This window comes from Aegilops tauschii, chromosome 3 (assembly GCF_002575655.3).
Source record: "Aegilops tauschii subsp. strangulata cultivar AL8/78 chromosome 3, Aet v6.0, whole genome shotgun sequence".
NCBI lineage: Eukaryota > Viridiplantae > Streptophyta > Magnoliopsida > Poales > Poaceae > Aegilops > Aegilops tauschii.
The window spans coordinates 535,093,706-535,165,794 of record NC_053037.3 but is presented as its reverse complement, the minus strand read 5'-3'; the positions used below and the strand labels follow the sequence as shown (position 1 = coordinate 535,165,794).

At 45.4% G+C, this 72,089-nt stretch overlaps 2 protein-coding genes and 1 pseudogene across 2 annotated transcripts; all 3 read left to right on the top strand.

Moving 5' to 3' along the window:
* The first annotated feature begins 37,639 nt into the window (after positions 1 to 37,639).
* LOC109779332 (F-box protein SKIP19-like) lies at positions 37,640 to 41,069 on the top strand (annotated as a pseudogene).
* A 3,696-nt stretch (positions 41,070 to 44,765) lies between these two features.
* On the top strand, positions 44,766 to 48,123 carry LOC109779327 (putative F-box/LRR-repeat protein 9). Its single transcript, XM_073495971.1, has 2 exons — positions 44,766 to 45,800; positions 47,177 to 48,123. The coding sequence occupies exons 1-2, from the start codon at positions 45,466 to 45,468 to the stop codon at positions 47,928 to 47,930; spliced, it is 1,089 nt and encodes a 362-aa protein (XP_073352072.1). The 5' UTR covers positions 44,766 to 45,465; the 3' UTR covers positions 47,931 to 48,123.
* LOC141043088 (uncharacterized) lies at positions 44,887 to 45,210 on the top strand. Its single transcript, XM_073512010.1, has one exon. It carries the CDS (start codon positions 44,887 to 44,889, stop codon positions 45,208 to 45,210), a length of 324 nt encoding a protein of 107 aa, XP_073368111.1.
* Positions 48,124 to 72,089: the final 23,966 nt, after the last annotated feature.

Sequence of the window (72,089 nt, the reverse complement as noted above, 5' to 3'; positions counted from 1 at the left end):
CATAACGGGCCGTATTTGATAACTCTATGAAAACAGCCCAACGGTTTTTGACATGAAAACGGCCCAACGTATTAACGGTCCGCAAACGGGCCGACTATAACGACGGGCTGAATTTGGCCCACAAGCAGAAAATGACAGTAACGGGCCGTATGTAACCGAATGCTGCAAATGAGCCCAAGAATCAATGGGCCCTGAGAAGGCCGAAAGATAACTTGGGCTGGAAACGGCCCAATGGAATAACGGTCCGTTAATGGGTATAAAGTGATACACTGTTCATTACGGGCCAGTTTCACCACGGGCCGTTAATGGGCAGAGAGTTACAAAGGTCCTCATATGGGCCGAAAGAAGTCATGGGCCACACATGGGCTGGAAGTTAAAACAGGCTGAATCATATTGGACGGCCCAGATGACGCTACTGGGCCTAATTCGGATAGGGCGTAACGGACCCTGGTTAGCGGGCTGTAAATGGGCTATATGCGAACAGGCCGTTAACAGGCTTTCCTTGGGCCGGCCCGCCACCTTTTGACCAAGTCAAACGGGCCGGCCTTTTCACAAGAATGGGCCTCTGTTGGGCCGTGCCACGTGTTGCCGTATCATAGGCGCCTTCGGTCCAATGAGCGGATGACATCTGTCCCAACGGTGAGCCGACACGTGTTTCCTCCAGCCAATGATGATTTTACACGTGGAAAATCCCCATTGGTCGGGGCTGTTAACGGGTTATTGTTGGGGATCGTTGCAGAATTTTAAAATTTTCTACGCATCACCAAGATCCATCTATGGAGTTTACTAGCAACGAGAAGGAAGGAGTGCATCTACATACCCTTGTAGATCGCGAGCGGAAGCGTTCAATTGAACGGGGTTGATGGAGTCATACTCGTCGTGATCCAAATCACCGATGACCGAGCGCCGAACGGACGGCACCTCCGCGTTCAACACACGTACGGAGCAGCGACGTCTCCTCCTTCTTGATCCAGCAAGGGGGAAGGAGAGGTTGATGGAGATCCAGCAGCACGACGGCGTGGTGGTGGAAGTAGCGGGGATCCCGGTAGGGCTTCGCCATGCGCAAGCGGGAGGGAGAGGTGTCACGGGAGGGAGAGGGAGGCGCCAGGGGCTAGTGTCCTGCTGCCCTCCCTCCCCCCACTATATATAGGGGTCGGGGGGGGGGGGCGCCGGCCCCCTGGAGATCCCATCTGAGGGGGGGGGCGGCCAAGGGGGGTGGCTTGCCCCCCAAGCCAAGTGGGGCGCCCCCACCCCTAGGGTTTCCAACCCTAGGCGCAGGGGGAGGCCCAAGGGGGGTGCCCCAGCCCACTAGGGGCTGGTTCCCCTCCCACTACAGCCCATGGGGCCCTCCGGGACAGGTGGCCCCACCCGGTGGACCCCCGGGACCCTTTCGGTGGTCTCGGTACAATACCGATAACCCCCGAAACTTTCCCGGTGGCCGAAACTGGACTTCCTATATATAATTCTTTACCTCCGGACCATTCCGGAACTCCTCGTGACGTCCGGGATCTCATCCGGGACTCCGAACAACTTTCGGGTTTCCGCATACTAATATCTCTACAACCCTAGCGTCACCGAACCTTAAGTGTGTAGACCCTACGGGTTCGGGAGACATGCAGACATGACCGAGATGCCTCTCCGGTCAATAACCAACAGCAGGATCTGGATACCCATGTTGGCTCCTACATGTTCCACGATGATCTCATCGGATGAACCACGATGTCGAGGATTCAATCAATCCCGTATACAATTCCCTTTGTCAATCGGTACGTTACTTGCCCGAGATTCGATCGTCGGTATCCCAATACCTTGTTCAATCTCGTTACCGGCAAGTCACTTTACTCGTACCGTAATGCATGATCCCGTGGCTAACTCCTTAGTCACATTGAGCTCATCATGATGATGCATTACCGAGTGGGCCCAGAGATACCTCTCCGTCATACGGAGTGACAAATCCCAGTCTTGATCCGTGCCAACCCAACAGACACTTTCGGAGATACCCGTAGTGCACCTTTATAGTCACCCAGTTACGTTGTGACGTTTGGTATACCCAAAGCACTCCTACGGTATCCGGGAGTTGCACGATCTCATGGTCTAAGGAAATGATACTTGACATTGGAAAAGCTCTAGCAAACGAACTACACGATCTTTTGTGCTATGCTTAGGATTGGGTCTTATCCATCACATCATTCTCCTAATGATGTGATCCCGTTATCAATGACATCCAATGTCCATAGTCAGGAAACCATGACTATCTGTTGATCAACGAGCTAGTCAACTAGAGGCTTACTAGGGACATGTTGTGGTCTATGTGTTCACACATGTATTACGATTTCCGAATAACACAATTATAGCATGAACAATAGACAATTATCATGAACAAGGAAATATAATAATAACCATTTTATTATTGCCTCTAGGGCATATTTCCAACAGTCTCCCACTTGCACTAGAGTCAATAATCTAGTTACATTGTGATGAATCGAACACCCATAGAGTTCTGGTGTTGATCATGTTTTGCTCTAGGGAGAGGTTTAGTCAACGGATCTGCTACATTCAGGTCCGTATGTACTTTACAAATATCTATGTCTCCATTCTGAACACTTTCAAGAATGGAGTTGAAGCAACGCTTGATATGCCTGGTCTTCCTGTGAAACCTGGGCTCCTTGGCAAGGGCAATAGCTCCAGTGTTGTCACAGAAGAGAGTCATCGGGCCCGACGCATTGGGAATCACCCCTAGGTCAGTAATGAACTCCTTCATCCATATTGCTTCTTGCGCTGCCTCTGAGGCCGCCATGTACTCCGCTTCACATGTAGATCCCGCCACGACGCTTTGCTTTCAACTGCACCAGCTTACTGCCCCTCCATTCAAAATATACACGTATCCGGTTTGTGACTTCGAGTCATCCAGATCTGTGTCGAAGCTAGCGTCGACGTAACCCTTTACGACGAGCTCTTCGTCACCTCCATATACGAGAAACATATCCTTAGTCCTTTTCAGGTACTTCAGGATATTCTTGACCGCTGTCCAATGTTCAATGTCGGGATTACTTTGGTACCTTCCTACCAAACTTACGGCAAGGTTTACATCAGGTCTGGTACACAGCATGGCATACATAATAGACCCTATGGCCGAGGCATAGGGGATGACACTCATCTTTTCTCTATCTTCTGCCGTGGTCGGGCATTGAACCGTGCTCAATTGCACACCTTGCAATACAGGCAAGAACCCCTTCTTGGACTGATCCATATTGAACTTCTTCAATATCTTGTCAAGGCACGTACTCTGTGAAAGACCAATGAGGCATCTTGATCTATCTCTATAGATCTTGATGCCTAATATATAAGCAGCTTCTCCAAGGTCCTTCATTGAAAAACACTTATTCAAGTAGGCCTTTATACTTTCCAAGAATTCTATATCATTTCCCATCAAAAGTATGTCATCCACATATAATACGAGAAATGCTACAGAGCTCCCACTCACTTTCTTGTAAACACAAGCTTCTCCATAAGTCTGTGTAAACCCAAACGCTTTGATCATCTCATCAAATCGAATGTTCCAACTCCGAGATGCTTGCACCAGCCCATAGATGGAGCGCTGGAGCTTGCATACCTTGTTAGCATTCTTAGGATCGACAAAACCTTCCGGCTGCATCATATACAATTCTTCCTTAAGAAAGCCGTTAAGGAATGCCGTTTTGACGTCCATCTGCCATATCTCATAATCATAGTATGCGGCAATTGCTAACATGATTCGGACAGACTTTAGCTTCGCTACGGGTGCGAAAGTCTCATCATAGTCAACCCCATGAACTTGTCGATAACCCTTAGCGACAAGTCGAGCTTTATAGATGGTAACATTACCATCCGCGTCCGTCTTCTTCTTAAAGATCCATTTGTTTTCTATCGCTCGCCGATCATCGGGCAAGTCTGTCAAAGTCCACACTTTGTTTTCATACATGGATCCTATCTCGGATTGCATGGCTTCAAGCCATTTGTTGGAATCCGGGCCCGCCATCGCTTCTTCATAGTTCGAAGGTTCACCGTTGTCTAACAACATGATTTCCAGGACAGGGTTGCCATACCACTCTGGTGCGGAACGTGTCCTTGTGGACCTACGAAGTTCAGCAGTAACTTGATCCGAAGCTTCATGATCATCATCATTAACTTACTCCCCAGTCGGTGTAGGCACCACAGGAACATCTTCCCGCGCTGCGCTACTTTCCGGTTCGGAAGGGGTGACTATCACCTCATAAAGTTCCACTTTCCTCCCACTCACTTCTTTCGAGAGAAACTCTTTCTCCAGAAAGGACCCGTTCTTGGCAACAAAGATCTTGCCTTCGGATCCGAGGTAGAAGGTATACCCAATGGTTTCCTTAGGGTATCCTATGAAGACGCATTTTTCCGACTTAGGTTCGAGCTTTTCAGGTTGAAGTTTCTTGACATAAGCATCGCATCCCCAAACTTTTAGAAACGACAGCTTAGGTTTCTTCCCAAACCATAATTCATACGGTGTCGTCTCAACGGATTTCGACGGAGCCCTATTTAAAGTGAATGCGGCAGTCTCTAAAGCATAGCCCCAAATGAGAGCGGTAGATCGGTAAGAGACATCATAGATCGCACCATATCCAATAGAGTGCAATTACGACGTTCGGACACACCATTTCGCTGAGGTGTTCCAGGCGGCGTGAGTTGTGAAACTATTCCACATTTCCTTAAGTGTGTGCCAAATTCGTGACTTAAATATTCCCCTCCACGATCTGATCGTAGGAACTTTATTTTCCTGTCACGTTGATTCTCAACCTCACTCTGAAATTCCTTGAACTTTTCAAAGGTTTCAGACTTGTGTTTCATTAGGTAGACATACCCATATCTACTTAAGTCATCAGTGAGAGTGAGAACATAACGATAGCCACCGCGAGCCTCAACACTCATTGGACCGCACACATCAGTATGTATGATTTCCAATAAGTTGGTTGCTCGATCCATCGTTCCGGAGAACGGAGTCTTGGTCATCTTACCCATGAGGCATGGTTCGCACGTGTCAAATGATTCGTAATCAAGAGACTCCAAAAGTCCATCTGCATGGAGCTTCTTCATGCGCTTGACACCAATGTGACCAAGGCGGCAGTGCCACAAGTATGTGGGACTATCGTTATCAACTTTACATCTTTTGGTATTCACACTATGAATATGTGTAACATCACGTTCGAGATTCATTAAGAATAAACCATTGACCAGCGGGGCATGACCATAAAACATATCTCTCATATAAATAGAACAACCATTATTCTCGGATTTAAATGAGTAGCCATCTCGCATTAAACGAGATCCAGATACAATGTTCATGCTCAAAGCTGGCACTAAATAACAATTATTGAGGTTTAAAACTAATCCCGTAGGTAAATGCAGAGGTAGCGTGCTGACGGCGATCACATCAACCTTGGAACCCTTCCCGACGCGCATCGTCACCTCGTCCTTCGCCAGTCTCCGCTTATTCCGCAGCTCCTGTTTTGAGTTACAAATATGAGCAACCGCACCGGTATCAAATACCCAGGAGCTACTACGAGTACTGGTAAGGTACACATCAATTACATGTATATCACATATACCTTTGGTGTTGCCGGCCTTCTTGTCCGCTAAGTATTTGGGGCAGTTCCGCTTCCAGTGACCACTTCCCTTGCAATAAAAGCACTCAGTCTCAGGCTTGGGTCCATTCTTTGACTTCTTCCCAGCAACTGGCTTACCGGGCGTGGCAACTCCCTTGTCGTCCTTCTTGAAGTTCTTCTTACCCTTGCCTTTCTTGAACTTAGTGGTTTTATTCACCATCAACACTTGATGTTCCTTTTTGATCTCCACCTCCGCTGATTTCAGCATTGAATATACCTCAGGAATGGTCTTTTCCATCCCCTGCATATTGAAGTTCATCACAAAGCTCTTGTAGCTTGGTGGAAGCGACTAAAGGATTCTGTCAATGACCGCGTCATCCGGAAGACTAACTCCCAGCTGAGACAAGCGGTTGTGTAACCCAGACATTTTGAGTATGTGCTCACTGACAGAACTATTTTCCTCCATTTTACAACTGAAGAACTTGTCGGAGACTTCATATCTCTCGACCCGGGCATGAGCTTGGAAAACCATTTTCAGCTCTTCGAACATCTCATATGCTCCATGTTTCTCAAAACGCTTTTGGAGCCCCGGTTCTAAGCTGTAAAGCATGCCGCACTGAACGAGGGAGTAATCATCAGCACGTGATTGCCAAGCGTTCATAACGTCTTGGTTCTCTGGGATGGGTGCTTCACCTAGCGGTGCTCTAGGACATAATCTTTCTTGGCAGCTATGAGGATGATCCTCAGGTTCCGGACCCAGTCCGTATAGTTGCTGCCATCATCTTTCAGCTTGGTTTTCTCTAGGAACGCGTTGAAGTTGAGGGCAACGTGGGCCATTTGATCTACAAGACATATTGTAAAGATTTTAGACTAAGTTCATGATAATTAAGTTCATCTAATCAAATTATTCAATGAACTCCCACTCAGATAGACATCCCTCTAGTCATCTAAGTGAAACATGATCCGAGTCAACTAGGCCGTGTCCGATCATCACGTGAGACGGTCTAGTCAAGATCGGTGAACATCTCCATGTTGATCGTATCTTCTATACGACTCATGCTCGACCTTTCGGTATTCCGTGTTCCGAGGCCATGTCTGTACATGCTAGGATCGTCAAGTCAACCTAAGTGTATTGCGTGTGTTCCGAGGCCATGTCTGTACATGCTAGGCTCGTCAACACCCGTTGTATGCGAACGTTAGAATCTATCACACCCGATCATCACGTGGTGCTTCGAAACAACGAACCTTCGCAATGGTGCACAGTTAGGGGGAATACTTTCTTGAAATTATTATAAGGGATCATCTTACTTACTACCGTCGTTCTAAGCAAATAAGATGTAAAACATGATAAACATCACATGCAATCAAATAGTGACATGATATGGCCAATATCATTTTTCTCCTTTGATCTCCATCTTCGGGGCGCCATGATCATCTTCGTCACCGGCATGACACCATGATCTCCATCATCATGATCTCCATCATCGTGTCTTCATGAAGTTGTCACGCCAACGATTACTTCTACTTCTATGGCTAACGTGTTTAGCAATAAAGTAAAGTAATTTACATGGCGTTATTCAATGACACGCATGTCATACAAAAAATAAAGACAACTCCTATGGCTCCTGCCGGTTGTCATACTCATCGACATGCAAGTCGTGATTCCTATTACAAGAACATGATCAATCTCATACATCACATATATCTCATTCATCACATCCTTTTGGCCATATCACATCACAAGGCACATGCTGCAAAAACAAGTTAGACGTCCTCTAATTGTTGTTGCAAGTTTTTACGTGGCTTCTATAGGTTTCTAGCAAGAACGTTTCTTACCTACGTAAAACCACAACGTGATATGCCAATTTCTATTTACCCTTCATAAGGACCCTTTTCATCGAATCCGTTCCGACTAAAGTGGGAGAGACAGACGCCCGCTAGGCACCTTATGCAACTAGTGCATGTCAGTCGGTGGAACCTGTCTCACGTAAGCGTACGTGTAAGGTCGGTCCGGGCCGCTTCATCCCACAATGCCGCCGAAACAAGATAAGACTAGTAGTGGCAAGAAAAATTGACAACATCTACGCCCACAACTGCTTTGTGTTCTACTCATGCATAGTAAGTACGCATAGGCCTGGCTCATGATGCCACTGTTGGGGATCGTTGCAGAATCTTAAAATTTTCTACGCATCACCAAGATCCATCTATGGAGTTTACTAGCAACAAGAAGGAAGGAGTGCATCTACATACCCTTGGAGATCGCGAGCGGAAGCATTCAAGTGAACGGGGTTGATGGAGTCGTACTCGTCGTGATCCAAATCACCGATGACCGAGCGCCGAACGGACGACACCTCCGCGTTCAACACACGTACGGAGCAGCGACGTCTCCTCCTTCTTGATCCATTAAGGGGGAAGGAGAGGTTGATGGAGATCCAGCAGCACGACGGCGTGGAGGTGGAAGTAGCGGGGATCCCGGCAGGGCTTCGCCAAGCGCAAGCGGGAGGGAGAGGTGTCACGGGAGGGAGAGGGAGGCGCCAGGGGCTAGTGTCCCGCTGCCCTCCCTCCCCCCACCATATATAGGGGTCCTGGGGGGGGCGCCGGCCCCTTGGAGATCCCATCTGAGGGGGGGCGGCGGCCAAGGGGGGTGGCTTGCCCCCCAAGCCAAGTGGGGCGCCCCCACCCCTAGGGTTTCCAACCCTAGGCGCAGGGGGAGGCCCAAGGGGGGTGCCCCAGCCCACTAGGGGCTGGTTCCCCTCCCACTTCAGCCCATGGGGCCCTCCGGGACAGGTGGCCCCACCCGGTGGACCCCCGGGACCCTTCCGGTTGTCCCGGTACAATACCGATAACCCCTGAAACTTTCCCGGTGGCCGAAACTGGACTTCCTATATATAATTCTTTACCTCCGGACCATTCCGGAACTCCTCGTGACGTCCGGGAACTCATCTGGGGCTCTGAACAACTTTCGGGTTTCCGCATACTAATATCTCTACAACCCTAGCGTCACCGAACCTTAAGTGTGTAGACCCTACGGGTTCGGGAGACATGCAGACATGACCGAGACGCCTCTCCGGTCAATAACCAACAGCGGGATCTGGATACCCATGTTGGCTCCTACATGTTCCACGATGATCTCATCGGATGAACCACGATGTCGAGGATTCAATCAATCCCGTATACAATTCCCTTTGTCAATCGGTACGTTACTTGCCCGAGATTCGATCGTCGGTATCCCAATACCTTGTTCAATCTCGTTACCGGCAAGTCACTTTACTCGTACCGTAATGCATGATCCCGTGGCTAACTCCTTAGTCACATTGAGCTCATCATGATGATGCATTACCGAGTGGGCCCAGAGATACCTCTCCGTCATACGGAGTGACAAATCCCAGTCTCGATCCGTGCCAACCCAACAGACACTTTCGGAGATACCCGTAGTGCACCTTTATAGTCACCCAGTTACATTGTGACGTTTGGTACACCCAAAGCACTCCTACGGTATCCGGGAGTTGCACGATCTCATGGTCTAAGGAAATGATACTTGACATTGGAAAAGCTCTAGCAAACGAACTACACGATCTTTTGTGCTATGCTTAGGATTGGGTCTTGTCCATCACATCATTCTCCTAATGATGTGATCCTGTTATCAATGACATCCAATGTCCATAGTCAGGAAACCATGACTATCTGTTGATCAACGAGCTAGTCAACTAGAGGCTTACTAGGGACATGTTGTGGTCTATGTGTTCACACATGTATTACGATTTCCGAATAACACAATTATAGCATGAACAATAGACAATTATCATGAACAAGGAAATATAATAATAACCATTTTATTATTGCCTCTAGGGCATATCTCCAACAGTTATTGGATCCAAAACCCGACCCGATAGCTTAACGGCGTTCCGTTACGATGGATGCCACGTGTCGGTCACCCTTGACGAAAGCACTTCTGTGACGCGTGATTTATCGTCATGGAAGTGGACACTTCCGTGATGATAATTTTGGTAATGTCATGGAACACTTCTACGACAGCATAGGTATGACTATCTTGATTCTGTCATAAATTTGTCATGGATGTACATGCATGACAAAAACGTGACCTACTGTGACAAACACGTATCATCACGGAAGTGTATTTTTTTGTAGTGGATATACACGGATCACAAAAGTCTGAAGTATATCTTCACTCAGAAAGAATTGAACATGAGGCAGAGAAGATGGTTAGAGTTGATTAAGGATTATGACCTCAGTGTTCAATACCACCCTGGGAAGGCTAATGTGGTAGCAGATGCCTTAAGCAGAAAGGCTTGTTCCTTGAACGCTATGATTAGGAAAAGGCTACCCGCCTTGTATGAATAACTAGAAAGCTTCGAGTTGGAACTGGTTGTACCAGGATTCTTGGCCAACCTCGAAGTCAGGCCTACTTTGATGGATGATATTAAGGAAACACAGAAAGGACACGTAAGCATCGAAGGCATCAAGAAGAAGATGAAGCAAGGCAAGGCCCCAGGTTTTTCAGAAGATGAGCAAGGAATTGTGTGGTTTGGGAATCGCATTTGCGTACCCAACAAGGTTGAGCTCAAGAATTTGATCTTGCAAGAAGCTCATGAAACCCCATATTCCATCCACCCCGGAGGAACCAAGATGTATCAAGACCTGAAGGAGAGATTCTGGTGGCATGGCATGAAGAGAGAGATAGCCACTTTCGTCGCTGAGTCTGACGCATGCCAGAGAGTCAAAGATGAACATCAGCGACCCGCTGGATTGTTACAACCTCTCAAGGTGCCTGAATGGAAGTGGGACAAAGTCGGGATGGACTTCATCACCAGATTACCCAAGTCAAGCAAGGGACATGACTCCATATGGGTCATTGTTGACCATTTGACCAAGGTGGCCCACTTCATTCCTGTCAAGACGACCTACAAGGGGGACCAGTTAGCCAGTCTCTACATCAACCGAATCGTAAGCCTTCATGGTGTTCCCAAGGAGATTGTGTCAGATAGAGGAACCCAATTTACCTCAAGGTTCTGGAAGAAGTTCCAAGAGGCCATGGGGACCAAGTTGTCCTTCAGCACTGCTTTCCATCCACAGACCGGAGGTCAGATGGAACGAGTGAATCAGATACTCGAAGACATGCTCCGAGCCTGTGTCTTAGCATATGGAGCTAAGTGGGAAGATTGCCTACCCTTCGCCGAGTTTTCCTACAACAACAGCTACCAGTCCAGTCTTCAGATGGCACCGTTTGAGGTGCTATATGGACGGAAGTGCCGCACTCCCCTCAATTGGTCCGAGACTGGAGAAGGACTAGTCTTTGGACCCGATATCCTCCGTGAAGCAGAAGAGCAAGTCCAACTTGTTAGAGAGCATTTGAAGACTGCCAAGTCAAGACAGAAGAGCTACGCTGCCTCACGTCGACGAGACATGACCTTCCAAGTTGGAGACCATGTCTATCTCCGGGTCACGCCTCTCAAGGGAACCCAGCGCTTCCATGTCAAAGGAAAGCTCGCACCAAGATACATCAGCCCCTTCAAGATCACCGAACAGCGAGGAGAAGTGGCTTACCAGTTGGAACTGCCACCTGAACTATCCGATCTGCACAACGTATTCCACGTGTCACAACTCCGGAAGTGTCTCCAAGTTCCAGACAAGCCTGATCTTTACAAGGACGTCGATCACCAAGCCATTGACCTTCAGCCTGATTTGACTTACCGTGAGAGGCCCATCTGCATTTTGGATGAGGCTAAGCGACGCACTCGAAGCCGCACCATCAGGTACTTCAAGGTCCAGTGGAGCAACCACACTGAAGCAAAAGCAACCTGGGAACGTGAAGACTACCTTAGATCCGAGTTTCCGTATCTCTTTAAAGCCTAGTTAGGAATCTCGGGGACGAGATTCTTGTAAGGGGGGTAGGTCTGTCACACCCTGCATTTTGTAACATGTCTTTTGCATTAATAAAGCATGAAAATTTGAACCAACAAAAACTTTTGCATTATTTGGCTTTTATTTTGGAGTTGGTTTTCTCTGTGTGGTTTTTCAAGTGCTCTTTAAAGTCAACTACTCCACCTTCTGTACTTCATCTCCTTGCCCCAAACTTCTGCCCAATGATCATGCCATGTGTATAGTGCAATATAGTATTTTCTTACAAAAATAAATTGGCCAAATAGTATTTTCAAAAATTAGTTTTCCAAAAACCCCTGAATTGAGGTTTGCACTACAAGTACTTAATTTGGGGTATGAAAAATATTTCAAAGAGTATATCTGAAACCTATTAGATATAGGATTCCCATAAACCACAGGAATATAATTTTAAAATTTATTTTCCTATTTTATTTAAAAGCTTTTTCTTAAGGCCAGAAATGGTCTTTAATAGGGAAAAATTATTTTATTGTTTCAAAAATATTTGACAAAAATCAGGGAAACTCAGTGGACATATATTTTCCATATATAAGAGTTTCAACACATGGTCATGTCCAAAATATTGGACAAAACCTCCCAAAACCATTTCTGCCCATTTCAAGGATTTGAAATATTTCTAGAGGAAATATTTTCATAAAAATCCAAGGAATATCCAGCAAGTCACAAATGCATTTTGTGATCACCTTGCAAAGCCGTATATCAATCAAGGTCATTTTGGTTCACCAAAATGCCCCAAAACCCTCTCTGACCAGAATCAAATATGAACAACTTTGTACTACTAACTTTCTCTCCTTAACCCCAACTTTTGTGAGCATGTTCACATGACCAAATGAGGCCACTACACTAAGTGGTGCATCAAGGAGAAGTGATTTGCTCAACTAGATCTACACAAGTTCATTTCTGCTAATTTCTAGGGTTTACAAAAGTTGCATTGGCAACTTTGCCCAAATAAGCTCCAAATTGGTGGAAGGCCCTAATTATATGTGTCATTTCACCCTGTGGAGTCTCATGGCAAATGGAAATCATCTACTTGCCCAAACCAATATCAAACACCTTCTGACACTTTTCCAAAATGCCATTTTAACCTCTTCCACTAATCTCCGTAGGCTCAACTTTCTGCCACGACCCCTCCTAGTCCCCCTCTAGCACCTGTGTGCTTTGCTGCCCGAGGAAGCAATGATGAAGGGGGGAGAACCCCATTTTTCTTCTCTGGACAGTGGATTCCTCCCTCTCTCTCAGCCTCCTTCTCTCCTCTCAGCCTTAAAGAGCATCCAAGGCTCTCCCCAGCTTTTTCCCATGCCCCCTTCAGCTGCCAGACACAAGTGGACGCGCGCGGATGCGGGAAAGCCGCGGATGCCTCGCGCTCTGGAGCGCCTGGCAGGGCACCCGACCATTGACGCCGCTTCTCCCGGCCACCTCGAGCCTCCCCCACACGCCAGTCGATGCCCCTCGACGTCCGCTCCACGCCAGCAGACCGCCCACTTGCTCCCGCGCCCTCCTCTCTCTCCTGCAGCTCGCGCCAGAACGCCGCCCCGCTCGGCCAATGCTTGCGCCGCTCCAGTGGCCCGCCCGCAGCTCGTCCCGCTCCTTCGCTCTCTCCCTGGCACCCTAGACCACTCCCACGAACACCCCCGAGCCCTCCATTCCCTCTCTAACGGCCACCCGAGCCGATCCCGCGGACACCCGTAGGCCGCGCCTATGGTGGACCTCGGCCAGCCTATATAAGGCGACCCTGAGCCTCTCTCTCACTCACTGTCGCTCCTCCACACTCCTAATCCACCTCCCGCACCACCCATTTGTCTCCAGAGCCGCTCGAGCTCGAGATCGAGCTCGAGCTCCGCCGCCTCGGCTCATCGGCGTTCGTGCGGTACAGGCCTCCTCCGCCCCCGTTCTCTCTCGATCTGGAACCGCGCGGCACCACTGACCCTTCCCCTCTCTTCCCCCACTCTTTTTGCAGCCGGGAACGGCCGGAACCACTGACGCCCGAAGCACCTCCACCGCGTGACCTCGTCGCCGGCGAACCAGGCTGCTCCGGTGACCAAGTCCACCTCCACCCGAACGGCAACACGACGCTGAGCCCAGCCGTGCCCTCGCCCGACCTCGCCGTGCCCTGCATCGTCGCCGGTGAGCTCGCCGGCCGTCTGGACTCGGGGTTAGGGATGACAGACGGGCCCCGCCTGTCGGCCTCTCCCCTCCATCGTCTCTCTTTCTCTTGCTGACGCATGGGCCCCGCCCGTCAGGTTTAAACCTGGCGCGCGCGCGTGAACCTGTGCACTGGGCCGCCTCTCGGACTGGGCCTGCTGCGCTGCGGCTGTTCGGGCCTAGTTGCACAATGCTCCTTTTCCTTTTTCTTTTCTGTTAGACTTGCAAAAATTCCACAGGATTAAATATTCATCCAAATGCAATAATTCCAGTTCCTAAAATCTTGTAAAAATCCCACCTATTTAATGGTGTAGTTTTCATACATGCCCAACCAACTTTTCCGTACTGTTCAAATTCTAATTCAAATATGAGCAATTAAATCCTTGTTTAAAAATCCATTGCTCTGTCCCTGTAGCTCCAAATCCAAAAATAAGAATTTTATCCTTCTTAGTTTTAACCCTAGTATTTAACAAAAATGAGTTGACATTTTTCTGAGCACTTTGGTTTTTCTGTTTTATTATTGCCTTATTTTTCTCGTTATTATTTTGCGACGATAGATTGCGTTGCTGACGAAGGAGTTGGACCAGAAGACTTTGAAGACCCAGAAGACTTTGCTGAGCCAGGCAAGCAGCCCTTTGACCATGTCTATGAAACCCTTTTTTATGCATGACATATAGCACCATGTTGTTGTTGCAACAGAATCATGATGAGGTGGAACCACTTTGATGGTTTGCCTTCGTTACTTCCTTGTTGATACTTGCATTGTGCATGACCCTACCTCCTTAAGAGGGTTGTGCCGGTGGGAGTAGATAGGATGCTAAAGTAGTTGCTACACAAAAAGGGGCGGGAATATGCATGGTGATGGAGACAAAGTATTTCCAAAAAGACTTTTCGAAAACCCCATCGGGTGCCACTTATGCCCGGGGGAGAGATGATGAGTTGGGTAGCCAGTTGATGACGAAGTGGTGTACCGAGGCAAGTGTGTGAGTTGTTTTCAAAACGGATTGGTTTAAGTTGCGACCGTTATTCCAACCTTACATGCGCAACCACTCTACCCTTATATGGGAAAGGGCATTATTGATTACCTATGCCGATACTAGCTTGGAGCCCGCATTCCTAGTGACGGGAGAGTTGTTGTTGCGCTCTCTCGGGACGGGTTCGTGCTAGGTAGGGCGGCCATGACTGTTTTTACAGGGTACCGGACACACCGTTGTTACCCCGTGCTTGTGGTATGTGATGAGTATGAGAGCGAGGCTCCACAATTTTAAGATGTGAAATGTTGGGCACGGGGGTTACTACCAATCGAGTGGACTCTATGTTAGTGTCGTCTAGGGAAAGATAGTGATCGGGTGCTTACCCCGGGTACTTGAGGTACCGCGGGTCGTGGATGACACGACAGTTCCCCGGATCTTGTGGGTAAAGTGTGCAACCTCTGCAGAGTGTAAAACTATTCGAATAGCCGTGTCCACTGTCAAGGACAGTTGGGTAACCTCTCTTGGGCTACGTCCACATGTTTATAAACCAGTGTGTGTGTTTGGACAAGTGGGGAGAACTACTTGGGTCAAGTCAAAGGACTTGACATGATTGAGTCGGGTTGATGCCCACTCCATTTATGTTGATATATGTAACCAGACCCTATGGTTACTTGAAATTGTATGATGAATGATTTGCCAATTGTTGAACATGTCATAGCACAACAAAAACTAGCTTTCTGCAAAATTTACCTATATCATGCATTGTTGTATCTTGAACCAAAACATGGGTTGCTTGCGAGTACATTCAAAGTACTCATTGGCTTGCCACTGGTTATTTAATTGGCCAGGCATGGAAGAACAGGAGTTCGAAGAAGAGTTCTTTGGAGACGAACATGCGAACTAGGACATTTCCCAGTCAGAATGCCTGTAGGGTTAAGGCAGATGGCATGGGTTCTACTTATCGATGAAGATTTCCGCTGCTTAAGTTTATTTGGTACTCAGCCCTTGTGGCTTTATCTATGTAAGACTTGACCATAATGGTCATAATTTGTGTAATACGGTATGTATGAATGTAAGACTCTTGTTATTCAGCTTCTGTGTGTTCAGTGAGCATTGATCTCTGGGATCACTGTGCACGTGCATTCGGTGATCACGACTTATGAGTCAGGGTCCCCACACATATCTTTCTAGAATCGGCCGACAGTGAAAAGTTGCGCCAGGTTCAGGAGGTGCAACAGAGCCAACAACCGCCTTGACTTTCAATTCCATCCACTGCGTCATAAGGTGGCAATGCTGAGACTCCGTGATAGCATCTACGGGGTAGCTAGTAGGAGCCGTGAAGACAGGCTCCTGAAGCAGCTCCGTGGAAGCCATGCTGCTTCTCCGCTGAGATGGCGGGGTAGCTTCGGGTGTAGGTTCGGCAGGTCACGTGCTGCGAACTGCCTCTCGTTCGTCTAGCGCTTGTACCCTTGCGTGCAGCGCCTGTAGTTGGGTCAACTCCTTTTTCTTCTTCCTCTCCCGGCGTTTGTAACCGCCTGCGTCGGGAAATCCAGCCTTCCACAAAAGGGAGCCTGGCGTGCCTCGTGTCCGTCCGGGGTGCTCAGGATTCCCGAGGGCCTCTGTGAGCTCGTCGTTCTCTCTGTCCGAAACGAACGTCCCTTGCTGCACCTTTTCGATATACTCCTGAAGCTTCACGATGGGTGTGTTCAGCTGCTCGTCGGTCCAAACGCACTTCCCTGTTACAGGGTCCAATTTTCCCCCAACCCCGAAGAACCAAGTCCTGCAACGGTCTGGCCAGCGTCGCGTCTTTGGTTCGATCCCTTTATCAATGAGGTCATTCTCAGCCTTGTCCCACAGCAGCCGGGCTTTCAGGTAGCCACCGGACCCCGTGCGATGGTGATGCTTCTTCTTTGCAGCATTTTTCTTGTTTGTCGCTGACATCTTCGCTGCTCTCTCATATTTCTTTTTGGTGACAAATTCGGGCCACTGATCTTTGATCTTCTCAAATCGCCCGATGAATTCAGGAGTCTTGTCTTGGTCGACAAACGATGATTTCAGCTCATTCTTCCACCTCCTGAATAGCTCACCCATCTTCTTAAGAGCATAAGCCTTGATCATTGGCTTTTTAACTGGATTCTCCGGATCCTCCTCTGGCGGGAAGGTGAAATTTTCCTGCAGCGCGGTCCAAAGATCAGTTTTCTGCCTATCGCTGACATAAGACACCTGAGAGTCTTTGTCCTTAGGATTCAACCATTGCTCGATGCTGATCGGGATCATGTCCCTCACTAGAACCCCGCACTGAGCATTCAATTTTAGCTTGGTCCGGAGGGGTTCAATCGGTTGGCCAGTGCGATCAATTTCGATGATCGTGTACCTTTCATCCGCGCGCAACTTTCTCTTCGGGCCTTGTCTCGTTACCGAAGTGCTGCTCGATCCGGAGGGCTAGAAAAGAAGAAAAAGAAGAGAGTTAATATGTGTACATACCAAAAACAATTAATGCATCAATTAGCTATATATATAGTCAGCACATGCTTAATTAATAAATATATATACCTGGCCGGACTCCGTTCGGTCACCGAAGCCGTCATCACAGTGTCCTTCCACCTCCATTTGGTCACTGAAGCCGTCATCACGGTGTCCTTCCCCCTCCATTCGGTCACTGGAGCCGTCATCACGGTGTCCTTCCTCCTCCATTGTTTGATCATCGTCGTAGCCTGCTTCTTCATCCTGTCTTTCCAGACCATCGGTGCATGTGTCGTTGAGAAACGACAAGAAGGCATCACTTTCTTGTGCGATTATCTCCCCCAACACCGCTTCTTTTGCTTCATCTCGGGGGTGCGGATCCATAGTTTCTGCAAATATTTACAACATGGCAATTATTATTCAAACATGACAGATGGATATATTAGTGGCAAACGTTGAACTAGCTAGCTAAGCACAATAAGGAATCATATTAGTGGCATGGCCTCGACGCTTCTCTAGGGTTTGGGGTGGCCTCAACAACGCTTCAAGGGTTCGGGGTGGCCTCGACGACAACGCTCTTTTAACTTGGTAAATTTGGGTGGCCTCAAGAGAGTTTGTCGATCGGGTAGGGGCGCGGCGGGAGGGGGTAGGAGACCGACATCGTTTTTTCTAGGGTTTGGGTGTCCTCGAGAGTTTTGGTCGAGCGAGAGGGCCAGGGGTGCTCCCGTGGTATAAGTTATCACGGTCGAGAGGGGGTATATATATCGACCGCCCCTCATGTCGAAGTTATCTGGGAGGGGGTTATATCGACAACGACGACATACATACATGGGAAATAATGTTATCGGGGAGGGAGTATATCGACCCCCCCTCGTGTTGAAGTTATCGGGATAGAAGAGAAGAAGAAAAAATAGAATTTTCTTATTTTTTCTTCAATGTAACTTTTGCATATATGAACATACATACATAAATTATACATACATGGAAAAAAATTGCTATGAACAAAAAAAAACATCATATATGAATATTTTGTATATACATCCATATCCATCCATCCATCCATTCATACATACAGTAGGAGCCTCTCCTACTGTCTTAAGTGTCAAAAAAAACATGGACAAAAAATGCTATGAACAAAAACATCAGTAGAATTTTCTTATTTTTTTCTTAAATGTAACTTTTTGCACTAGAACTATTTCAAATAATTCCTTTCAAATGCCACAAATTTTTTTAGAAGTCCTCTGATGCCTATAGATCATTTTTATTCAAAAACCCACTTTGGTCATTTGAAAATTTTGAGCACAACTTCCATTTTTCAATTTTGGTCCAATCTTGGCATTGAACTACAACCCTATTTTTCCTTGCTATTTTTTTTGAATTTTTTACATCTTGTAGTCCTTCCTATTAAACCCTTAAGTCCAGAAGGGCAGCCCCAATTTCATCTAGCAAGTCCACCAAAAAAATTCATGTAGTTTCTGTCCAGCACTAAATTTTAATAAAACTTGCACTAACAAGTTTTTCCTTTTAACAAACCAACTTGACCATCTTCACCAACATCCAAGGAGACATCATCCTGCCAAGTTTCACATAAAACAAAGTTCCCTAGCTATCCCTAGCATTTCATCAAACACCTTGTGGACATGGCTGAAAACATGCAATTCTCTGAAACTTTGCACTGAACCAACTTCACCATCATCACATACATGAAGGAAGGACAGAGGAGAGGGGTGGGAGGGAGGAGGGAGTACCAGCCTGTCCGGCGGGCAGTGGTGCGGCAACGTTGACGGCAGGGCAGGGGCGTGGCGCAACGTTGGGGCAGGGCAGGGGCGCGACGGCGTTGGCGTCAAGGTCGAGGCAGGGGCGCACGGCGGCGTCGTCGGGGCAGGGTAGGGGCGCGACGGCGTCGGGGCGAGGCAGGGGTGCATAGCGTCGGCGTCGGGGCAGGGCAGGGGCGCACGACGTCAGCGTCGAGGCACGGCAGGGGCGCGACGGCGTCGGGGCAGGCAGGGCGCGGCGACGACGTCGGGGCACGGCAGGGGCGCGGCGGCGTCGGGGCAGGCAGGGCGCGGCGACGGCGTCAGTGTCGAGGTCCGGCAGCTTGGCGGCGTCGAGGTGTTCGTCGGTGTCGAGGCGTTCGGCGGCAGAGAGGCAGATCGAAGAACTGAATGAAAAATTTCACAAGTCCAACTCATATACACAGAGCATTGGTCCCGGTTCGTGGCACCAACCGGTACCAATGCCCCCCTTTAGTACTGGTTGGTGCCACCAACCGGGACCAAAGGTCTCTTTTCAGCGCCCAAAGGGCGGGAAGCGGCGGCCTTTGGTCCCGGTTGGTGGCACCAACCGGTACTAAAGGGGGGGGGGAATTGGTTCCGGTTGGTGGGACGAACCGGTAACAATGCCCACCTTTAGTCCCGGCTGGTGCCACCAACCGGGACCAAAGGCCGCGCACAGCGGCGTGGTGGTGGGAGTTTAGTCCCACCTCGCTAGTTGAGAGGGGCGCGCAGTGGTTTATAAGCCCCACTGCCGCACCCCTCTCGAGCTCCTCTCTATTGCAGGCTTACGGGCCTAATTGTCACTACTATGCCAGATGGGCCTACTGGGCCTTCAGCGGGCCTGAATCCTGGCCCATTGATGGGTTTCTAGTCGTATTCAGGCCGTGGTGGCCTAGTAGGTGGCAAATTTTTTATTTTTTCCCAGTTTTTTGTTTCTTTTTTGCTTTTTTTTGTTTTTTTCTACGTACAACAAAATACTTATTTATTTTATTTTATTTTGTTTCTACTTATATATTTGCTATTAAAGTTTCTAACAAACAAAGTTCTTTATGAAAATTCTTTTTTGCTTTTAATGATTTTGAACAGAAAATACTTTGATAATTTTAGTTGCATCAATTTTATATAATTTTAGTTTCATAAATTTTAGAGGTTGCTTATAATGTTTTGAACAGAAAATACTTTGATAATTTTAGTTTCATAAATTTTATTTATGTTATTAAAGTTTATTTTATTTTATTTTGTTTTGTTTCTACTTATATATTTTATTAAAGTTTATATTATTTTGTTTCAAATTACTTATTTATTTTATTTTATGATAATTCTTTTTGCTATTAAATTTTCATGCATTTACTGATTATTTTATTTTGTTTCTCTTTCGAAGTATCAGAGTTTCATACGGAAACTCGTCTGTTACAAAAGGATTTCATTTTTTTGAACTTATTTGAACTCCATAGTTTTTCTATGTTCAAAATGCACCATTCAAAGCCATATCATCAATTTTTAACCCTTTCTGACTTCATTTGTTATTTTTCATGCATTTACTAATTTTTTCAGCTATAAAACCCTGAAATTGAAAAGCACTACTAATGAACTTCGAAAAGGTTAAAAGTTGGCATGGTATCATCATTTCACCCACATAGCATGTGCAAGAAAGTAGAGAGGCTTACGGCAAAAACTGGATGCACTTCGTGTACAAAACGGACAATCTCTTTCGAAGTATCAGGGTTTCATACGGAAACTCGTCTGTTACAAAAGGATTTCATTTTTTTGAACTTATTTGAACTCCATAGTTTTTCTATGTTCAAAATGCACCATTAAAAGCCACATCATCAATTTTCAACCCTTTCTGACTTCATTAGTTATTTTTCATGCATTTACTGATTTTTTCAGCTATAAGACCCTGAAATTGAAAAGCATTTCAAATGAACTCTGAAAAGGTTAAAAGTTGGCATGGTATAATCATTTCACCCACATAGCACATACTTCGAAAATCTTTTTCGAAGTATCAGGGTTTCATACGGAAACTCGTCTGTTACAAAAGGATTTCATTTTTTTGAACTTATTTGAACTCCATAGTTTTTCTATGTTCAAAATGCACCATTCAAAGCCACATCATCAATTTTCAACCCTTTCTGACTTCATTTGTTATTTTTCATGCATTTACTGATGTTTTTCAGCTATAAGGCCCTGAAATTGAAAAGCACTACAAATGAACATGGATAGATAAGTGACCAAATTAATAGTAGTTCATCATCACATTAAAACCAAAGTACATACATAGTTAAAATTGAACAACATATAGCTCTCCAGAGCATCTAGTTAAACCATACATTGAAACTATGTAAAACCTTTCAATGCAACAACAAATGCGATCATAATCACAACTAAGGTAACAATTGATCCAACAACATAATGATACCAAGCCTCGGTATGAATGTCATATTTTCTAATCTTTCTAATCTTCAACCGCATTGCATCCATCACTTGTGATCATCGACGACATCCGCAACATGCAACTCCAATATCATCTTCTCCTCCTCAATTTTTTTATTTTTTCCTTCAAGTAATTGTTTTCTTCTTCGACTAAATTTAACCTCTCGGCAATAGGGTCGATTGGAATTTCCGGTTCAACCACCTCCTACATAAATACAATCTATGTCACGTTGGTCAGCATAATTGTCATAAACAATAAATGAACCAAATAGTTATAAAAAGATAATATATACCACATCCGAATCATAGACAGGACGAGGGCCGACGGGGGCGGATACCAGAACCATCACACTATATAATAACAAGGAATAATAAAAGTAAGAAAATTAGACAAGTATCTATCTCAAGTAAGAATTTTTTTCTTTCAGAAAGAAGATAAGAACAAGAGGCTCACCACGGTGGTGCCGGCGACGAGATCGGCGCGGGCGATCGACAGCAGTGAAGACGGAGATGAGACGTGACGGACCGCTAAACCTAGAAAAATCTTGGGGAAAATGAAGCTCGGAGGTCGAGTTTCGAGAGAAGAAATATTAACTAGTGTGGCTCGGACATTTCATCGAACACCTCATGTGCATAGGAGGTGAGCTAGAGCACCCAAATGCCCTCCCCTCGCCGGCCAGCAAAAAACAGAGCACGGTGGAGTGCTCTGCTCGCTGGCGATGGGCTATATATAGGCAAATCATTTGTCCCGGTTCGTGGCTGAAACCGGGACCAATGGTTATGGGCCAGGAGCGAGGCCCATTGGTCCCGGTTCGTTCCTAGAACCGGGACAAATGGGTCCAGACAAACCGGGACCAAAGCCCGCGAGGCCCCGGCCGGCCACCTGGGCTCACGAACCGGGACGAATGCACCCGTTGGTCCCGGTTCGTATAAGAACCGGGACTAATGGGCTGGCCAGGCCCGAACGAAAGCCCCTTTTTCTACTAGTGAAGGTAGGGGGATGCGCCCCCCATAGGGCACGCCCTCCACCCTTGCCGCCGCCTCGTGGCTCTTCTGGCTTGGGCTCCAAGTCCTCTGGGTGTCTTCGGGTCCAAGAAAAATGATCTTGAAGTTTTATTCCGTTTGGTATTTCTTTTCTGCGAAACTCAAAAACAAGAAAAAAATAGAAACTGGCACTGGGCTCTAGGTTAATAAGTTAGTCCCAAAATAAAATAAAATAGCATAATAATGCATATAAAACATCCAAAACAGATAATAAAATAGCATGGAACAATAAAAAATTATAGATACGTTGGGAGACGTATCAGTCCATAGTTAGTAGCTACATGTTTTATTCTCTCTATTTGATCTTCAATACAATGTTCTCCTTGATGTTCTTGGAGTTCTATCTGATGTAATCACTTTTTGCGGTGTGTTTGTTGAGATCCGATGAATTGTGAGTTTATGATCAGATCTATCCATGAATATTATTTGAGTTTTCTCTGAACTCTTTTATGCATGATTGTCTACAGCTTCATAATCTCTTTAGTCTATTGATTTTGTTTGGCCAACTAGATTGATTTATCTTGCAATTGGAGAGGTCTTTGTAATGGGTTCGATCTTGCGGTGCTCAATCCCAATGACAGAAGGGGACATGACCCGTATTGTATCGTTGCTATTAAGGTAAAAAGATGGGGTTTATTCATGCGTGAGTTTACTTTGTCTACATCATTTCATCTTGCTTAAGGCGTTACTCCGTTCTTTATGAACTTAATACTCTAGATGCATGCTGGATAGCGGTTGACGTGTGAAGTAATAGTAGTGAGTGCAGACTTGTTTCGGTCTACTTGTCTCAGACGTGATGCCTATATACATGATCATTGCCTTGGATATCATCATAATTATTTGCTTTTCTATCAATTTCCCAACAGTAATTTGTTTACCCACCATATGCTATTTTCAAGAGAGAAGCCTCTAGTGAAAATTATGGCCCCGGGTCTACTTCTATCATATATTAAAAATCCTAAAAATACCTTGCTGCACTTTTACTATATTTATTTTATTTTGTATTTTTGTTCAATCTATCTATCTATCACCATACAATTTAATCTTGCAAATAACCGCCAAGGGATTGACAACCCCTTTTTCGCGTTGGGTGCGAGGATTTGTTATTTTGTGTGCAGGTGTTGCTAACGAGTTGTTGCGTGATTCTCCTATTGGATTAATAATCTTCATTACATAACCGAGGGAAATACTTATCTCTACTGTACTGCATCATCCCCTCCTTTTCGGGGAAATCCCAACGCAGCTCACAAGTAGCACATACTTAGCACAGAGAGCAGCCGAGTTATTGAAATCTCGTAGAACATGTCTAATAGAAAACGAGATAAAACATGCATGAAGCTATCTCCCCTATTTCATCTAAGATAGGCGCTGCAATGGAACGGGCATTGTTGCGTGACGACCAGCCCCCCCCCTCCCCCCCCTCCCTAGAGCGAGTGCCTCGGCGATGAGTGGATCAGTGAACCCATCAAAGAGTTTGCTCCATGCTCCATGAAGGCAACCGGAGCACCCCCTCCCTTGCAAGCTTCGTTGCCGACGGCTCCATCGGTGTTGATTTTAATCCAGCCAACATCAGGCGGCCTCCAGCATTGTCCATCAGGGATGATCCGGCTGTTTGTAGGAATATCCAGCAGGAGCAAATCATCCCTTACCATCTTTATGGACTGAACCGGATCAAAGACATCTTGATCATGTGTCCATCGATTGCGTGATGTCCATATCGCATGCATGGCCGTAATCAGCTTACATCGATCCTGGTCAGATATTATACCATCCAGTACTATGTCCTTCGTCCAGGTTGATGGATGCAGGTGAGGAAGCTTGAGATCTAGGATCTCTCTCGCAGCCACCCAGTATTGCTTAGCATGTGAACAATGTATAAGTGCATGCTGTAAATCCTCCGACATGGCTTGGCATAGGTCACAACAAGCAATTGTGCGTATATGGCGTCGTTGGAGATTGGTCTAGTCAGGGTGAATCCCCCTAAGTACTCGCCACCAGAATACATGAACTCTTGGAATCACTTTTAGCTTCCACATAGCTTCCACAGGTGTTGATCCGACGGTGATGATCCCGCTACCGTCCCTTCCTCTTGAGCTCAACGCTCTTTGTGTAGGCCGTGTGCAACCGTGTTAAAACTCTTATTGGTACGTCGATGAGTTCTTATCAGATAAGTGCATAACAATAAGATGACATTTTTTCTCTCACGTATCTGATCTTTCTCCTAATAACATTTTACTTGATAAGCCAATAAATTCTTATCAAATAAGTGATTAACAATAAGATAACAGATAAATCATGACAATTGCATATAAAAACTTGTTAAGATTGTGGCGCACCAATGTAATAATAGATGTGCATTAACACCGGGCTAATCTAGGAGTACGACAATATTTATATTCAAAGTTTCAAATAAAAAAGAAAAAAAAATATTTTTTTGAACATCAGTACAGACGCAAGCGCTCATACATATGCGTATACACTCACCCCTATAAACGCACACACGCACACCCTACCCCTATGAGCACATTCGAGAGACTGAGCCGGCATGTCATCTTGAAATTTACGAAGTCACCGTAGGCGCCTCGTCGTCGACGGGAACGTCTCCTCCCACTGAAAGCGTATCGCCGGAAATCCTGAATAAATTCAGGAATATTACGAGCACCAGGACTTGAACCTTGGTGGGCTGGGGATACCACTGTCCCTCTAACGTTGGTTCGTGAAAAAATATATTTATATTCCCGTAGAAACGCACGGCACAATTATCTACGTACTCCGTATATACGAAAACAACCCATCTTTGCCTCGCCGCCCCGCGCCCTCGCCTCCTCTCCCTTCGCCGCCTTCGCCCTAGTTAAACCTGACTTCTCGTTCGAAACCGCTCTCTGCTATCGACTTCTCCCATGATCTCACCTCGCTCGCTTCTCGTACCAAGGGTTTGGGGTTTGGGTTCGCTGGGTCGCCCGATCTGATTGATATGGTCCTTCGGTCGGTGCGGCGGGGGCGCATGGCTGGCCCACCGGCGAGCCCCTCCGGTGACGGCGGCATCCCCACGGCCGGCGGCATCAGGGAGGAGCGGGACGTGTTCGTGCCCGTCGCGGATATCACCCGCATCATGGGGAAGGTCGTTGTGACGCCCAGATAATTAAGCTACAGTGATCCCCCGCTAATGATGCCACGTCACCACGATTACTGTTGATAGTCTTGCGAGGATTCAAATCTCGTCCAAATTCAAATTTAAAATAAAGTTAAACTGTAAAAGTTTTCAAACTTTAGAACTAAAATGTTCTAGAGGTGACAAATAATGCATAGGGAATTATGGTGAAGAACCCACATTTAATTAAAATATTTAAATGCACTAATATGATTTGAACAGTAGCAAAACAACTATTTAAACACCTTTGGTATTTTCTAAAATATTAACCTCTTTTACATCGGGGTAAAACTTTGTAAGGTAGTGGATTGTTCTGGAACATTGTTCTAGGAGCTATCATCATATTTTCCTATACCAAATAAAATTAAAATAGTAAAAAGCAAATAAGAAAATGGAAATGAAACAGAAAAATAAAAATAGGAAGAGAGCCCCCCCTTTCACTGGGCCATGGCCCAGCTAGCCGAAACCAGTCAGGCAGGCCCACCTGGTGCCCCTGTATAACCCCCACCCCACTAACCCTAGAGCCCGCTACCCCCACTCACTCCCACTTCCCCCATGTCGCTCTCTCCTTCTCCCCCCCGATCCCGATCTGGATCGGGAAGGGGGGAACGAACCACACCGATGCCGACGCGATTCCCGTCGCCACCTCGTCGGCGCCCCTCGCCGGATCGCTCCTCTATCGCCAACGCTGCCTCGTCGCCTCCTCCCCTGCGTCGTCGTCGTCCCCGACATCCTCCCCGCGCCCCACTGCCCAATCCTTACGGGCCCCGTGAGCTACCCCTCCTCCTCTCCCCCTCGCGCGCACGCGCTCACGCCGTGGCCTCCTTCCCGTGGCCCCGCCTCGCTGTGCCGCTTCTGCTCGCGTCGCCTCGCACAGGGCTGCATCCAGCGCCCCGCCACCCGCTGCCGCCTACCTCACCGCCCCGCCCGCGCCTGTCTCTTGCGCCGCCCGCATTCGCCCCCTGGCCGCTCACCGCCGCTGCGCGCGCGCATCCGCGCTTGGCCGCGCCCCAGCTCGCCGGCGCGCGCCCACGCCCCACCGCACGCCCCTGCTCCCCTCGTCCCGCTCTGCCGCGGCCTACGTCTCACCGCGCGCGCACGCGTCGCGCCCCCTGCTGCCGAGCGCGCCGCCCCCAACCGCTCTGGCCGCGGCCATGGCCGCCGGCGCCAAGCCGCGCGCCCGCCTGTTGCACGTCTCCCCGCAGCGCCCTATCGGGCGGACTGGCGCTCGTCGCCTGGCTCCGCCCGACGCCCGTAACCCGTTTGCCCGCTAGGCCCCCGGGCCTATGACAAGGGGGCCCCACCCCAGAACGTTTTTATAAAAAAGAGAATTAATAATAATAATAAATAAATAAAAATATTAATTAATTAACTTGATTAATTGTGTTTAATTAAACTAATAACTAATTAACCTAATTAACTACAATAGTTAACTTAACTAATCTGTTAACTAAACTAATTAACCTGGTTAGTTAGTTAGCAGTCAATGACATGCGGGACCCACACGTCAGCGACCCAGTCAACACCTCTGTTGACTGCTGACGTCATGCTGACGTCGTGCTGATCCAATAATGCTATTTTCGAATTAATTTAATAATAATAATTTAAAAATTGATTAAATCTTTGAAAATTAATATAAAATAATCCGTAGCTCGGATGAAAATACTTTGTACATGAAAGTTGCTCAGAACGACGAGACGAATCCGGCCCGTTCGTCCGCCACACATCCCTAGCATAGCAAACACGCAACTTCCCCCCTCCGGTTCATCTGTCCGAAAAGGCGAAACACCGGGGATACTTTCCCGGTTGTTTCCCCCCTTCGCCGGTATCACCTCCTACCACGTTAGGGCACGCCTAGCACTGTTCATTGTCATGTCCTGCGTCGTCATGCTTATGTTTGCATTATATTTATTGTTTCTTCCCCCTCTTCTCTCGTTAGACACCGAGACCGACGCCGCTACTATCCAGTACGACTACGGTGTTGACGACCCCTCCTTCTCGGCTGAGCTTCCACGAAAGCCCCCCCTTGATCACCAGATATCGCCTATTCCTTCTCTCTACTGCTTGCATTAGAGTTGTGTAGTATGTTACTGCTTTCGGATTAATCCTATTCTGATGCATAGCCTGTCATTGTTGCTACAGTTGTTACCCTTACCGGCAATCCTAAATGCTTAGTATAGGATGCTAGTATTCCATCAGTGGCCCTACATTATTGTCCGTCTGCCATGCTATACTACTGGGCCGTGATCTCTCGGGAGGTGATCACGGGCATATGCTATATACTTTATATTGTTACATTACTTATGATATTGTTCGGAGATGGGGGCTGAAGGGGCAGGTGGCTCCATCCAGGTAGTGCTGGGCCTGGGTTCCCGACGGCCCCCGACTGTTACTTTGTGGCAGAGCGACAGGGCAGGTTGAGACCACCTAGGAGAGAGGTGGGCCTGGCCCTGGTCGGCGTTCGCGGTTACTTCATAATAACACGCTTAACGAGATCTTGGTATTTGATCTGAGTCTGGCCACTGGCCTATACGCACTAACCAACTACGCGGGAACATTTATGGGCACTCGACGTCGTGGTATCAGCCAAAGCCTTCTTGACGTCAGTGACTGAGCGGCGCGCGCCGGATTGGACCATAAGCCTGCTCTTGTATTAAGGGGGCTAGGTCTGCTTCCGGCCGCCCTCGCAACATGCAGGTGTGCAACGGGCGATGGGCCTAGACCCCTGCGCCATAGGATTTAGACCGGCGTGCTGACCTCTCTGTTGTGCCTAGGTAGGGCTGCGACGTGTTGATCTTCCGAGGCCGGGCATGACCCAGGAAAGTGTGTCCGGCCAAATGGGATCGAGCGTGTTGGGTAATGTGGTGCACCCCTGCAGGGAAGTTTATCTATTCGAATAGCCGTGTCCCTCGGTAAAAGGACGACCCGGAGTTGTACCTTGACCTTATGACAACTAGAACCGGATACTTAATAAAACACACCCTTCCAAGTGCCAGATATAACCTGGTGATCGCTCTCACACAGGGCAACGAGGGGAGGATCGCCGGGTAGGATTATGCTATGCGATGATACTTGGTGAACTTACCATCTACTCTCTTCTACATGCTGCAAGATGGAGGCTGCCAGAAGCGTAGTCTTCGACAGGACTAGCTATCCCCCTCTTATTCTGGCATTCTGCAGTTCAACCACTGATATTGCCCCTTTACACTGATACCCATGCATATGTAGTGCAGATCCTTGCTTGCGAGTACTTTGGATGAGTACTCACGATTGCTTTTCTCCCTCTTTCCCCCCTTTCTATTTCTTCCTGGTTGTCGCAACCAGATACTGGAGCCCAGGAGCCAGACGCCACCGTCGACGACGACTCCTACTACACCGGAGGTGCCTACCACTACGTGCAGGCCGCTGACGACGTCCAGGAGTAGTTTAGGAGGATCCCAAGCAGGAGGCTTGCGCCTCTTTCGATCTGTATCCCAGTTTGTGCTAGCCTTCTTAAGGCAAACTTGTTTAACTTATTTTTGTACTCAGATATTGTTGCTTCTGCTGACTCGTCTATGATCGAGCACTTGTATTCGAGCCCTCGAGGCCCATGGCTTGTATTATAATGCTTGTATGACTTATTTTATGTTTTAGAGTTGTGTTGTGATATCTTCCCGTAAGTCCCTGATCTTGATCATACACGTTTGCCTGCATGATTTGTGTACGATTGAATCAGGGGCGTCACAAGTTGGTATCAGAGCCGACTGCCTATAGGAATCCCCCTTCCACACTCCTTGGCCGAAGTCGAGTCTAGACATTGCAAAACTTTTACTAACATGGCTGTGCGGCTTATGGGCCCACGTCGCCATTGGGTGGTAGTAGGACCTTTTATTCCTTGTCTATACTCTGGGACTCTGATCTCTCTTCTATTCGGGTTAAAATGGTTTTGCTAACTCTAACTCTAGGTTCTCGTAAATACTTTCTCCCGGAGATCCCCTTCATTCCAGATGATGGCCTGCTTCACCAGAAGATTCCAATGATGCTCTTCGATATTCTCTCGAGACTTTGTGCCCACCACTTTTGCTATTCCCGACCACCGATAAATCCTTATAGATAACTACTTACACTTGCCATTCATACAATCATCCCCCGTTGATGTTGTTATTACAAGATACCCCCGACATTCTCTCTATTGTTCCGAGAATACTTTGTGCCTACTGCCCTGCAGTTCTTTGCCACCTGAATACCCCTACGGATAATTTCTCGCACTTATCGAGTATCCATTCATTCCCAGTTGATTCATGTATTTCACAACAGTCTTCGAAATACCATTCAATCTTCCGAAAATCATGAGCAACCTATTGCTCTTGAAATTCTTGCTTGCTTGCATTATGGTTAATCCCATAAGTCTCGTAATCTTATTGGCATCCCTTGTCATTATCATTTTGAGTCTGTTGATTCAATATGTTGCGAATGCTCGCAATCCTCAGTCAGATCCTATAATTCATCCTTCTGGCTCAGACGTCATTTGGATATGAGTTGGTTCTTGACCAATCAATGCCTTGATCGGTTGTGCTTCTAAGTCTATTGAACTTATTCATTTTCGATCAGAACGTTTGTTTTTGATCCCTTGATTTGGAAATCATAAATTCCTTTGCAATTGAGCTTTGAATTAGTTAGTTGTTTCTATAATCCAATGCCCTTGCATTGTTTCTTCCTCTGATTGTGTGTCGATGCTCACATCAGCTCTGTTATGGACCGTCAGATCCTTTGTTGAATTATCATCCGATAGTGTCCTTCGTCCATGAAAACCTCGAGAAGTTCCTTTCCCTGATACATAATACCATTGGTAAATCCTATTCTCTGATTTGGCCAACCATGCTATGCTTTCGAGCTGGTGATAATTACTATTGAAGCTTGTGGTATATGTTTCCACGATACCCCGATTGGTTGAACCTATGCCTTCCTTAATATGTGTGAAATCGAAAGTTTTCACGAGTCATACTCTTCTGGTATTTTGCCAGATAAAATTTCAATACTATAACTTCTTCGAAAATGAGAAGTGAATGAAAGGTTATGCATTGGAGAAGTGGGAGTCGACCTTGAACTTTGTGTGCATGCCCATGGACACGATGTAGATCTTATCATTAAAGCTTCTCTTAAATTAATTATTTCCTTGGTATAAGTTCTTATATCTGGGATCCGGCCTTTTGCAATCGTGGTTCCGACCATGTTCTCCTTTAAGTACCATTTCTCGTGCAAGTTTCAGCACTTGTCTTCTGCACAGCAATACCCTAGTCCAACCTCTACTTTGATCTGTCGTCGAGTATTACCCCCTGGTATCTCGAGATTATCTTGGAACTACATAACTTCTTATGAGTTCTTCATCAAGTACTACATTCTCACTGATTACAATTTTTCATGGGCTCTGAGTTATTAAACACTCAAAGACACCGATAACTGAACCGAGTCCGCACTACGGTTCAACAACTCTTAGTAATCTTCTTTAAGTACGAGTTTGTACCCGATCACGCCATTCCTAGCCTGTTTGGCTATATCATTGTCGTGATGATTTTAACTGTGCTACCATGTCCTTATTCCCGGAGCACCACTTTCGACGATGAGCTAAGCTTACGACGATTTTCCTCGTCATATCATTTTGCCTTGAACAGCAAGCTTGATTTCGAGTTTGTGTCGTACCCTTGGTTCCAATAACCTTTTCGCTTCATCATTCCTTTGACTTGATGTCATCGCCGATCGATTACATCTTCATGAAATCTCTCAACAAAGGTGTCGTGATCATCATCAACATTCCGGGTTCTTCCGAGATCTCTATCGAATTCTTGATGAGAAATACCCTCCTTGCCCCACGATGATTTGTGTTATCATCGGCAACTTTATTGCCTTCCCTCCAACACAAACTTGTTCATGTCTCGTGTAGTACCCTGAGTTCCTTTCTATCCAGCTGGTGTTATGATCTACCTTGGAGTATTACCATCTGTTATGTCAAGAATGTTGTGAGAATTGCTCCACGTCTTAAGAATTCTTGATACAATTGATACATCTCGACATCTACATTCATCTCTTGGTCCCCGTGTTGTTTCTAACCGGAATACCGACAAATGGGCTGTGTTGTGTAATTCCAAAAAACTTGTAGCAACCTTATTGCTTGAAGTAAATGGTTGATAGTTTGATCCTTAGTCTATTGGTTATTGAATCACCATTCTAACTTTGATCCTGCTACCTACGCCCATATTTCGGGTGCATTTTTCAACCATTGTTTAATTGTGTATGATTTCCTCGAGCATACATCATTATATCATTTGATCTGACTAATGTTATCTCCTTGTTCACATAATTGTGGAAACCCATCTTTTGGAAGTCTCGATGAATTGTCGCTGAGTTCATCAACTACCTCGTTATCCTTCATTGGGTTAAGGATGAGCTCTTGTTTCGGAACTCATCTCCATATTACATTTCCCTAGAATCTTACAATGTCGTCTCGTCAATTTGTTTTGCACCTTTTCTTCTCAGGCATCCTGAGCCTGAGGTATCCCGACACCAATCAGATCTGAATCTCGGTTAGATATGATGGTTGGAACATATTTCCAAGAGTTATAACATTGTTCTTTTTACGACCCAGAAAGGTGATGTCATGCCTAGCACACCTGACCGGAGGACCTATTGTTATAATTTTCCTTTTAGCAAGGCTATCCATTCTTCCATGAGGAAATTGTAAGACTTATTCTACAAGTTATTCATGATGGATCCTTTTTGTTTCCAAAGTCTGATCTTCACCTGATGACCATGTCAATGCTATCTCGAAGCATGTCCATGGTACTGCGTTTTTCAACAAGAACATTTGAAGCCCAATGCTAAAATTTTCTTTATCAATTATCCAAACACCATTGTATGGGTAATGTCATGAAATTTCTCTCCTCTTTCCTAAATGGTTTTCTACTTTAAATCCTGTCATGGATATCATGCCCTACTTGTCCGTGGGAAGGATATACCCCGGGAATATGTGTTTTAACACATTTTCTTTCCATTGTTTTGTTTAATCTGATAATCATATTTTCTTTTCCATTGGTTGGTTTAACGTTTCTTGTGATCTATATGATCTAAGCAGTAATATTATCCTGCTTATGTAAACACCTCGGTGTACAATTCTGTCAGCAAGACCCTGTTACTATTGTTGATGACACTCCGGTAGCCACCGATGGACGAGAACCTTGCCTATTGGTCCGCCTCGTTCAACGAGCAGGAAAATGGTTCTCCTCGTCCCTCGCCCTTGGTACCGGCGTTGATGCCGACATAACTGACAGGCTATCCTCTAACATGCCTTGCTTACATGATCGTGCAAGACGTCACCGCCCTTTCTACTTTTAACCCACATGGTGGGCCCATAACCACAGTTCCATAGGATCGAAACCTGACTCTCCTGTACACCCCTGTTGCCAAAGTTCTTCCTCGCACTCGATTTCGTATGTAATTCACGGGTCACCTTCCTAGTGATCAATTCTGGTATCATGCACAATACTTATTTTCATTGCCTTGAGCCCCTTTCACGCCCTATTTCAGGCATCAAATGATTGCCTAGCCGCTTGAAACTTCCCATGGTACCTCCTTACTTTGCTCTCGATACTTTCGTAAGTTTCAATTCGGGAGTTACTTTCCGCCACCCTCCTCGGATCGACCAGATAGTCAACCTTGCCGAGGTCCGTTCTCCCGGAATACCCCCTTTTATTCTTCATAAGTACGATGGAACTCCCGAAGGAAGGATTACGACTTCATCATGATGACCTGGAACAGAGGAATGCATATGTCAACGGAAGGGATCAAGTTCTTCGAGAAGATCAACTAAGACCGAGAACACTCGCTAGAATTTCGTAACCAGAACCCCCCTTACGCCTCTTAAATCTCGGGACGAGATTTCTTGTAGTGGAGGAGAATTGTGACGCCCGGATAATTAAGCTACAGTGATCCCCCGCTAATGATGCCACGTCACCACGATTACTGTTGATAGTCTTGCGAGGATTCAAATCTCGTCCAAATTCAAATTTAAAATAAAGTTAAACTGTAAAAGTTTTCAAACTTTAGAACTAAAATGTTCTAGAGGTGACAAATAATGCATAGGGAATTATGGTGAAGAACCCACATTTAATTAAAATATTTAAATGCACTAATATGATTTGAACAATAGCAAAACAACTATTTAAACACCTTTGGTATTTTCTAAAATATTAAACTCTTCTACATCGGGGTAAAACTCTGTAAGGTAGTGGGTTGTTCTGGAACATTGTTCTAGGAGCTATCATCATATTTTACTATACCAAATAAAATTAAAATAGTAAAAAGCAAATAAGAAAATGGAAATGAAACAGAAAAATAAAAATAAGAAGAGAGCCCCCCCTTTCACTGGGCCTTGGCCCAGCTAGCCGAAACCAGTCAGGCAGGCCCACCTGGTGCCCCTGTATAAACCCCACCCCACTAACCCTAGAGCCCGCTACCCCACTCGCTCCCACTCCCCCCCACGTCGCTCTCTCCTTCTTCCCCCGATCCCGATCTGGACCGGGAAGGGGGGAACGAACCACACCGACGCCGCCGCCGATTCCCGTCGCCACCTCGTCGGCGCCCCTCGCCCGATCGCTCCTCCATCGCCAACGCTGCCTCGTCGCCTCCTCCCCTGTGTCGTCGTCCCCGACATCCTCCCCGCGCCCACTGCCCTATCCCTACGGCCCCCGTGAGCTACCCCTCCTCCTCTCTCCCTCGCGCGCACGCGCTCACGCCGTGGCCTCCTTCCCGTGGCCCCGCCTCGCTCTGCCGCTTCTGCTCGCGTCGCCTCGCACAGGGCCGCATCCGGCCACCCGCTGCCGCCTACCTCGCCCGCGCCTGTCTCTTGCGCCGCCCGCATCCGCCCCCTGGCCGCTCACCGCCGCTGCGCGCGCGCATCCGCGCTTGGCCGCGCCCCAGCTCGTCGGCGCACGCCCACGCCCCACCGCACGCCCCTGCTCCCCTCTTCCCGCTCTGCCGCGGCGTATGTCTCACCGCGCGCGCATGCGTCGCGCCCCCTGCTGCCGAGCGCGCCGCCCCCAACCGCTCTGGCCGCGGCCATGGCCGCCGGCGCCAAGCCGCGCGCCCGCCTGTTGCACGTCTCCCCGCAGCGCCCTATCGAGCGGGCTGGCGCTCGTCGCCTGGCTCCACCCGACGCCCGTAACCCGTTTGCCCGCTAGGCCCCCGGGCCTATGACAAGGGGCCCCACCCCAGAACGTTTTTATATAAAAAAGAGAATTAAAAATAATTATAATAAATAAATAAAAATATTAACTAATTAACTAAATTAATTAACTTGATTAATTGTGTTTAATTAAACTAATAACTAATTAACCTAATTAAATACTATAGTTAACTTAACTAATCTGTTAACTAAACTAATTAACCTGGTTAGTTAGTTAGCAGTCAATGACATGCGGGACCCACACGTCAGCGACCTAGTCAACACCTCTGTTGACTGCTGACGTCATGCTGATGTCGTGCTGATGCAATAATGCTATTTTCGAATTAATTTAATAATAATAATTTAAAAATTGATTAAATCTTTGAAAATTAATATAAAATAATCCGTAGCTCGGATGAAAATACTTTGTACATGAAAGTTGCTCAGAACGACGAGACGAATCCGGCACGTTCGTCCGCCACACATCCCTAGCATAGCAAACACGCAACTTCCCTCCTCCGGTTCATCTATCCGAAAAGGCGAAACACCGGGGATACTTTCCCGGTTGTTTCCCCCCTTCGCCGGTATCACCTCCTACCACGTTAGGGCACGCCTAGCACTGTTCATTGTCATGTCCTGCGTCGTCATGCTTATGTTTGCATTATATTTATTGTTTCTTCCCCCTCTTCTCTCGTTAGACACCGAGACCGACGCCGCTACTATCCAGTACGACTACGGTGTTGACGACCCCTCCTTCTCGGCTGAGCTTCCACGAAAGCCCCCCCCCTTGATCACCAGATATCGCCTATTCCTTCTCTCTACTGCTTGCATTAGAGTTGTGTAGTATGTTACTGCTTTCGGATTAATCCTATTCTGATGCATAGCCTGTCATTGTTGCTACAGTTGTTACCCTTACCGGCAATCCTAAATGCTTAGTATAGGATGCTAGTATTCCATCAGTGGCCCTACATTATTGTCCGTCTGCCATGCTATACTACTGGGCCGTGATCTCTCGGGAGGTGATCACGGGCATATGCTATATACTTTATACTGTTACATTACTTATGATACTGTTCGGAGATGGGGGCTGAAGGGGCAGTTGGCTCCATCCAGGTAGTGGTGGGCCTGGGTTCCCAACGGCCCCCGACTGTTACTTTGTGGCGGAGCGACAGGGCAGGTTGAGACCACCTAGGAGAGAGGTGGGCCTGGCCCTGGTCGGCGTTCGCAGTTACTTCATAATAACACGCTTAACAAGATCTTGGTATTTGATCTGAGTCTGGCCACTGGCCTATACGCACTAATCAACTACGTGGGAACATTTATGGGCACTCGACGTCGTGGTATCAGCCGAAGCCTTCTTGATGTCAGCGACTGAGCGGCGCGCGCCGGATTGGACCGTGAGCCTGCTCTTGTATTAAGGGGGCTAGGTCTGCTTCCGGCCGCCCTCGCAACGTGCAGGTGTGCAATGGGCGATGGGCCCAGACCCCTACGCCATAGGATTTAGACCGGCGCGCTGACCTCTCTGTTGTGCCTAGGTAGGGCTGCGACGTGTTGATCTTCCGAGGTCGGGCATGACCCAGGAAAGTGTGTCCGACCAAATGGGATCGAGCGTGTTGGGTAATGTGGTGCACCCCTGCAGGAAAGTTTATCTATTCGAATAGCCGTGTCCCTCGGTAAAAGGATGACCCGGAGTTGTACCTTGACCTTATGACAACTAGAACCGGATACTTAATAAAACACACCCTTCCAAGTGCCAGATATAACCCGGTGATCGCTCTCACACAGGGCGACGAGGGGAGGATCGCCGGGTAGGATTATGCTATGCGATGATACTTGGTGAACTTACCATCTACTCTCTTCTACATGCTGCAAGATGGAGGCTGCTAGAAGCGTAGTCTTCGACAGGACTAGCTATCCCCCTCTTATTCTGGCATTCTGCAGTTCAGTCCACTGATATTGCCCCTTTACACTGATACCCATGCATATGTAGTGCAGATCTTTTCTTGCGAGTACTTTGGATGAGTACTCACGGTTACTTTTCTCCCTCTTTTCCCCCTTTCTATTTCTTCCTGGTTGTCGCAACCAGATGCTGGAGCCCAGAAGCCAGATGCCACCGTCGACGACGACTCCTACTACACCGGAGGTGCCTACCACTACGTGCAGGCCGCTGACGACGTCCAGGAGTAGTTTAGGAGGATCCCAGGCAGGAGGCCTGCGCCTCTTTGATCTGTATCCCAGTTTGTGCTAGCCTTCTTAAGGCAAACTTGTTTAACTTATGTCTGTACTCAGATATTGTTGTTTCTGCTGACTCGTCTATGATCGAGCACTTGTATTCGAGCCCTCGAGGCCCCTGGCTTGTATTATAATGCTTGTATGACTTATTTTATGTTTTAGAGTTGTGTTGTGATATCTTACCGTGAGTCCCTGATTTTGATCGTACACGTTTGCGTGCATGATTAGTGTATGATTGAATCGGGGACATCACCATATTTTTTTTGAACATCAGTACAGACGCAAGCGCTCATATATACGCGTATACACTCACCCCTATGAACGCACACACGCACACCCTACCCCTATGAGCACATTCGAGAGACTGAGCCGGCATGTCATCTTGAAATTTACGAAGTCACCGTAGGCGCCTCGTCGTCGATGGGAACGTCTCCTCCCACTGAAAGCGCCGGAAATCCTGAAATAAATTCAGGAATAATACGAGCACCAGGACTTGAACCCTGGTGGGCTGGGGATACCACTGCCTCTCTAACGTTGGTTCGTGAAAAAAAAATATTTATATTCCCGTAGAAACGCACGGCACAATTATCTACGTACTCCGTACATACGAAAACAAGAAACGCACGGCACAATTATCTACGTACTCCGTACATACGAAAACAACCATCTTTGCCTCGCCGCCCCGCGCCCTCGCCTCCTCTCCCTTTGACGCCTTCGCCCTAGTTAAACCTGACTTCTCGTTCGAAACCTGCTATCGACTTCTCCCACGATCTCACCTCGCTCGCTTCTCGTACCAAGGGTTTGGGGTTTGGGTTCGCTGGGTCGCCCCTGATTGATCTGGTCCTTCGGTCGGTGCGGCGGGGGCGCATGGCCGGCCCACCGGCGAGCCCCTCCGGCGACGGCGGCATCCCCACGGCCGGCGGCATCGGGGAGGAGCGGGACGTGTTCGTGCCCGTCGCGGATATCAGCCGCATCATGGGGAAGGTCATCCTGCCAGACGGGAGGATCGATGAGGGGGCCGTGCGGGAGCTGGCCTCCGAGTTCATCACCCGCCGGTAAATGGATCCGCCGCTCTTCGATCTCTGCTTGGCTTGAACGGCCTTTGGTTTCGGCGGCTGACCCGTCGGTGCTTTGCAGGGCGAGCGGCGAGAGCGACGGATGCAAGAGGGCGAAGCGGGAGGCCATGACCGTCGACGACCTGCTGTCCGAGATGGCGAAGCAGGGGTTTCAGGACCACATCGAACCCCTCAAGGCCTGCCTGCACAAGTACAGAGTGGCGCGTATACTGGTTTGATGGATGGTTTGGTAAATCAAAATCAGTTTTGCTAGAGCACATCTAGATGTCCCCAAGTATTGCGTATCTAAGTCATATGTCATTGATTTTACGCGAGGATTCGTGCGAGTATTTTTCTTATCTGTTTCTTTTTAGTTAGATTGAGTCACTTAGATGTACAATAACTAGTTTAAATAATAGTTCATCCTGGGGCAGTGATTTTGGCACCAAATTGGATGGTTGTTTTGCAGAACTTTTCTTCCCTAAACCGGCCGAGCCTTGCTTCGCTATACCCACCCTAAAAAGGGTTTTTAAGAAGGGATATTTCATACTTGGCTAATTATCAGCTACAAGTACAGAGGCACGTTGGGTAAAACAAAATTGGGGGGATTCTGAGATGATAATGGTGGATTGATTGACTAACTTGGTCTGATTGGCTTATCATCTTGGGGTTTGGGGACCGGCACTGCCTTTGGCACCAAATTGGATGGTTGTTTTGCAGAACTTTCTTCCTCTAAACAAGCCGAGCTTTGCCATCACTGCACCCTCCCTAAAAAAACATAAAAGGGGTATTTCATACTCAGCTAATTATCTGATTGTTGCTTCAGCCTAAACCATTTGATCAGCCTTAGGTTTTCTTGTTAAAAGTTACGTTATCTTGTACAATGGGAGAAGCTACTCTTGCTGTATTATATAAGCTTCGTCTCTCTTGTGTTGAAGTTGTTTCTCATCTTGCGAAATTTAAGCTTTTGCTAAAATTAGCCATCCTTGTATCTCTGTGATAACTTGTTTTTAAAAGCTACCTTGCACAATGGAGGCGCAACCAAACCCCCTGCCCGTGTCTGAGGTCAGGGGTTGGTCTGAGCTCCCACTTGATGCGCTTTCTGCAATCTTCATGAAGCTTGGGACCATTGAGATTCTGATGGGTGCGGGACTTGTGTGCCGCTCATGGCTGGTTACAGCTAAGTCCCCTGAGTTGTGGCGTTTCGTGGACATGACTCGCCACAAGGTGGTTTTCTCAAAGGCGGAAAATGTCATGTGCAAAATGGCAAAGGTGGCTATAGATCGTTCCGATGGACGGATGGAATCGTTCTGGGCTCAGAAGTTTGTCACTAGCGAACTCCTGAATTACATTGCAAGCAGGTATTGTTCTTTGCATTCTTGAATTTCAGCACTTTGTCTCTTACTCTGTATGTGTCAAACCTGGCAATCTTCTTAGCACTGATGCACTGTTTACAGTATTTACCTCCACTTAATAGCTTAATAAGTTGGTCGCAAAGCATGAATTTAATTTAGGAATTAGAGTGATATCAAATCAGGCCAATACATTTTTGCTAAACATGTTGTCAGCCTTTTATGATATTTTATTGTGACATGTCTAATAGTGTTCTTCAAGGTGTTCAACTGACACTTCAAATGCTTGAGGTGAGTGGTTTGCAAACTAAAGCATAATTGGCACATTTGTACGGCTACATTTGTCTCTGCAATTAGGAAAGCATATTTTGGATAGGTCGCTTCTAGACAAATAAGTTGGCTTGAGGTAGCTATCTTATTTGATATTTATGGTGCATCGTCATGTGATATTTATGATATTCGCTTATTACCACATTTGTAAGCTAGGTAGTGAGACTCTCATTTTATATTTTTCATATGGTAGATCTCTCTGACCACTTCACTATAAGGGGAAAAAATATGTTTAGTGTTTAACCTTGTTATACAGTTTTACCCGTACTTGTCTGGTTCTTCTCGGTTCATGTGATATCCTTCTACTTTCATACTTGTCACTGCAGATGCAACTTATTGAAGAGCATTCGGCTCATTGGTGCCTATTACTTTTGGGATGATGAGAACGTAGTAATTAAGCTTGCAGCTAAAATGTCCAACGCTAGAAGAGATAGAGTACTCTGATCAGAAGCAGTCATGGTCCTTTTTCATGGCGATCGGCGCAGCACGCCCAGAGCTGAAACGTCTAAGAGTCCGTTTGCCTTGGTTCGACTCGGATTCAATAGAGCGTGAGATGAGGATGGAACAGCGGAACGGCGATGACGAAGACGAGGAGGAGGAGGAAGAGGAGTCTGATGAGGCTTGGGAGGCAAGACACAATGAGGAGGCCTTCGCCATAGCAGAGAGCTTGCATGAGTTGCGGCTCCTTCAGATGGCAGGCTACGGCCTGACCAACAAAGGGGTATACGCCATCCTTGAAGGCTGCCCCCACCTCGAGTTCCTCGACCTTAGAGAATGCCTCCACATCGAAGTTAACGCTGAACTCCGAGCTCGCTGTGCCAATATCAGGCATGTCCGGCTGCCAGGACGGGAGCCTTATGTTCGGTGCCCAGAGCTCCAAACCATCGAGGCGGATGAAGGTCAAGTGATCGAGATGGCTGATCTCTATGAAACGGAGGCTCGCTCTCTGCACGACGAGCCAGCGATGGAGAATGATGACTATGGCGAGAACTATTGTGACTGCTGGGATGACTACTCGCTCCCCTCGTCCCCTGACTCGCCTGCCTTGCCGATGTACTCGATGGATGATCCCAGATACTACTGGGAGCTGTAAACAGATGCAGTTGTGCCATGTTCAGTAGTCCGAATTGGTCGAGTACTTGGCTACATGCATGAGTAGGCCTGTCTGTCTTGCCAATCTATTCCACGGATGATACAGATGCAGCTGTGCCATGTTCAGTAGTCCAAGTCACCGTCTTATTTTGGATCCTGAATATTTTGTGTGCATCCCTGCAGGAGGGCTTTTGATGTACAAACACGCCAATGGTGCTTTTGAACCATCTGCCTCTAGTGTCCGTTTGTGTAGTATTTGGACGTACGGACTGCTTGTTCTGAGTGTCTGTAGTAGGTAGTAACATCCATGTGTTTGATGCGTATGCAAGCTGATTACTATTCCCTCTGTTCCGTAATATAAGATCATTTTTGACACTAGACACTATTTCCTCCGTTTCATAATATAAGAGCATTTTTAACACTAATGCAAAAAACGCGATAATTCAAAACGGTGCCCGGGCTCATCTACTCCCGGTGAACAGTAAATTCAAAAAAATAGCAAAGAAATTCAAAAAAATCTAAATTTTTTACAAATGAAAGATGAGAGAATTTTTTAGGTGCGTGCAAATTTTCAAGGTGTTTGGACATTTGATGACCTCGTGGTGAAAAAAAACAAAATTCTGTCTACACAGTGCACTTTTTGGAAGTTTATTTGACAAGCCAAATTTGTTATTTTTGCCATGATCTTCTCAAATGTCCAAACAACTTGAAATTTGGCACGCACCTAAAAGAATCTCTTAACTTTCATGTGTAACAATTTCAGATTTTTTTGAACATTTTGCATTTTTTCAATTTTACTGTTCATTGGCAAGTGCAGCTGAGCCTAGGTGCAGAAACACTACACTCCAAAAAACGCTCTTATATTATGAGATGGAGGAAGTATGATATATGATAGTGGCAAAAATGGCCTCATATTTTGGGATGAAGGGAGTAGTTTGCTAGTACGCTACGTGAACCTTTTCCTGAACTTATTACTTGTGCTCTGAAGTTTAAAATCGAATAAATTATGGAGAGGGGGACATGCCAAAAGTAAAATTTATAAATAAAAATCTAGCAACCTTTTATTTTATCCTATACAAAATACGGATGGCGCAAAGGATATGGAGTTTCTACTTCCGAGCTCAAATGCAACATCCAAACAAATAGCAACAAAATTAAAAAGAAAATTGATTTCTTGGCAATAAACATATTTGAATTTTCTATGCACGTACAAAGTTTCCTGAAGAAGAACGTCCCCAAAGCTCTAGGAGTAAAAGAGCAAAACTGATACTTCAAAAGGGCTATTTTTAAAGCATTGATTCTTTTGTTCATCCAGAGCATTAGGAATCTTTTTTCTACAGGTCTGATGTCGACCTCACCGTTGTCCAGGACCATGCACTGACTCTCTCTTCCCCGGTGACCTAGCCAGGCATTGTCGCCATTGAAGATCGCCGCGTTGGATCGCCTGCGCCGTCGTCGAGCATCGCTTGCCAGCAGTTGCAACCGACCACACAACGATGTCGTTGTCCCACAACAACCCACAACTACTTCATATCGGGCTCCCGCTGAGTAGCAGCCTCCCACCGCCGCCGACACCGTGCGGGCTTTGCCCGCCGGCTAACCCTGATGGTGGTGAGGGGGATCGAATCACGGGGTGGCGGCTAGGGTTAGGTCGCATGTGACTTTCTCGTGAAGGGTTCACGTGAAAAAATAAACCCACCTTTTAGTATTTTTATTAAAAAAAAAGAATCACACGAAGTTAGAACACATGGAGATGTATGTTCCTAAAAGAACTCAGATTTGTTTAGCTATCTTTTTTTGTTGTTGCTGTTCATCTGGGTCTGACTTGAATTTTCTTTATACGTCTCTCTTTCCCGTAAAATTGAAGCCCTTATCGCAGGTTGCCATCCGTGCTTAGCCGCCTCTGCTCCCTTCGCCACCTCGCCCTGGAGGAAACGCGGCCTTCCGTTCGAAACCACTCTCTACTCCCGAGTTCTCCACGGCCTCGTCTCACCTGGCAAATTTATTTTTAAACAATGGCAGGTATATTGTTTGGACCGTGGCAAATTTGTTTTTGTACAAACCAAGACAATTTTTAAAGCATACGTCGTCATAAATTCTTTTTAGTAAATTATTTTTTCAAAACATGGCAATTTGTTGAACAAAGCCTTGCAAATTCGTTTGGTATACCATGGCAAATTACTTGAACATTCCATGGCAAACTTATTTTTGTTAGACTTTTTCACAAGTTTTATTTTCAATATTTATTTTGCCATCATCTTATACTTAACAATGACAACTTAGGTTCAAACATAATTGTTAAGTTTTTTCTTCTATGTGTTTTTAAGTTCTGGTTTTTTTTATTAGTTTCATAACTGGTCTGACTTGAGTGGGGCGTTTTGAAGCTCGACCCCATGGAGGTCGAAATGTTTGAACAATTCAAAATTTGAACTTTTCAGTTAAAAAAGAATGAAAAAATTGTACAAGTAGACAAGGATGTGTTGTGTATGTGTGTAAAAATTCTGAATGAAATTTGTTAAAATGCGACCTGAAAAAAAAGACAAATTCATCGACTTTGAGAATGAATAGTATCATGTGCTAAAAAGCCCTATAGTTTTTTTTCACAACCCTCATTTCATCGTAATTTGTCCCGAAAATTTACGCACATATGCGTTATGCCTCCATGTATAACAACAACAACAACAACAACAATAACAACAACAACAACAACAACAACAACAACAACAACAACAACAACAACAACAACAAAGCTTTTAGTCCCAAACAAGTTGGGGTAGGCTAGACGTGAAAACCATAAGATCTCACGACCAACTCATGGCTCTGGCACATGGATAGCAAGCTTCCATGCACCTCTGTCCATAGCTAGTTCTTTGGTGATATTTCAATCCTTCATGTCTCTCTTAACCGACTCCTCCCGTGTCAAATTCGGTCTATCCTGACTTCTCTTGACATTCTCTGCACACTTTAGCCGTCCGCTATGCACTGGGGCTTGCGCTGAATATGCCCAAATCATCTCAGACGATGTTAGACAAGCTTCTCTTCAATTGGTGTTACCCCAAACTCTATCTCGTATATCATCATTCCGGACTCGATCCTTCCTCGTGTGGCCACACATCCATCTCAACATACGCATCTCCGTCACACCTAACTGTTGAACATGTCGTCTTTTATTCGGCCAACACTCAGCGCCATACAACATTGCGGGTCGAACCCCCGTCCTGTAGAACTTGCTTATGCCTCCATGTATATCTGTATTTTTTCAAAAAAAATTGAAACTTAGAAATATGAATTTTGATGAATTTTTAAAATTGCAAATGAAGGTCTTCATGGAGCTCAGCCTCCAAAAGCAATTTTCAATGTGACTTTATGTAGTATATTTTTGTACAAGCATGGCATTTTTGTGTTTTTTTTCTTTCAAAAATATGTGGCAATGGTAACTTTTTCTGTGGTGTACCTTTGCATATTTTTGTTTATTTTTTGCCATGCGAGCTTTTACATGGCAAAATTAGTTTGTCGTTGGTGGCAAAATTTACTTGCTTGTATCATACCACCTCTGTATCATAATATAAGACGTTTTGATGTTCAATTTAAACTACAAAAACGTCTTATTATTAGCTTTTTTAGCCAATTATTATTAGTTAGCTTACAAAGAAAGTACATTAGCATTTTGTGTGTTTTCCTTCTTTTTTTCCTGTCAGTTCTTATGTGTGTGATTAGGCTGCGAGACCTAGTGATGTAATTTTTATTTCTGGTATTCGTTGTACTGCCATGATTGAAGATGAATAGATTGTAAGTTTTTCCGAGAAAAAAAAGAGCCCTGTCCAGATTGGTTTCTCGGATGGTTCTCCCAGGGAACGAAATTGTTCGCTAGATGGAAGCCTCCAGGGAACGATCGCTGGTTATTCCTCATCGCAGTTTGCCACCTGTGCCTCGCATCCTCCGCTTCCTTCGCCACCTCGCCCTCGGGCAAACGCCGATTTCTCCTTCCAAACGTACGCTCGCTTTCTCGTTCCAAGGGACCAAGGGTTCGGGGGATTTTTTTTTTTTTTTGAGAAAAGGGTTCGGGGTTTGGCTTTGGTGGGGCGAGACGGTGGGTTCCCTGAAACCGCGCGGGACCGCATGGCCGACCCATCGGCGAGCCCCTCCGGCGACGGCGGGAGCCGCATTAGTAGCGGCAGCCCCACGGCCGGCGGCATCGGGGAGGAGCGGGACGTGCTCCTGCCCGTCGCCGATATCAGCCGCTCTTGGATCTCTGCTTGGCTTGAACGGCCTTCGTTTTTAGCGGCTGACGCGTCGGTGCTTTGCATGGAGAGCGGCGAGAGCGACGGATGCAAGAGGGCGAAGCGGGAGGCCACGGCCGGCGACGACCTGCTGCCCGAGACGGCGAAGCAGGGGTTTCAGGCCCACCCGCACAAGAACAGATCGGTGCGTATACTGGTTTGATGGATGTTTGGGTAAATCATACGTAATTGGGTGGATTCTGAGATGATAAGGGGGGAATGGATTGATTTGCTAACTTGGTCTGATTGGCTTATCATCGATTGCAAAGCTTAAATAACCACTCCTGCATTGCATAACCTTCGTCTGTCTTTTGTTAAAGCTTTCTCATCGTGCAAATTTCAAGCTCTTGCTGAATTTGGGCATCCTTGTTATCTATCTCTGTGATGACACCTCATTTCTTAGGAGCTCCCTTGCACAATGGAGGTGGTGGAGCTAAGCCCCTTGCCCGTGCCTGATGTCAGGGATTGGTCTGAGCTCCCACTCGATGCCCTTTCTGCAATCTTCATGAAGCTTGGGACCATCGAGATTCTGATGCGCGCCGAACTTGTGTGCCGCTCATGGCGCATAACAGCCAAGTCCCCTGACTTGTGGCGTTTCGTGGACATGACGCGCCACAAGGTGGTTTTCTCAAAGGCAGAAAATGTCTTGTGCGAAATGGCAAAGGTGGCTATAGATCGCTCCGAGGGACGGATGGAATCGTTCTGGGCTCAGAAGTTTGTCACTAGCGAACTCCTAAATTACATTGCAAACAGGTATTGTTCTTTGCGTTCTTGAATTTCAGCACTTGATCTCTTGCTCTGTATGTGTCAAACTTAGCAGCCTTTTAGCACTGACCCACACTGGTTGCGGTATTTACCTCCACCTAACAGATTAACAAGTTGGTCGCAAGATGTGAATTTAATTTAGGAAATAAACTGATACGTTATTGTGACACATGTCTAATAGTGTTATCTTCAAGGTGTTCAAAGGACACCCCAATTGCTTGAGCTGAGTGGTTTGCAAACTAAAACAAAATTGGCACATCTATACGGTTGTATTTGTCTCTAAAATTAGGCAGACATATTTAGGACAGGTCAGTTAGAGCCAAATAAGTTGGCTTGAGATACTGAGACTGGTAGGTCATCTTCAACGCTAATCCTCAAATCGCCCCCAAATGTCCGGCCTAGATGGTCCGGACACTTTCAAGCCTCCAGCGCCGCTCAACAAATTGGGCTTCTCTGGACGTCTGAAATCCCTACAGCGGCCACAAATCGGGGGCGTTCTGGGGGTGTCCGGACGTGGGCGTCCGACAACCCGGACACACCCTAAAACCCCTCTCCTTCTCTAGAACCATCAGCATTGATGCCGCTCTCACCGTCTCGCGGCTACCCGCATTCACGCCGGCGCGCCACCCAAGAAGCCTTTCTCCCACTCTTAAAACTGATCGGCCTTCCCCCAAAGCCTATCCTCTCACCCACTCCTCCTCCCCTCCCAAAGCCGTGCATACCACACCTCCACCACCGGCCGCCGGGCAGAAAACCGAGGAGGAGAAGGAGCGCAGCCGGGCATGGTGGCTGTCGACGGCTACCGCTCGGACCAGCCTCTGGCACGCCAGGACTCTGGATCCGGGGGGAGCTCCAGATCCAATTCACGACGTCACCCCCTTTTGCCGGTCCGTCTTCCTTGACCGCTGCGTCCACCATGTAGGAGAAGCCAGTCAACGACATTGATGGGGCAAAGATCGAGACGGAGGACTCCGAGGAGGAGAAGCCGCCGCTGCCCGCCCTAGCGGTGGCGACGGACACCGAGTTACAGCAGAACATGCAGATCGTGCAGAACCACTGTACATTTGGGGGCGTCCATTTCATGAATAGCGTTGGAGATGCCCATTGCCCTTATTAGATATTTACGGTACATTGTTATGTGATATTTAGGACAGGTCGTTTATTGCCAAATTAGATATTTACGTTCCAGCAGCACATGGACAGGTCGTTTATTTGATATTTATCATATGGTACATGTGTCCAACTACTTCGCTTTAAAGAGAAAATACATTTACTGTTTAAACTTGTAATACAGCCTTACTGTACTTGTCTGATTTTGCTCTGTTCATGTGATATCCTGTTTATTTTAATTTTTCTCTCTGTAGATGCAACTCATTGAAGAGCATTCGACTCATTGCCTCCCAATACTTTTGGGATGACGCAGTAACTAAGCTTGCCGCTAGATGTCCAATGCTAGAAGAGATAGAGTACTCTGGTCAGAAGCTGTCGTGGCCATTTTTCAAGCGGATCGGTGCTGCTCGCCCAGAGCTGAAACGTTTAAGAGTCCGTTTGCCTTGGGTCGACGAGGAGGAAGAGGAGGAGCTTTATGAGGCCTCGGAGGCGAGACACAACGAGGAGGCCTTCGCCATAGCAGAGAGCTTGCAGGAGTTGCAGCTCCTTCAGATGGCAGGCTACGGCCTGACTGAAAAGGGGGTGTACGCCATCCTTGAAGGCTGCCCCCACCTCGAACTCCTCGACCTTAGAGAATGCGGCAACCTCGAAGTTGATGATGAACTCCGAGCTCTCTGTGCCAATATCAGGCATGCCCAGCTGCCAGGAGTGGTGGGGTCTCCTCCTCACGTTCAGTGCCCAGATCTCCGTACCATCGAGGAGAACGAAGGTGAAGTGATAGAGCAATCTGATCTCTATGCTTGCTCTCCGCACAACGAGGCAGCGATGGACAGCGATGGCTACGGCCAGTGCTATTGTCATGGCTGCGGCGAGTACTATTGCGAATACTACTGCGATTGCTACTGCGAGTACTCCCTGCTCCCCTGGGATGACTACAGAGATGACACACCTCTCTTGCGCAACGTGACCTACTCCAAGGATGATCCCAGATACTACTGGGAGCTGTGACAGATGCAACTAGCTAGCTGTGCCATGTTCGGTAGTCCAAGTCACTGTCTTGGGGTTTTAGATCTTGAAGAGTTTGTGTGTATCCCTGCAGGAGGGCTTCTGATGTACTACTCCCTCCGTTCCAAATTACTCATCGTGATTTTAGTTCAAATTTGAACTAAAACCACGATGAGTAATTTGGAACGGAGGGAGTACAAACAAGCCAGTGGTGCTTTTGAACTATCTGCCTATAGTGTGTGTTTTAATAGTTACAACCGTCTAGTAGTACTAACTCCTACTAGGTATCATCCACTAACTGAGATGCGCATGCAAGTGTTGGTTTGCTAGTACTCAGCTGTATTCTCAAGCTATCTCCGCGAACCTTTTCCGAAACTTATTACTTCCTAAAAACGTATATCTTGTGCTCCCTTCGTGTAGTATAAAAAACACTCTTTATGTTATGTGACGGAGGGAGTAGAATTTACTTTGTACTATACTAGCGCATATGCCCGTGCGTTGCAACGGGAGATATTTATTACGACAAGCAACGGGAGAGAAATGATGTGTCCTCCGAAAATATTCTCCGTAGCGGTGGCCGACAGAGCTAGGAGCTGTGATCTTCTTCTCGTGGGTCATGTTTGGCTGACGAGATCTTGATAGTGGTGGGGTTGGTCGGCGTCTCCTATCACGGCGTAACCAAATTTATTACTAATTGCAGCGCATAAATCAAAGACTCGACGACATGTTGCTAGCTAGTTGAACAAACACGTTCTATTGACCAATGGCAAGCGTGGATATGTAAGAACATAATGCAGCATCAGATTTGAAACATATTTTATTTTTTTTCAAACCTACCATAAAAAATAAGAAAGAATTTGCGTATATTCTTTGAAACATGAACATTTTTTGAAATTTCAAACAGTTTTTGAAAATTCTGAATATTCCCAAAAGACATGAGCAAAATTTTAAATTGGAATATATTTTCCTAAATTCACAAAAAAAAAATCTGAAAACATGAACCTTTTATAATAAACTGAACATTTTTTGAATTAGTGACCAATTTTTTTTAAATGGTAACATGTTTTGAACATTCAGAAAGTTTTTGAAAATGTTTTTTCAATTAAGAAAATTATTTTAATTTTGTAACCATTTCGCAAAAAAAAACATTTTCCAATTTGAATTTTTTTTCTAAATGCAAAAAGAAACATTGGAAATTGTGAATAATTGCATAAAATATAAACATTTTTTGAAAAATTGGGAACTTCTGTTTTATTTTGAAGAAATTTCAGAACAAAAACAAAGTTCTGAACTTTATAAAACAATTGTTTTTTAGACAGTCGAATATTTATCGAAAACTTGAAGCAAAAATTGAAACTCTGAGGTTTTTTGAAAATTTCGAATTTATTAGAAAAGAAAAAAACGAAATTAAACTTGGAAGGGTAAAACGTAAAAATAATTAGGAAAGCAAAAGAGACAAAAAGAGAAAAAAGACAGAATACAGGATAAAACAAAAATTGGCCGGCCTAGTATTGGGCGACTTCTGCGAAACTTTGGGTATTTGACGCTCTGTGCGGTAAATAGGGTTCTGCCAGCTGTGTGCGTAGGAAAATAAGTAGCCTTGCTGCACTGGGCCTCAACGCCCGGCCCAGGTACGAAATCTGGACAACTCGTTTTTCTTTTCTAGCACACGAAAGCACAAAAATTTAGTACCACCTCAGATAAAAGAAAAATCTTTTCTTTGGTGAATGGATGAAAAAAGTGGAGAAACGCACCTTGCTTTATTAGTAGGTATAGATTTATCGTAACTTTGTATATTTATATCTTCCTCAATTATTTGACCTATTGTGAACTCATATGCAGTTATTTAAAAATGACAATTCCAAACCCAAGGGACAAAGCTAGTAAGAGAACAAAGCTCAAATTTAGACAGGGGCCCTTGATTTCGCAGATGTGTCGCCTCAAATTTAGACAGTGCAACACAACCATCGCAGCAGCAGAGGTAAATCTTAACATGAATGCTGCATCATGCAGTTGCACGTTTCGTGCCCGGGAGCGCACGCTCTCGACCGCACGATTTGGCTAGATCAAGTATGTGCCACCTGGTTGAGGTCAAGGCAAGGGGGCCCACTTCATGACCCGTTTCGCTGAGATAGTGTAGTGGAGCACAGCCGTAATGATGGAGGAGAGGTTGCAATCGAGGGCGCCAGAGGCGAGATAGCAGCCGCCGGGCAAACGGATGCCCTGCACTGCCCCCACTGGCATGAGGTAAGCCGGAGACCCGCATGCGACCCAAATCCTCTCGCAACCGGGGCTTCCATGGTTTGTTTGCCGGCGATTCGAGCGAGGGTCGGCGGCTGGGTGTGATCTGTTTCATCTAATTTCATACGATTTTGTGGGTTGTTTTCCGCAGTAGTTTCTCGGGCAGGGGGTGAAATTCATGGCGATGTTGTACACAACGGTTGCGCGCCCGGCGGGGAGGGGGTGGATTCATGGGGCCCACACGCATGCAGCAGGGATGCTCGTGTTTGCGGTTTTTTCTCACGGCGACATGGTTGCAGCGGTGAGGATCGGGGACGAGCAGCAGGAAGGCCCAACAATGATCTTGTGAGGTGACTGCACAGATTTGTCCCCCCTTCACATCCTTTTGAGTTTCTGTTAGGTGTCAGCGACAGTAGCAATAGTTGCAAGCAAAGGCTGTTAGAGTTGGCTGGTAAGCACTAATTGTTGCACATCCATGGGATTTTTTGCAGGAAGTTGAGGTCTTTGTGCATGTAGCACTGGAGGAAGTTGCACAAATAGCCATACTAAGTTGCATGCATAGCCACTTAGATGGTGTCAGGAGTGTGTGATAGTAGTAGTAGTTGCGAGCAAGACGTACCGGGGTTGGCTGGTAACTAGTAATAGTTGCACATCCTCGGGTGTTTTTATGGGGTGTTTTTTTGTTTGGGTGAAATGCAACATGAAGCAGTACAACGTAGTATCATTGTTGGTTTGATGACTAGGGGTTTAAGTTGGCTAGGATCAGGGATGATGCTGAAGGTGGTGGAGGCAGCATGTTTTTTCTTTTCTGTTTTAGCTTTTTTTATTGAATGCATCATGTGGATAATGGGATGGGAGGGGCCGAGGGGCCAATGTGTGCGGATTGCAAAATGTGCCTACTACGGCATACATCTTCGTTGCTTTTTTTACTAATTGTAGACGTTATTTTTTGCAGATAGAGAAGGTAGAAGAAATGGTTGTAGAGGGAGAGGTGGGCGGCAGTGAAGGAGCGGCATGTCCTCCCCCCTTTTCTCTCCAGTTTCCTATTTATATGTTTTTTATTAACAATGCTTGTTTAATTTTTGTTTGTTTGTTCCATGCAAGGGACTAAACCCCGTTCTGAACGGCGGACACGAAACAGGCCACTGACCAACAGCCACCCACCGATGATAATTGTAGGATCAAGAGGATATCAACCAGAGGGGTGAATGAGAGATTTAAAATTTCTTTCAAAACTTCAGATCTCTCAGTACAACATAGCGAAAAGTAAACCTAATCATGAGCAGGATCAACCGACAACTAATAGACTGGACGAAAAACTAGACTGAGTGAAACAATTCAACTAAGTTTTCAACGTAAGATACGATAATCCTATGAGATTAATAGCACAATACTCTGGCAACAAAGATGGTGATAAAAACGAGGACAAGACAATCAACATCGAAGATAATGCACATGAGAAATAATGTGATCACCATAGAAGCAAAGCATACATGTCACTGAGAAGTGTTCATCAGGGACAGACTGAGTTCGATCAGTAAGTAGCACCAGATGAACAACAAGCGCACATACAAACAAACTACCTTAGGAACAACAAATATGAATATGCAACACAACATAGTCATGGTACTAATAGAATAACTAGAGATATGATCAGTTGAATGATTTCGAAGAACAATACTAGAAACAGAACTAAAGAATTACTAAATATAAATTTGGATGAGAAATAATCAGTGATGCTCGATGGTGACAAGTGATTTGGTAGACCAGTTCACTCCTCTGCAAAAGAGCTACATCTAGTTGGAGGGACTTGTGATTGAAGACAAGAGCAAACCTCTCTCTGTCTTATTCTCCTCAACGTGAAGTTGACCAGAGTTCAGTTGATTTTACTCGTGGTAAATTCTTCTTGGCGATCTCCAAACCTTCAACGGACTTGTTTCGCAAACCACAGTGACTCTTATTGATGACGACTTTGACTTGGCGAAGACAATTACTCTTCGACTCTCAAGCCGACACTTAACCGTCTAAAGAGTTAGCAGCTCTCAAAAGTAATAGGCACAAAAGCTGTCAATTTAGATCTACTATTATGCTCAACCACTATCTAAGTTTTAGCTCTTGATTTTTCTCTCAGTGGATTTTAAACTCAAATCTCTCAGAGAGGGATGCTCAATCAATCTTCCACAATCTCAAATGGAGCAACCAGCGAATCATGTTGGTGCGGGGTGTCTATTTATAGCCGCGACCTTCTTAGTAGAGAAATGACCATCTAGGACACGTGGTACAGTCAATGGCCAACCGGCATGTTTCCAACGGCCAGATTTTGATCGCCCCCGGCAATTTTACAGGAGGAACAAGTAAAGTTGACTCCTCGGTTCAAAACATTCCTCTCACAACCCAGAAGATCTTCGTCTCTGGCTGACAAGTAAATGTATCAAAGCAAAAAGAGTTTTCTCCCAACTCTCATAGTATAGGTTTCGGTTAAGCATCACAATAAATATAAGTCTTGAAATACCTACCCCTCTTAATACTACGGTGGTCTTATGACTCAAGTAAGAAAATAAAATGACGAAACAAATGCAACGTATTCACTTCATCCTCATTCTTCAAGGTTGCGGTCATTTATTCTCGAATGCCTCACGTACCAATTGCATTGTATTTTTGGGGGTCATCTCCGACATTCAATCTTCCCGGAATCAACCTCCTTGGAATCTGTTAATCTTCTCTGCATCGCAGAATACTTTCACCAAAGTTTATAGCAAACTTCTCGAAAGATTATAGTAATCTTCTCGATATTCCAGGAACTATTTCTCTCTGCGTGCACTAGCAAACAATCAGTCACATGCTCATTTTTTACAACAATTTCCAAAACACAAGGGGAAAGACGTTGCACCAATAATAATGAAAAGGAGGGAGTGAAACGTGAGGTAAGTAGCAAAGTACAACATTTTTTGGGCAATGACACTATCTGGCATAGATGTTTCTAATTTGATTTTCCACGCTCTCTCTTCACCCGTAGAGTGATAATCAACTTTGTATTGTAAAGCGACAGAAACGGAAAACACGTGCGCATTTGATGGACCCACATGGAGATGATGCATCCTCTGCAGCAGTAATCAGGTAGCAGTATTTCCAATAGGCATTTCCACACACAAGCTGTTAGGGAACGTAGCATGCAATTTCAAAAAAAAAATCCTACGCTCATGCAAGATCTATCTAGGAGAGCAATGAGAGGGGGAGAGTGTGTCCACGTACCCTCGTAGACCGAAAGCGGAAGCGTTAGCTTAACGCGGTTGACGTAGTCGAACGTCTTCTCGATCCAACCGATCAAGCACCGAACGTACGGCACCTCTGAGTTCTGCACACGTTCAACTCGATGACGTCCCTCGAACTGATCCAGCAAAGTGTCGAGGGAGAGTTTTGTTAGCACGACGGCGTGGTGACGGTGATGGTGAAGTGATCCGCGCAGGGCTTCGCCTAAGCACTACGACAATATGACCGGAGGAGTAAACGGTGGAGGGGGGCTCCGAACACGGCTAAGAAGCAATTGATGTGCTTTGGGGTGCCCCTGCCCCCGTATATAAAGGAGTAGAGGGGAGGAGGCCGGCCCTAGGGGGCGCTCCAAGTGGGGGGACACCCACTAGGACTCCTAGTCCTAGTCGGCCCCCCTTCCTTCTTTCGGAGGGGGAAAGGGGGAAGGAGAGGGAGAGGGAGAAGGAAAGGGGGGCCGCACCCCCTCCCCTTGTCCAATTCGGACTCCCCATGGGGGGACGCGCGCCACCCCCTTGTGGGCTGCCCTCTCTCTCCCCTATGGCCCATGTGGCCCATTACTTTCCCCAGGGGGTTCCGGTAACCCCTCGGTACTCCGATAAATATCCAAAACACTCTGAAACCATTCCGGTGTCTGAATACTATAGTCCATTATATTAATCTTTACCTCTCGACCATTTCGAGACTCCTCGTCATGTCCGTGATCTCATCCGGGACTCCGAACAATCTTCGGTCACAAAAACACGTAACTCATAATACAAATCGCCATCGAACGTTAAGCATGCGAACCCTACGGGTTCGAGAACTATGTAGACATGACCGAGACACCTCTTCGGTCATTAACCAATAACGGAACCTGGATGCTCATATTGGTTCCCACATATTCTACAAAGATCTTTATCGGTCAAACCGTTATGACAACATACGTTATTCCCTTTTTCATCGGTATGTTACTTGCCCGAGATTCGATCGTCGGTATCCTCATACCTAGTTCAATCTCGTTACCGGCAAGTCTCTTTACTCGTTCCGTAATGCATCATCCCATAACTAACTTATTAGTAACATTGCTTGCAAGGCTTATCATGATGTGCATTACCGAGAGGGCCCAGAGATACCTCTCTGATACTCGGAGTGACAAATCCTAATCTCGATCTATGCCAACCCAACAAAACACCTTCGGAGATACCTGTAGAGCATCTTTATAATCACCCAGTTATGTTGTGACGTTTGATAGCACACAAGGTATTCCTCCGGTATCTGGGAGTTGCATAATCTCATAGTCAAAGGAATATGTATAAGTTATGAAGAAAGCAGTAGCAATAAAACTTAACGATCATTATGCTAAGCTAACGGATGGGTCTTGTCCATCACATCATTCACCTAATAATGTGATCCCGTTCACCAAATGACAACACATGTCTATGGTTAGGAAACTTAACCATCTTTGATTAACAAGCTAGTCTAGTAGAGGCTTACTGGGGACACGGTGTTTTGTCTATGTATCCACACATGTATCAAGTTTCCGGTTAATACAATTCTAGCATGAATAATAAAAATTTATCATGATTTAAGGAAATATAAAATAACAACTTTATTATTGCCTCTAGGTCATATTTCCTTCAGTCTCACACTTGCACTAGAGTCAATAATCTAGTTCACATCGCCATGTGATTTAACACCAATACTTCACATCTTTATGTGAATAACACCCATAGTTCACATCGCCATGTGACCAACACCCAAAGGGTTTACTAGAGTCAATAATCTAGTTCACATCGCTATGTGATTAACACTCAAAGAGTACTAAGGTGTGATCATGTTTTGCTTGTGAGAGAAGTTTAGTCAAGGGGTCTCACACATTTAGATACATATGTTTTTTTGCAAATTTCTATGTCTAGAATGCTCTGCATGGAGCTACTCTAGATAATTGCTCCCACTTTCAATATGTATCCAGATTGACTCAGAGTCATCCAGATCGGTGTCAAAGCTTGCATCGACGTAACTCTTTACGACGAACTCTTTATCACCTCCATAACCGAGAGATATTTCCTTAGTCCTCTAAGGATAACTTTGACCGCTATCCAGTGATCCACTCCTGGATCACTATTGTACCTCCTTGCCAAACCCATGGCAAGGCACACAATAGGTCTGGTACACAGCATGGCATACTTTATAGAACCTATGACTGAGGCATAGGGAATGACCTCCATTCTCTCTCTATATTCTTCCATGGTCGGGTTTTGAGTCTAACTCAACTTCACACCTTGCAACACAGGCAAGAACTCCTTCTTTGACTATTCCATTTTGAACTACTTCAAAATCTTGTCAAGGTATGTACTCATTGAAAAAAAATATCAAGCGTCTTGATCTATCTCTATAGATCTTGATGCCCAATATGTACGCAGCTTCACCGAGGTTTTTCATTGAAAAATTCTTATTCAATTATCCTTTTATGCTATCCAGAAATTCTATATAATTTCCAATCAGCAATATGTCATCCACATATAATATCAGAAATGCTAGAGCTCCTACTCACTTTCTTGTAAATACAAGCTTCACCATAAGTTTATATAAAACCATATGTTTTGATCACCTTATCAAAGCGTATATTCCAACTCCGAGATGCTTGCACCAGTCCATAGATGGATCGCTGGAGCTTGCACACTTTGTTAGCACCTTTAGGATTCATAAATCCTTCTGGTTGCATCATATACAACTCTTCTATAAGAAATCCATGAAGGAATGTAGTTTTGATATCCATTTGCCAGATTTCATAAAATGTGGCAATTGCTAACATGATTGGGATAGACTTCAGCATCGCTACGAGTGAGTAAATCTCATCGTAGTCAACACCTTGAACTTGTCAAAAACCTTTTACGACAAGTCAAGCTTTGTAGATAGTAACACTACCATCAGCGTCCGTCTTCCTCTTGAAGATCCATTTATTCTCAATGACTTCCCAATCATTGGGCAAGTCCACCAAAGTCCACACTTTGTTCTCACACATGGATCCTATCTCAGATTTCACGGCCTCAAGCCATTTTGCGGAATCTGGGCTCATCATCGCTTCCTCATAGTTCGTAGGTTCGTCATGGTCTAGTAACATGTCTTCCAGAACAGAATTACCATATCATTCTGGTGCGGAACGTGCTCTGGTTGACCTACGAGGTTCGGTAGCAACTTGATCTGAAGTTTCATGATCATTATCATTAGCTTCCTCTCTAGTTGGTGTAGGCATCACGGGAACAGTTTTCTATGATGAGCTACTTTCCAATTCGAGAGAAGGTACAATTACCTCATCAAGTTCTACTTTCCTCCCACTCACTTCTTTCGAGAGAAACTCCTTCTCTAGAAAGGATCCATTCTTAGCAACAAAAATCTTGCCTTCGGATCTGTGATAGAATGTGTACCCAACAGTTTCATTTAGGTATCCTATGGATAAGCACTTCTCCGATTTGGGTTCGAGCTTATCAGGCTGAAGCTTTTTCACATAAGCATCGCAACCCCAAACTTTAAGAAATGACAGCTTAGGTTTCTTGCCAATCCAAAGTTCATACGGCATCGTCTCAATGGATTTAGACGGTGCCCTATTTAATGTGAATGCAGCTGTCTCTAATGCATAACCCCAAAACGATAGTGGTAAATCGGTAAGAGACATCATAGATCGCACCATATCTAATAAAGTACGGCTACGACATTCGGACACACCATTACGCTATGGTGTTCCAGGTGGCATGAGTTGTGAAACTATTCCACATTATTTTTAAATGAAGGCCAAACTCATAACTCAAATATTCGCCTCCGCGATCAGACCGTAGAAACTTTTTTTTCTTGTTACGATGGTTCTCCACTTCACTCTGAACTTCTTTGAACTTTTCAAATGTTTCAGACTTGTGTTTCATCAAGTAGATATACCCATATATGCTCAAATCATCTGTGAAGGTCAGAAAATAACGATACTTGCCGCGAGCCTCAACACTCATCGGACCGCATGCATCGGTATGTATTATTTCCAATAAGTCAGTGGCTTGATCCATTGTTCCGGAGAACAGAGTCTTAGTCATCTTGCCCATGAGGCATGGTTCGCAAGCATCAAATGATTCATAATCAAGTGATTCCAAAAGTCCATCCACATGGAATTTCTTCAGGCGCTTTACACCAATATGACCTAAACGGCAGTGCCACAAATATGTTGCACTATCATTATCAACTTTGCATCTTTTGGCATCAATATTATGAATATGTGTATCACTACAATCGAGACTCAATAAACCATTTACATTGGGTGTATGACCATAGAAGGTTTTATTCATGTAAACAGAACAACAATTATTCTCTGACTTAAATGAATAACTGTATTGCAATAAACATTATCCAATCATATTCATGCTCAACGCAAACACCAAATAACATTTATTTAGGTTCAACACTAATCCCGAAGGTAGAGGGAGTGTGCGGTGGTGATCTTATCAACCTTGGAATCACTTCCAACACACATCGTCACCTCGCCCTTAACTAGTCTCGGTTCATTCTGTAACTCCTATTTCGAGTTACTAATCTTAGCAACTGAACTAGTATCAATTACCCAGGGGCTACTACGAACACTAGTAAGGTACACAATAATCTATATATCAAATATACCTTTGTTCACTTTTGCCATCCTTCTTATCCGCCAAATGTTTGGGGGCAGTTCCACTTCTAGTGACCGTTTCCTTTGCAGTATAATATGCACTCAGTTTCAGGCTTGGGTTCAGCTTTGGGCTTCTTCACGGGTGTGGCAAATTGCTTGCCATTCTTCTTGAGGTTCCCATTTCTTTCCCTTGCCCTTTTACTTGAAACTAGTGGTCTTGTCAACCATCAACACTTGATGCTCTTTCTTGATTTCTACCTTCGCCGATTCCAGCATTGCGAAGAGCTCGGGGATCATTTTCGTCATCCCCTTGCATATTATAGTTCATCACGAAGTTCTAGTAGCTTGGTGATTGTGATTAGAGAACTCTGTCAATCACTATCTTATCTGGAAGATTAACTCCCACTTGATTCAAGCGATTGTACTACCCAGACATTCTGAGTACATGCTCACTGGCCGAGCCATTCTCCTCCATCTTGTAGGCAAAGTACTTGTCGAAGGTCTCATACCTCTCAACATGGGCATGTGTCTGAAATACCAATTTCAACTATTGGAACATCTCAGATGCTCCGTGGCGTTCAAAACGTTTTCGAAGTCCCGGTTCTAAGCCGTAAAGCATGGTGCACTAAACTATCAAGTAGTCATCACACCGAGCTTGTCAAACGTTCATAATGCCTACATCAGCTCCTCCAATAGGTCTGTCACCTAGCGGTGCATCAAGGACATAATTCTTTTGTGCAGCAACGAGGATAATCCTTAGATCACGGACCCAGTCCGCATCATTGCTACTATCATCTTTCATCTTATTTTTCTCTAGGAACATATCAAAAAAACTAGGGAGCTATAACACGAGCTATTGTTCTACAACATAATTTGCAAATACTATCAGGACTAAGTTCATGATAAAGTAAAGTTCAATTAATCAAATTAATTAAGAACTCCCACTTAGATTGACATCCCTCAAGTCATCTAAATGATACGTGATCCAAATCAACTAAAACATGTCCGATCATCACGTGAGATGGAGTAGTCTTCAATGGTGAACATCTCTATGTTGATCATATCTACTATATGATTCACGTTTGACCTTTCGGTCTCCAGTGTTCCGAGGCCATGTCAGTACATGTTAGGCTCGTCAAGTTTAACCCGAGTATTCCGCATGTGCAAAACTGTCTTGCACCCGTTGTATGTGAAAGTAGAGCCTATCACACCCGATCATCACGTGGTGTCTCAGCACGAAGAACTTTCGCAACGGTGCATACTCAGGGAGAACACTTATACCTTGAAATTTTAGTAAGGGATCATCTTATAATGCTACCGCCGTACTAAGCAAAATAAGATGCATAAATGATAAACATCACATGCAATCAAAATGTGTGACATGATATGGCCATCATCATCTTGTGCCTTTGATCTGCATCTCCAAAGCACCGTCATGATCTCCATAGTCATCGGCTTGACACCTTGATCTCCATCGTAGCGTCGTGGTCGTCTCGCCAACTATTGCTTCTACAACTATCGATAACGCATAGTGATAAAGTAAAGCAATTACATGGCATTTGCACTTCATACAATAAAGCAACAACCATAAGGCTCCTGCTAGTTGCCGATAACTTTTACAAAACATGATCATCTCATACAATAACGTATATCACATCATGTCTTGACCATATCACATCACAACATGCCCTGCAAAAACAAGTTAGACGTCCTCTACTTTGTTGTTGCAAGTTTTACGTGGGTGCTACAGGCTTCTAGCAAGAACTGTTCTTACCTACGCGTCAAAACCACAACGGTGTTTCGTCAAGTTTGCTGTTTTAACCTTCAACAAGGACCGGCCGTAGTCAAATTCGATTCAACTAAAGTTGGAGAAACAGACACCCGCCAGCCACCTTTATGCAAAACTAGTTGCATGTCTGTCGGTGGAACCGGTCTCATGAACGTGGTCATGTAAGGTTGGTCTGGGCCGCTTCATCTAACAATACCGCCGAATCAAAATAAGACGTTGGTGGTAAGCAGTATGACTATCACCGCCCACAACTCTTTGTGTTCTACTCGTGCAAATCATCTACGCATAAACCTGGCTCGGATGCCACTGTTAGGGAACGTAGCATGCAATTTCAAAAAAATTCCTACGCCCACGCAAGATCTATCTAGGAGATGCATAGCAACGAGAGGGGGAGAGTGTGTCCACGTACCCTCGTAGACCGAAAGCGGAAGCGTTATCTTAATGCGGTTGATGTAGTCGAATGTCTTCTTGATCCAACCGATCAAGCACCGAACGTACGGCACCTCCGAGTTCTGCACACATTCAGCTTGATCCAGCAAAGTGTCGAGGGAGAGTTTCGTTAGCACGACGGCGTGGTGACGGTGATGGTGAAGTGATCCGCGCAGGGCTTCGCCTAAGCACTACGACAATATGATCGGAGGAGTAAACGGTGGAGGGGGAACCGCACACGGCTAAGAAACAATTCATGTGCTTTGGGGTGCCCCCTGCCCCCGTATATAAAGGAGGAGAGGGGAGGAGGCCAGCCCTAAGGGGCGTGCCAATGTTGGGGAACGTAGTAATTCAAAAAAATTCCTACGATCACACAAGATCTTGTTGGGGAACATAGTAATTTCAAAAAAATTCCTACGAACACGCAAGATCAAGGTGATGCATAGCAACGAGAGAGGAGAGTGTTGTCCACGTACCCTCGTAGACCGAAAGCGGAAGCGTTAACACAACGCGGTTGATGTAGTCGTACGTCTTCACGATCCGACCGATCAAATACCGAACGTACGGCACCTCCGAGTTCAGCACACGTTCACCTCGATGACGTCCCTCGAACTCCGATCCAGCCGAGTGTTGAGGGAGAGTTTCGTCAGCACGACGGCATGGTGACGATGATGATGTTCTACCGACGCAGGGCTTCGCCTAAGCACCGCTACGATATTATCGAGGTGTAATATGGTGGAGGGGGCACCGCACACGGCTAAGAGATCAATAGATCAATTGTTGTCTTTGGGGTGCCCCCTGCCCCCGTATATAAAGGAGCAAGGGGGGAGGCGGCCGGCCTAGGAGGAGGGCGCGCCAAGGGGGGAGTCCTACTCCCACCGGGAGTAGGACTCCTCCTTTCCTTGTTGGAGTAGGAGAGAAGGAAAGAGGGGGAGAGGGAGAAGGAAAAGGGGGCTGCACCCCTTGTCCAATTCGGACCAGAGGGGGGGGGTGCGCGCCTCCTTCCTTTTGGCCTCTCTCCTCTATTCCCGTATGGCCCAATAAGGCCCAATACTTCTCCCCGGCGAATTCCCGTAACTCTCCGGTACTCCGATAAATACACGAATCACTCGGAACCTTTCCGAAGTCCGAATATAGTCGTCCAATATATCGATCTTTACGTCTCGGCCATTTCGAGACTCCTCATCATGTCCCTGATCTCATCCGGGACTCCGAACTCCTTCGGTACATCAAAACACATAAACTCATAATATAACCGTCATCTAACTTTAAGCGTGCGGATCCTACGGGTTCGAGAACTATGTAGACATGACCGAGACACGTCTCCGGTCAATAACCAATAGAGGAACCTGGATGCTCATATTGGCTCCCACATATTCTACGAAGATCGTTATCGGTCAGACCGCATAACAACATACGCTGTTCCCTTTGTCATCGGTATTTTACTTGCCCGAGATTCGATCGTCGGTATCTCAATACCTAGTTTAATCTCGTTACCGGCAAGTCTCTTTACTCATTCCGTAATACATCATCTCGCAACAAACTCATTAGTTGCAATGATTGCAAGGCTTAAGTGATGTGCATTACCGAGAGGGCCCAGAGATACCTCTCCGACAATCGGAGTGACAAATCCTAATCTCGAAATACGCCAACCCAACAAGTACCTTCGGAGACACCTGTAAAGCACCTTTATAATCACCCAGTTACGTTGTGACGTTTGGTAGCACACAAAGTGTTCCTCCGGTAAACGGGAGTTGCATAATCTCATAGTCATAGGAACATGTATAAGTCATGAAGAAAGCAATAGCAACATACTAAACGATCGAGTGCTAAGCTAACGGAATGGGTCAAGTCAATCACATCATTCTCCTAATGATGTGATCCCGTTAATCAAATGACAACTCATGTCTATGGCTAGGAAACATAACCATCTTTGATCAACGAGCTAGTCAAGTAGAGGCATACTAGTGACACTCTGTTTGTCTATGTATTCACACATGTATCAAGTTTCCGGTTAATACAATTCTAGCATAAATAATAAAAATTTATCATGATATAAGGAAATAAATAATAACTTTATTATTGCCTCTAGGGCATATTTCCTTCAGTCTCCCACTTGCACTAGAGTCAATAATCTAGTTCACATCGCCATGTGATTTAACATCAATAGTTCACATCACCATGTGATTAACACCCATAGTTCACATCGTCATGTGACCAACACCCAAAGGGTTTACTAGAGTCAGTAATCTAGTTCACATCGCTATGTGATTAACACCCAAAGAGTACTAAGGTGTGATCATGTTTTGCTTGTGAGATAATTTCAGTCAACGGGACTGTCACATTCAGATCCGTAAGTATTTAGAAATTTCTAGCTAATTGCTCCCACTTTCAATATGTATCTAGACCGAGACTTAGAGTCATATAGATTAGTGTCAAAACTTGCATCGACGTAAACCTTTACGACGAACCTTTTGTCACTTCCATAATCGAGAAACATATCCTTATTCCACTAAGGATAATTTTGACCGCTGTCCAGTGATCTACTCCTAGATCACTATTGTACTCCCTTGCCAAAATCAGTGTAGGGTATACAATAGATCTGGTACACAGCATGGCATACTTTATAGAACCTATGGCCGAGGCATAGGGAATGACTTCTATTCTTTTTCTATCTTCTGCCGTGGTCGGGCTTTGAGTCTTACTCAATTTCACACCTTGTAACACAGGCAAGAAACTCTTTCTTTGACTGTTCCATTTTGAACCACTTCAAAATCTTGTTAAGGTATGTACTCATTGAAAAAACTTATCAAGCGTCTTGATCTATCTATATAGATCTTGATGCTCAATATGTAAGCAGCTTCACCGAGGTCTTTCTTTGAAAAACTCCTTTCAAACACTCCTTTATGCTTTGTAGAATAATTCTACATTATTTCTGATCAACAATATGTCATTCACATATACTTATCAGAAATGCTGTAGTGCTCCCACTCACTTTCTTGTAAATACAGGCTTCACCGCAAGTCTGTATAAAACTATATCCTTTGATCAACTTATCAAAGCGTATATTCCAACTCCGAGATGCTTGCACCAGTCCATAGATGGATCGCTGGAGCTTGCATATTTTGTTAGCACCTTTAGGATTGAAAAACCCTTCTGGTTGCATCATATACAACTCTTCTTTAATAAATCCATTAAGGAATGCAGTTTTGTTTATCCATTTGCCAGATTTCATAAAATGCGGCAATTGCTAACATGATTTGGACAGACTTAAGCATAGATACGAGTGAGAAACTCTCATCGTAGTCAACACCTTAAACTTGTCGAAAACCTTTTGCGACAATTCTAGCTTTGTAGATAGTAACACTACTATCAGCGTCCGTCAATGGCTCGCCGATCATTGGGCAAGTCAATCAAAGTCCATACTTTGTTCTCATACATGGATCTCATCTCAGATTTCATGGCCTCAAGCCATTTTGCGGAATCTGGGCTCACCATCGCTTCTTCATAGTTCGTAGGTTCGTCATGGTCTAGTAACATAACCCCCAGAACAGGATTACCGTACCACTCTGGTGCGGATCTTACTCTGGTTGACCTACGAGGTTCAGTAATAACTTGATCTGAAGTTCCATGATCATCATCATTAACTTCCTCATTAATTGGTATAGGCGTCACAGAAACTGGTTTCTGCGATGAACTACTTTCCAATAAGGGAGCAGGTACAATTACCTCATCAAGTTCTACTTTCCTCCCACTCACTTCTTTCGAGAGAAACTCCTTCTCTAGAAAGGATCCATTCTTAGCAACGAATGTCTTGCCTTCGGATCTGTGATAGAAGATGTACCCAACTGTCTCCTTTGGGTATCCTATGAAGACACATTTCTCCGATTTGGGTTTGAGCTTATCAGGATGAAACTTTTTCACATAAGCATCGCAACCCCAAACTTTAAGAAACGACAACTTTGGTTTCTTGCCAAACCACAGTTCATAAGATGTCGTCTCAACGGATTTAGATGGTACCCTATTTAACATGAATGCAACTGTCTCTAAGGCATAACCCCAAAACGATAGTGGTAGATCGGTAAGAGACATCATATATCGCACCATATCTAATAAAGTACGGTTACGATGTTCGGAAACACCATTACACTGTGGTGTTCCAGATGGCGTGAGTAGTGAAACTATTTCACATTGTTTTAACTGAAGGCCAAACTCGTAACTCAAATACTCTTCTCCATGATCAGATCGTAGAAACTTTATTTTCTTGTTATGATGATTTCCACTTCACTCTGAAATTATATGAACTTTTCAAATGTTTCAGACTTCTGTTTCATTAAGTAGATATACCCATATCTGCTCAAATCATCTGTGAAGGTCAGAAAATAATGATACCTGCTACGAGCCTCAATATTCATCGGACCACATACATCTGTATGTATGATTTCCAACAAATCTGTTGCTCTCTCCATAGTTCCGGAGAACGGCGTTTTAGTCATCTTGCCCATGAGGCACGGTTCGCAAGCATTAAGTGATTCATAATCAAGTGATTCCAAAATCCCATCAGTATGGAGTTTCTTCATGCGCTTTACACCAATATGACCTAAACGGCAGTGCCACAAATAAGTTGCACTATCATTATTAACTTTGCATCTTTTGGCTTCATTATTATGAATATGTGTATCACTACGATCGAGATCCAACAAATCATTTTATTGGGTGTATGACCATAGAAGGTTTTATTCATGTAAACAGAACAACAATTATTCTCTAATTTAAATGAATAAACTTATTGCAACAAACATGATCAAATCATATTCATGCTCAACGCAAACACCAAATAACACTTATTTAGTTTCAACACTAATCCCGAAAGTATAGGGAGTGTGCGATGATGATCATATCAATCTTGGAACTACTTCCAACACACATCGTCACCTCGCCTTTTACTAGTCTCTGTTTATTCTGCAACTCCCGTTTCGAGTTACTACTCTTAGCAACTGAACCAGTATCAATTGCCGAGGGGTTGCTATAAACACTAGTAAAGTACACATCAATAACATGTATATCCAATATACCTTTGTTCACTTTGCCATCCTTCTTATCCACCAAATACTTGGGGCAGTTCCGCTTCCAGTGACCAGTCCCTTTGCAGTAGAAGCACTTAATCTCAGGCTTAGGTCCAGACTTGGGCTTCTTCACTTGAGCAGCAACTTGCTTGCCGTTCTTCTTGAAGTTCCCCTTCTATCCCTTTGCCCTTTTCTTGAAACTAGTGGTCTTGTTAACCATCAACACTTGATTCTCTTTCTTGATTTCTACCTTCGTAGATTTCAGCATCGCGAAGAGCTCGAGAATTACTTTCGTCATCCCTTGCATACTATAGTTCATCACGAAGTTCTACTAACTTGGTGATGGTGACTAGAGAATTCTGTCAATCACTATTTTATCTAGAAGATTAACTCCCACTTGATTCAAGCGATTGTAGTACCCAGACAATCTGAGCACATGCTCACTGCTTGAGCTATTCTCCTCCATCTTTTAGCTATAGAACTTGTTGGAGACTTCATATCTCTCAACTCGGGTATTTGCTTGAAATATTAACTTCAACTCCTGAAACATCTCATATGGTCCATGACGTTCAAAATGTCTTTGAAGTCCCGATTTTAAGCCGTTAAGCATGGTGCACTAAACTATCAAGTAGTCATCATATTGAGCTAGCCAAACGTTCATAACGTCTGCATCTGCTCCTGCAATAGGTCTGTCACCTAGCGGTGCATCAAGGACATAATTCTTCTGTGCAGCAATGAGGATAAACCTCAGATCACGGATCCAATCCGCATCATTGCTACTAACATCTTTCAACTTAGTTTTCTCTAGGAACATATATAAAACATAGGGAAGCAACAACGCGAGCTATTGATCTACAACATAGATATGCTAATACTACCAAGACTAAGTTCATGATAAATTAAAGTTTAATTAATCATATTACTTAAGAACTCCCACTTAGATAGACATCCCTCTAATCCTCTAAGTGATCACGTGATCCATATCAACTAAACCATGTCCGATCATCACGTGAGATGGAGTAGTTTCAACGGTGAACATCACTATGTTGATCATATCTACTATATGATTCACGCTCGACCTTTCGGTCTCCGTGTTCCGAGGCCATATCTGTTATATGCTAGGCTCGTCAAGCTTAATCTGAGTATTCCGCGTGTGCAACTGTTTTGCACCCGTTGTATTTGAACGTAGAGCCTATCACACCCGATCATCACGTGGTGTCTCAGCACGAAGAACTTTCGCAACGGTGCATACTCAGGGAGAACACTTATACTTTGATAATCTAGTGAGGGATCATCTTATAATGCTACCGTCAATCAAAGCAAGATAAGATGCATAAAAGATAAACATCACATGCAATCAATATAAGTGATATGATATGACCATCATCATCTTGTGCTTGTGATCTCCATCTCCGAAGCACCGTCATGATCACCATCATCATCGGCGTGACACCTTGATCCCCATCGTAGCATCGTTGTCGTCTCGCCAATCTTATGCTTCTACGACTATCGCTACCGCTTAGTGATAAAGTAAAGCATTACAGGGCGATTGCATTGCATACAATAAAGCGACAACCATATGGCTCCTGCCTGTTGCCGATAACTCGGTTACAAAACATGTTCATCTCATACAATAAATTTAGCATCATGCTTTGACCATATCACATCACAACATGCCCTGCAAAAACAAGTTAGACGTCCTCTACTTTGTTGTTGCAAGTTTTACGTGGCTGCTACGGGCTTAGCAAGAACCGTTCTTACCTACGCATCAAAACCACAATGATAGTTTGTCAAGTTGGTGTTGTTTTAACCTTCGCAAGGATCGGGCGTAGCCACACTCGGTTCAACTAAAGTTGGAGAAACTGACACCCGCCAGCCACCTATGTGCAAAGCACGTCGGTAGAACCAGTCTCGCGTAAGCGTACGCGTAATGTCGGTCCGGGCCGCTTCATCCAACAATACCGCCGAACCAAAGTATGACATGCTGGTAAGCAGTATGACTTATATCACCCACAACTAACTTGTGTTCTACTCGTGCATATGACATCTACGCATAAAACCAGGCTCTGATACCACTGTTGGGGAACGTAGTAATTTCAAAAAAATTCCTACGAACACGCAAGATCATGGTGATGCATAGCAACGAGAGGGGAGAGTGTTGTCCATGTACCCTCGTAGACCGAAAGCGGAAGCGTTAACACAACGCGGTTGATGTAGTCGTACGTCTTCACGATCCGACCGATATAGTACCGAACGTACGGCACCTCCGAATTCAGCACACGTTCAGCTCGATGACGTCCCTCGAACTCCGATCCAGCCGAGTGTTGAGGGAGAGTTTCGTCAGCACGACGGCGTGGTGACGATGATGATGTTCTACCGACGCAGGGCTTCGCCTAAGCACCGCTACGATATTATCAAGGTGTAATATGGTGGAGGGGGGCACCACACACGGCTAAGATATCAATAGATCAATTGTTGTCTTTGGGGTGCCCCCCTGCCCCCGTATATAAAGGAGCAAGGGGGGAGGCGGCCGGCCTAGGAGGAGGGCGCGCCAAGGGGGAGTCCTACTCCCACCGGGAGTAGGACTCCTCCTCTCCTTGTTGGAGTAGGAGAGAAGGAAAGAGGGGGAGAGGGAGAAGGAAAAGGGGGCTGCACCCCTTGTCCAATTCGGACCAGAGGGGGGGTGCGCGCCTCCTTCCTTTTGGCCTCTCTCCTCTATTCCCGTATGGCCCAATAAGGCCCAATACTTCTCCCCGGCGAATTCCCGTAACTCTCCGGTACTCCGATAAATACACGAATCACTCGGAACCTTTCCGAAGTCCGAATATAGTCGTCAAATATATCGATCTTTACGTCTCGGCCATTTCGAGACTCCTCATCATGTCCCTGATCTCATCCGGGACTCCGAACTCCTTCGGTACATCAAAACACATAAACTCATAATATAACCGTCATCTAACTTTAAGCGTGCGGATCCTACGGGTTCGAGAACTATGTAGACATGACCGAGACACGTCTCCGGTCAATAACCAATAGCGGAACCAAGATGCTCATATTGGCTCCCACATATTCTATGAAGATCTTTATCGGTCAGACCGCATAACAACATACGTTGTTCCCTTTGTCATCGGTATTTTACTTGCCCGAGATTCGATCGTCGGTATCTCAATACCTAGTTTAATCTCGTTACCGGCAAGTCTCTTTACTCGTTCCGTAATACATCATCTCGCAACAAACTCATTAGTTGCAATGCTTGCAAGGCTTAAGTGATGTGCATTACCGAGAGGGCCCAGAGATACCTCTCCGACAATCGGAGTGACAAATCCTAATCTCGAAATACGCCAACCCAACAAGTACCTTCGGAGACACCTGTAAAGCACCTTTATAATCACCCAGTTACGTTGTGATGTTTGGTAGCACACAAAGTCTTCCTCCGGTAAACGGGAGTTGCATAATCTCATAGTCATAGGAACATGTATAAGTCATGAAGAAAGCAATAGCAACATACTAAACGATCGAGTGCTGAGCTAACGAAATGGGTCAAGTCAATCACATCATTCTCCTAATGATGTGATCCTGTTAATCAAATGACAACTCATGTCTATGGCTAGGAAACATAACCATCTTTGATCAACGAGCTAGTCAAGTAGAGGCATACTAGTGACACTCTGTTTGTCTATGTATTCACACATGTATCAAGTTTCCGGTTAATACAATTCTAGCATGAATAATAAACATTTATCATGATATAAGGAAATAAATAATAACTTTATTATTGCCTCTAGGGCATATTTCCTCCAGATCTATCTAGGAGATGCATAGCAAGGATAGGGAAGAGTGTGTCCACGTACCCTCGTAGACCGAAAGCGGAAGCGTTTAGTAACGTGGTTGATGTAGTCGAACGTCTTCACGATCCAACCGATCCAAGTACCGAACGTACGACACCTCTGTCTTCAGCACACGTTCAGCACGATGACGTCCCACGATCTCTTGATCCAGTAGAGGGTCGAGGGAGAGTTCCATCAGCATGACGGCGTGGCGACGGTGTTGGTGATGTGATCCGCGCAGGGCTTCGCCTAAGCACTATGACAATATGACCCAGGTGGTAAACTGTGGAGGGGGGCACCTGATACGTCTCCAACGTATCTATAATTTTTGATTGCTCCATGCTATATTATCTACTGTTTCGGACATTATTGGGCTTTATTATTCACTTTTATATTATTTTTGGGACTAACCTATTAACCGGAGGCCCAACCCAGAATTGTTGTTTTTTGCCTATTTCAAAGTTTCGCAGAAAAGGAATATCAAACGGAGTCCAAACGGAATGAAACCTTCAGGAACGTGATTTTTAGGAAGAATATGATCCGGGAGACTTGGACCCTACGTCAAGAAACAAAGGAGGAGGCCACGAGGTAGGGGGGCGCACCTACCCCCCCAGGGCGTGCCCTCCACCCTCGTGGGCCCCCTGTTGCTCCACCGACGTACCCCTTCCTCCTATATATACCTACGTACCCCCAAACGATCAAATACGGAGCCAAAAACCTAATTCCACCGCCGCAACCTTCTGTACCCACGAAATCCCATCTTGGGGCCCGTTCCGGAGCTCCGCCGGAGTGGGCATCCATCACGGAGGGCTTCTACATCATCACCATAGCCTCTCCGATGAAGTGTGAGTAGTTTACCTCTGACCTTCGGGTCCATAGTTAGTAGCTAGATGGCTTCTTATCTCTTTTTAGATCTCAATACAATGTTCTCCCCCTCTCTCGTGGAGATCTATTCGATATAATCTTCTTTTTGCGGTGTGTTTGTTGAGACCGATGAATTGTGGGTTTATGATCAAGATTATCTATGAACAATATTTGAATCTTCTCTGAATTCTTTTATGTATGATTGGTTATCTTTGCAAGTCTCTTCGAATTATCAGTTTGGTTTGGCCTACTAGATTGATCTTTCTTGCAATGGGAGAAGTGCTTAGCTTTGGGTTCAATCTTGCGGTGTCCTTTCCCAGTGACAGTAGGGGCAGCAAGGCACGTATTGTATTGTTGCCATCGAGGATAACAAGATGGGTTTTTTATCATATTGCATGAATTTATCCCTCTACATCATGTCATGTTGCTTACGGCGTTACTCTGTTTTTATGAACTTAATACTCTAGATGCATGCTGGATAGCGGTCGACGAGTGGAGTAATAGTAGTAGATGCAGGCATGAGTCGGTCTACTTGTCTCGGACGTGATGCCTATATACATGATCATACCTAGATATTCTCATAACTATGCTCAATTCTGTCAATTTCTCAACAGTAATTCGTTTACCCACTGTAAAATACTTATGCTCTTGAGAGAAGCCACTAGTGAAACCTATGGCCCTCGGGTCTATCTTCATCATATTAATCTTCCAACACTTAGTTATTTCTTTTGCCTTTTACTTTGCTTTTATTTTACTTTGCATCTTTATCATAAAAATACCAAAAATATTATCCTATCATATCTATCAGATCTCACTCTCGTAAGTGACCGTGAAGGGATTGACAACCCCTTATCGCGTTGGTTGCGAGGATTTATTTGTTTTGTGTAGGTACGAGGGACTCGCGCGTAGCCTCCTACTGGATTGATACCTTGGTTCTCAAAAACTAAGGGAAATACTTACGCTACTTTGCTGCATCACCCTTTCCTCTTCAAGGGAAAACCAACGCAGTGCTCAATAGGTAGCAAGAAGGATTTCTGGCGCCGTTGCCGGGGAGGCTTAAGCGAAGTCAAGTCAAGATTTGGACTCCCGACAACGAGCCATTTCTGGCGCCGTTGCCGGGGAGGTCTACGCAAAAGTCAACATACCAAGTACCCATCACAATCCCTTATCTCCCGCACTACATTATTTGCCATTTGCCTCTCGTTTTCCTCTCCCCCACTTCACCCTTGCCGTTTTATTTGCCCTCTCTTTTCCGGTTGCCTCTTTCCGTTCGCTTTTCCCTCGCCATGTCAGAACCAAAACGAGTTGGGGTTTCTCTCTCGAGTTTTAGCGCTTTAGACAATCCTTTTATCTTATCTAAACTCATAAATAAAAATACTATGGAAAAACCTGCCGGAGTTATAAATGAAAACTTTAGCAATTTTGATGAAGAAGATTCTGGAATATTTCGTTATTTACTCGATGAATCTTTGAAAGATGCTTGGGATAGGCTATTAAGGATCCGGGCTAGCTATGTACCTCAATGCCAAATTGAGGTTTACTTAAAAGGCTTTTATGTTGGGTTGCCCGGTTCGTTCAAACAAGTCTTGGATTCTATTTTTGAAGAGGGTTTTCTTGAAGGGGACCCCATAGATACCTATGAAAAGATGAAAACTATATTTGGGCACCCCATTAACGAGAAAGTTGAAATCACATCTCTTTTGCTTTCTTACCAAAACGAATCTATCAAAGAGATAAAAGCTAGCCTAGATGCCAATTTCCGCAACATACTTAATCTTTCTTCTACCATTAATGGCCATGTACTTTGTCAAAATAGAAAGATTAATTCCATATATAACAAGTTTGCTCTCTTTTTCCCTAAAACCAAAGATGGCAATACCTAGATCTATCCTTGCTTTTATGCCTAGCTAGGGGCGTTAAACGATAGCGCTTGTTGGGAGGCAACCCAATTTTATTTTTAGTTTTTTTTTTTGCTTTTTGCTTCTGCTTAGGATTAAATATTTGTTCTAGCCTCTGGTTAGATGTGTTTTATGTTCTAATTAGTGTTTG

Coding starts and splice junctions, on each gene's coding strand:
- LOC141043088 (XM_073512010.1), top strand. CDS start 44,887: ATGGCCGACCCATCGGCGAGCCCCTCCGGCGACGGCGGGAGCCGCATT.
- LOC109779327 (XM_073495971.1), top strand. CDS start 45,466: ATGGAGGTGGTGGAGCTAAGCCCCTTGCCCGTGCCTGATGTCAGGGAT. Junction 45,801..47,176: donor CTAAATTACATTGCAAACAG/GTATTGTTCTTT, acceptor TTCTCTCTGTAG/ATGCAACTCATTGAAGAGCA.